General features: G+C 39.4%; 4 protein-coding genes and 1 long non-coding RNA gene across 5 annotated transcripts; 2 read left to right on the top strand and 3 right to left on the bottom strand.

Annotated features, from left to right (window-relative positions):
* Positions 1-1,611: 1,611 nt before the first annotated feature.
* LOC149629117 (uncharacterized) lies at positions 1,612-17,256 on the bottom strand. Its single transcript, XM_089851706.1, has 4 exons — positions 17,118-17,256; positions 14,883-17,051; positions 1,915-2,063; positions 1,612-1,755 (listed from the first exon to the last, which is right to left on the bottom strand). The coding sequence occupies exons 2-4, from the start codon at positions 17,038-17,040 to the stop codon at positions 1,612-1,614; spliced, it is 2,451 nt and encodes an 816-aa protein (XP_089707832.1). The 5' UTR covers positions 17,041-17,051; positions 17,118-17,256.
* A 4,065-nt stretch (positions 17,257-21,321) lies between these two features.
* Positions 21,322-22,323, bottom strand: LOC149629118 (histone-lysine N-methyltransferase SETMAR-like). Its single transcript, XM_089851707.1, has one exon. It carries the CDS (start codon positions 22,321-22,323, stop codon positions 21,322-21,324), a length of 1,002 nt encoding a protein of 333 aa, XP_089707833.1.
* A 5,489-nt stretch (positions 22,324-27,812) lies between these two features.
* Positions 27,813-30,610, top strand: LOC149629119 (glutamate receptor ionotropic, kainate glr-3-like). The gene is made up of 6 exons (XM_089851708.1): positions 27,813-27,857; positions 28,029-28,120; positions 28,195-28,282; positions 28,358-28,510; positions 30,151-30,274; positions 30,333-30,610. Exons 1-6 carry the CDS (start codon positions 27,813-27,815, stop codon positions 30,608-30,610), a joined length of 780 nt encoding a protein of 259 aa, XP_089707834.1.
* A 7,248-nt stretch (positions 30,611-37,858) lies between these two features.
* Positions 37,859-38,542, bottom strand: LOC149629120 (uncharacterized). Its single transcript, XR_016374477.1, has 2 exons — positions 38,451-38,542; positions 37,859-38,061 (listed from the first exon to the last, which is right to left on the bottom strand). It is a non-coding gene; the product is annotated as an uncharacterized LOC149629120 (long non-coding RNA).
* Positions 38,543-69,945: 31,403 nt separating this feature from the next.
* Positions 69,946-71,101, top strand: LOC149629121 (beta-1,4-glucuronyltransferase 1-like). The gene is made up of 3 exons (XM_089851754.1): positions 69,946-70,237; positions 70,310-70,907; positions 70,982-71,101. Exons 2-3 carry the CDS (start codon positions 70,693-70,695, stop codon positions 71,001-71,003), a joined length of 237 nt encoding a protein of 78 aa, XP_089707880.1. The 5' UTR covers positions 69,946-70,237; positions 70,310-70,692; the 3' UTR covers positions 71,004-71,101.
* The last annotated feature ends 988 nt before the right edge of the window (positions 71,102-72,089 follow it).

The following is a 72,089-nucleotide window of genomic DNA, read 5'->3' on the forward strand; positions in this document are numbered from 1 at the left end:
CGTTAGTCTGTGTTAACTTACGTTTTTCGTGAGCAACGTTTGCCATACAATGAAAACCACCCTTAGCAACTTTATTTTTTATAAAATTAACTAATAAATGGATCTCTTTGAAATTCTAACCACATATTGTGGGCTAAAATTGTAGTTCTGTGGAAATTTTCCAAAACAGTTTATGCAATACAAAAAAAGTTACATCCAATAGAAAAACCACCCTTATACATTAAGGGCAGTATGAAGTCTTATCTAAGAGAGCTACCGCTCTCTCAGAATAAATTTTCGCTCACGCCAATTCCAATTAAGGTTTTTTTAAGATCGTTCAAATAATTTAGTAGAATTTGGTTAGACTTTTTGATAATGGCCTTTGCTTCCAGTTTTCACCGCATATTATTGTGAATGAGCAAGGAGAGAAAGCTGGCTTTATGACTCAATTCCTTCGTGTTCTAAAACATTTCGATAATATCAAGTAATAAAATTTGGAGTCAGTTTTCACGTTCTTTTTTCAATCCACCAACCACATTAATCAAAATATTTTGGCAGAGTCACTATCATTCCAAGTACGGAACAAGCTTTTGGTGCGAAAGTTGGTAATTCGTGGAATGGAGTTCTTGGTATGCTTAAGAGAAATGTCAGTGTAATTCGAAATACGCGACCTGCTTCTTCTGCCTGTAATAATACAATGAACGCTTTATTATCACAGGAAGGATATTTTATTTTAAACCCATCCGTTCTGTCCTACGATCGTTTCAATGCCTTCCCCACTTAGTACCCTTTCCTGTCTGTGAGGACGCAAATATTGTTCGGAACAAACCAATCAAGCGGAAATGATATTTATTCCGTTATTGACAAATGGGTAAATTAAAATTGGTAATTTCTAAATGAAATTCTAAAATTAGTTGTTAAAGCTGATAACGGCACGAAATATCGTACTTTGATTCAATACTTAACTCTAAATTTGTGATCATAATAAAATGCATCGCAAATCATGATTGATCCTTGATTATTGTAGATAGTTGTGAGTAGTAGGGACTACCTAGTTGCGCAGAGATCCAAGATGGCCGCCACCCCAAGATGGCCGCCCTCTCCTCATCCACCAAACTTGCAAACAAAGATTAAGCTAAACTCCTACCTGACCAACCCTACCTTCCAGCATGCTATGACTCTTTAGAGGGGTTTTACCCATTTTTCCCCCAAAACAAGCTGTAGTTCTTTTAATAAACCAGTCTAGTTATTTTGTAAGATTCTTGTTTGAATTTCCCGCCATAAAACCTTTAAAGTATGTCTGAGAAACAAAGATAAACATATAAATAAAGATTTTTTAATAACAAATACCAAATAATATATACAATAAAATAGAGAATAACAAGAATATAAATAGAGAATAACAAGAATATAAATATAAACAAAAATTAAATTAAAACCAGAAATATTTACCGCTACTTTTACCGCTAATGTCTTTAAATCGAAATTTTGAAGGTAGTTGTTTTTATCTTTGGCGTAAAAAGCATCTTGCTCAAAGTGACATTTTGATTTTCAAAACTTGATATTTTAGTCGAAATCTTAACTGAAAGCCGCTCTTTAAATCGTAATTAGCGCCGCGTTTTATTAACAATTTCACGACATCAACGTGGCATTCACTCTAGCGGGGCGTCGGCCACTAGCTTTGTTCAGGCACTCTGGTGGTACATGCCTCCATTGATTCAGGAAGATCTTGGGCATTTCGGCTCCGAATCTTATCCACGTTGATCGAGCGAACAGCTGTTAAGTTTGAGAAGGACATCGAAGTCAAGGCCTCACTGAAGAGAACGTGTTCCATTTGGTGCAGGGTACGCAGAACCTTATGCGCTGGCACGGCTTGTCGGGTTGTACGGGCCGATAAAATTCTGCGTTGACCCTTTACCTCCCGAAGGAAGTTACATCCGAGCCACTGCGAGGCTTGGTCTTCTTGTTCTGGTCTGGTTGTTTGAGCCAGAACTTCTCCTTCATTGCAGCGTCAGCCCGACCTTGCGAATGAAATCGAACCACAACCAAAAGGCTTTGCTCGTGCATTCTTATGGCTGAGCCGACTTCACACAAATTTTACGCAACTTTCAAGAGACCAATGGAAAACACGTCAAATTAAGTCTTGCCGCGGAAGAAGTAGCAGGACTTAACTTAAACTCGATTTTCCTTCATTGCAATAGTCCGTTGTATGGACGCATATCACACTGCAATGAAGGTCGATTCATGAACCTCCTCGACATTAGCCATCAGGATGCACGAAAATAGCTTACTGATGGCTTGGTCACTCTGTCAGGAGAAGTCGCGATAGAAATTGCGACTTCTGACAAATTTACGCAACTTTTTGTGCAGCCACATGTAGCAAAGCCGAGATTGTACGGAAAAGCTACGTAAATCTATCCCATGAATCGAAATTGGTCCCTTTTCAGGCAATGCCCGAGAAGAGACAGTTGGCATAATCGAAATTGGTCCCTTTTCCGTTGGAAAATTGAGTTTGGTCTTTACTCACCCAACAAAAGCGGCACGAGTTAAAGCAAGACATCTTTAGTTGGACTTTTAAGAGCATAACTGAGCAACTGATAACTTTCTCCGCGAAACACAGAGCTTATATACTAAATGACCGAGAGCAGATTTAATATTAAACAAGTTCTCTAGATAAAAAAATTTATTTTTTAAGGACCACACCCTGTCGACCACACCCTGAAACGTACTATTAAAGCCCAACGTCTTATATAATAACTGCATCAAACAAGTTGAAAACCGGCTCGAACTAGTCAGGGCGTTGTCTTTTTTATCGGAATCGGGTAAGGTCAATTACCTAGCTACGTAGATTTTTCAAGGGTAACGACTTTAAAAGTTTAAGAATTTTTTAAAGTTTTTTTTGATGAAGATAAACGGCGTGTATTTTAAGATCGTCCATAGCTCAGTGGTTAAAGGCAGGGTCTACTAATGTAATACCTAAAAAGGTGGCGAGTTCAAATCCCGGCCAGTCTACCGAGCTATGGCCGATCTTTTTATGTATAAAATAAGGTTTGTTTAAGAAGTTGGGGTTAGTTGATAAACAGGCGTTAGTCATGAATGACGACTTTTTTTTAACTTTAGCGTCTAATACGTGTTTAGATATATACCCAAACAATACCCAATCAAGTTTTAAAAATTATTTGCATCAACCTCTTAACTTGAGTAGCGATTATGAAGTTGGGCTGGCAGAAATCATATTTCCAAATCATTGGGTGAATATAAGCGAAGAGTTTAACAAGTTTGAAATTCAGGTTGTAAGTGACCCAAACCATGGCAACTATGCAGCTGTTCGAGAGCCTGTTGAATATCAAAAAATAGAGATACCTGTCAATCGTTATACCAAGACCAAAGAGTACGAACTGCCCCAAAATTTTGTCGAGCTGTTAAATGATGATGTAAACAGTCATCCGTATTTAAAAGGCAAATTATCTTTTAAATTAGTGAATAAATATAAAGACGGGGCCCTGGGAAAACAGTTAGATACAAACTTTCCCGTTTACCTGCAAGTTTTAGGAGAGGAAAACATACGGTTCAAAATACCAGCTGATTCCCCCTTGACCACGCTATTTGAATTTAAAGAGAATAATTACGAGGATGTTCCATATATATCAAAATATCCTGTATCAAAGCATGCTAAAAATATAAGTTTAAATTACACTAATAATTACGTGGAAATCGAAATTGATAATGTTGGAGATAGTTTTAAAAAAAAATTTGATTACAAGTACATTCCCAAAGCCGCCATTAAACGTAAAACAAGCCACGAAGTTCCGTCGATAAGAAAAAAACCTCAACCGGAATATAAGCCTGTAGCCCCATCTATGCCTATTTTACCGCGAACTACTCCCTTTCTTCCAATTCCTATTACTGCAGCTAAGCCCGTAGTACCTGTACAACCACAGCCACCCAAAATAACCCCTCTTCCAAAACGAAAACCTTCACCACCACCCAAAATAACCCCTCCTCCAAAACGAAAACCTTCACCACCACCCAAAATAACCCCTCCTCCAAAACGAAAACCTTCACCACCACCCAAAATAACCCCTCCTCCACCACCCCCGAGACGCTCCTCTCCTCCACCACCCCCGAAACCTCCCTCTCCTCCACCGGCACCAGCACCACCAGCCCCGAAACAAACCCTACCACCGCCCCCGAAAACCTCTTCTCCGCCACCACCCCCAAAACCTCCCTCTCCTCCACCGGCACCAGCACCACCAGCCCCGAAACAAACCCTACCACCGCCCCCGAAAACCTCTTCGCCGCCACCACCCCCAAAACCTCCCTCTCCTCCACCGGCACCAGCACCACCAGCCCCGAAACAAACCCTACCACCGCCCCCGAAAACCTCTTCTCCGCCACCACCCCCAAAACCTCCCTCTCCTCCACCGGCACCAGCACCACCAGCCCCGAAACAAACCCTACCACCGCCCCCGAAAACCTCTTCGCCGCCACCACCCCCAAAACCTCCCTCTCCTCCACCGGCACCAGCACCACCAGCCCCGAAACAAACCCTACCACCGCCCCCGAAAACCTCTTCTCCGCCACCACCCCCAAAACCTCCCTCTCCTCCACCGGCACCAGCACCACCAGCCCCGAAACAAACCCTACCACCGCCCCCGAAAGCCTCTTCTCCGCCACCACCCCCAAAACCCTCCACTCCACCACCGCCCCCACGCTCAAGACCCCTCGCCCCCTTTGAACCATTAACACCCACACCTTCGCCCACACCCCCCTCATCTCCAGAGCTACCCGTATTACCGACTCCCTCCCCACCACCGGTTGATGAAAAACCCTTGTTTCCGCAGCCGGTTGATCCGCCGAAAAAAAAGCCTGAACCAATTATTCCCGAAGAGCCTAAGCCTATTAACCCTGAAGATTATGACAATTACACAGTATTGTTCTTACCTCAAACTTTTAAAGCCAGTAAAACGCCAGAGAAAAACGCCGAAGGGCTTTATCGAGCCGTAGCCAACACTTTAGAAAAATTAGTATTTAAAAAAATTCAAGTAACATACCACACAGTAGATAATTGGGGGTATGCTATCGTGTATAATTTCAAAACACCAGAATGGGTGGAAATTAAATTTTCTCACCAAGTAGCTAAATTGCTTGGCGCTGACCCCGATAGATATTACTCCGGAAAACACCAACTAGGACCCTTGAGCATGACGTTAGAAGAATATACTATAGACAAAGACAATGCATACATAGAATATCGAGTCAATAGAACCATAAAGCGCTATACCCCCTGGGAAGAACCCTGGCTTTATTTCTTTTTTAAAGTGTCAGGCGAGTTTAGATCGACAGATGATTATAAGATTTATGAAGAAATTGCCGAAAACCTCCAAATAACTGCGCGCAATTTTGACCCTTTAAGATTACATCAGGCCGAATTTAGCGTTATTAAGCAAGGAGCGGAGCATTATTTTAGAATCCATTGTCCGGCAAAAATTGAAATGCTCTTCCCAAAGGAATTGCGTGATATATTAAATTTAGAAGCTGAATACGTTGGTGGGACGTTTCTATCCACTAAACCTTTAGAGCGTAATTTTACGCATTTCAAAACAACTAATGACACATTTGTAAATTATCGCGTTCATGACTCACTAATGCATCTATTTACTAAGACTAGTGTCGCAAAAATCAAAATACCCGCGGGCGATTATATTTGCGATTTTACGGCAAGCGGGGCCGTAATTCCCTTCTCTTTACATTTAAAAATCATAAACCAGTTATTGGGGGTTCAAGAATATATGCCTCGCCAGTATTTTAAAATGTACATTCTCAAAAATGCTCTGGAAGATAGATTTTATGTTCGTATCGAAATAGAGCCAGGTGTTCGCGTCTCGGTAGCTGGACCAATGGCCAAGTTATTTAACATTCCCGAAGAGGGAGAATTTTTTCAACACAGTCATTCGGGAGTGGCTCTGGTAAATCCTCGATTAAGAATAATGACCCTGACAGCGGATAATAATTTTTGGACTAGCGAATACGATGTGGATAGATTTCCAGAAGACCCAAATATGGCTGACCAGCCGTCCCTACCCGGATATCAACAGGATAACCCTCAAGGCAAACGAGTTGACAATTTTGCATGTGAAATTCCTCCCGGGGTTTATTATCATATTAGCGATGTTTTAAGTGCCATGGGCGAAGCCATGTCCCCGACGCATAGGAAAAGTCTAAAATTTACGCAGAATGTAGACGGAACCGTGACGGTTTCAAAACTGAACGATACGGTTTCCATTTTGTTTCCCAAAACAACACCCGGCCGAGGACTGGGACGATTGCTAGGTTTTAGTAGTAATCAGTTGGATCGGTATATCAATAACGAGACTTCGGAGTATCCCGCTGATATCATGAGAGGCGTCGATGCCATGTTTGTTTATACCAATATTATCCGTCAACAAGTAGTGGGTGGTGGTCAAGCTCCTCTGCTACGTTTCATAAAAATGCCGGCTTTTTCGCTGCTAGACGAGGAGAACCAGGAAATATTTAATAATATCGACTTTTATCCAATTTCAACCAGCGATATACAAGAAATTGAAATTGAATTGAAATCCGATTACGGGGAAAATATTCCGTTTAATTTGGGCAAAGTATATATTAAACTGTTTTTTAGGCGTCGACGTCAATAGCCCAGAAGCAATGGTACCTAATAGATACACTCTGTATTTCCAAAGAGGATCCTCCCTTCCGGCTTTACACGCAAACGTTTTCCAATCCGGAGGTCGTTTTAGTGTTGGCGGTATCTTTAATTCTTTATTGCGCAAAATTACACCCTTTATTAGGCCGGCCATTAGTACTTTAGCGTCCGAAGCTGTTGGGTTAACGAGTAGAGTAATTAGCGATGCCCAAAACCCCGGAATATCACCTCGAGAATCGATTAAAAGAAATGTCAAACAATCTATAAATTCCCTACTACATAAAGGCGTGGACCGGTTCGTCAACACTCAAAGCGGGACGGGCCGAAAACGAAAGAGGACTGCTAAAACAAGCCGGAGCAAACGTGTTAAGCGACGCACTAAACGCGATTTTCTAGACTAAACATGTCGACCTACGAAAGTGTTCTTTCCGACTTTGAAGTATTTGAAAAGCCAGTGGTGAATAATAATATTGTTGGGACTAAAACGACTGCTCATTATCCCATTGCCCCACTAACTAATGCTAAATATGTAGAATTTATCATTCCCCCCTCTAACAATTATCATGATTTGACTAAAACTCTTTTGAGAGTAAAATTTCGCGTTTTGCACGAGGACGGCACGGCCGTTCCAGATGCGGAAAAGAAAGTCTCGGTGACAAATTTAATAATTGCCTCGCTATTTTGTCAAGTAGAATTATTTCTCAATGGCGTCGCTGTCCAGCAACCTAATAATATGTACCCATATATGGCCTATTTTAAAATACTTTTAAATTATGGACAAACGGCGGCCAATTCCTGGTTAACTTCTATGTTATATTATTTGGATACCATTATCGAACCGGCGACGGCTTTAGATAACGCCAATATTAACAAAGAAGATAATGGTATTGGTCGTCGCGCTAAACGCGTGGCCCAATCAAAGACGTGCGATGTAATTGGCGAATTATTTTTGGATATGTTCAAAACGCCCAAATTCTTACTAGATAATATCGAGGTGCGAATTAGACTTCATCGAAGCTCCACGGATTTCGCTATTATTCACAATGAGCAGGGCAAAAAGTATAAGATTGATTTAACGGAATGCACTTTGTTTACGCGCGAAATTGAGGTTAATCCCGAACTGCAACTAGCTCACGCCCAGATGTTAAACTCGGGAATAAACGCTCGCTACGAAGTAAACTCTATTGTTATGAAAAATTTCTTAATAACCACCGGAACGCAAGATTTTATTAGGGACAGCTTGTTTACGGGGCAATTACCCTCGCGAACTGTCGTGGCTTTCGTTACTAATAAAAAATTTGTAGGGGAAGCAACTTCCAACCCCCTGGATCTCCAACACTTCAAACTCGATTTCATGCAATTCTCTTTAAATTCGCAAAATTATCCCGATATCCCCTTTACGCCCAATTTTGACGACGACCAGTGCGTTAGATGTTACAATTCTTTATTCGAGGGTCTCGAGATATTAGGTCTTGACCGAGGAAATATTATTTCTTACGATTTATATAAGAAGGGCTTTTTTGTCGTTGTTTTTGATTTGAGTAGAGAGCATCTCGCTTCGTTAGGTCTAAATTCCATGCCCCAGACTGGTAACTTGCGATTATCGTTAAGATTTAGCTCTCCGCTAACCGAAAACGTCACGTGCATTGTCATGGCCGAATTTCCAAACAACCAATTAATAATATCTAAAAACAGAGAAATTATTTATAATCACCCCAACGTATAAAAGACTAAAACTTTATAAATACAATATCAGTCGCGAGCCAAGATGCACCAAGTACACACCGTCACGCCAAAGCTCGATATTTGCGTCATTGAATCTATTGAACCTAAAATATTAATTCAAAGATCGGATACGCGTACAAAAACTATATTAAAACCTAACGCCTGGTACGCTTTGTTTCGGTTTCAAAATGAACTCACGTCCTTTTTTGACGGAAAAATACCTCGCTATCATATTTGGTTGCCCGTCAAAGAGCGCATCAAGCTGGAATGCTTCGTCAACTCGAAAGATGAACGTCTAATCGATCTTCGATACTATGAACGAGGTAGCGGCAGTCGTTATTTCCTCAACTTTAGCACCAGCGAAGGATTTAGCCTGAACAAAACAGGATGGCAGACGTTGATCGACTTAAAGCCGTTGATTGACGAGGATCTCAAGGCTAAAGGGATAGCTGTCTGTCGCATGCGCGAATTAATTTTAAACGAGCTCACTACCACCTTGTTTGACGTCACTTCCACTTGCGCCAACGTCGAGTGTCGAAAACAAATATGCCACTCTCAAAGCTGCTCGGAATTTGACACAAATTTCAGCGATCGAGTCGAGCGTAATTTGCACGAAGCGCTGCCTCAACTGGATCGTGAGAAAATTTTGCATCAATTTGAGACCGAACACGGATGGATCGAGGACCAAGAGGATATTTACGCTTATTTTGTCAACAGTTTTGCCGATTTAAAGAATGCCTTGATTTATGGCTATTAAGATAAATGTATTGATATATCGTATTTGTTTAACTGATATTGTTTTTATAAAATACCTTTGCGTGTATTAAATAAAGTTGTTTATTGGGAAACCATTTAGTCGTTATTTATACTTGTCAAGACATGGATGCTAAAATTAGAAAAATTTATTACGACATGGCTAATCCGGCCGCCTATGGGTCGCTAGCCAGATTACAAAAGGCCTTACCGGACGTGCCAAAAGCAAAATTAATCGCCTTTCTCGAGAAACAACCTGCCTACACGAAACATCGATTTCGACGTTTCCGATTCAAAACTAACCAAGTGTACGCCTCAACTATCGATGACGTTTTTCAAGCTGATTTGTTGGATCTACCGAAATTAAAACGTTTTAATAAAAATGTTCGCTATGTTTTGTGCGTCATTGACGTCTTAAGCCGCTACGGATGGACAGTACCTCTTAGAAACAAAACATCTGGCGAGGTTATCGAGGCTTTTAAAAAAATATTTCGAGAGAGGATCCCTTTAAAAATATACACGGACTACGGTGGGGAATTTAGTTCGCGCAACTTTGCCTCCTTCTTGAAACGAAACAATGTGCAAATACATTTTGCCAGGAGTCAGCATAAGGCTAGTTTAGCGGAACGCTTTATTAGAACAATTAAGGAACAAATTGCCCGGGTTATTACGGCCACGGGGAATAAAAATTACGTTAAATATTTACCTTTAATTACTAAAGCTTATAATGAACGGGTTCATTCAACTACTGGAATTGCACCGGTTCATGTTAATATAGATAACGAATCAATCATTTGGAATAAACTGTACGGGAAATCAAACGGCATTACTCGATACGCACCGAGGCTTAAAGTTGGCGACTACGTGCGTCTCTCTATAGCTAGTAGAGTATTTAGAAAAACCAGCTCGGGAGGCACGTTTACTGACGAAATATTTCGCGTTGTTGACGTCATACCCAGGTCACCACCCGTCTATCGCGTAGCGGATTTAAAGGGGGAGCAAATTTTGGGTGTTTTTTACGGCGCCGAACTACAAAAAGTCTCGTTACCCGAGACTAAATTATGAACACTTCGCAAATAAACGCTCTCTTAACTTGCGACAAAAGAACGCGACCCTACTATTTAGGATGCTTCCCAGTAAACAGACTCCCAGAACGGCCAAAAAGGTCCAAATTTTGCTTTATATTCAATAATGAAGCAGCTGGAGAGGCTGGAGAACATTGGATAGCGTGCTTTTCTAACAATGACACGGTGGAAATGTTTTGCACTTACGGAAAGTCGCCGCGATACTATAAAGTTAATTTAAAACGATACGGGAAACGAGTTGTTTACAATAAACAACAAATTCAACATCCATTCTTTCAACTGTGTGGCGTCCATTGTTGTCTGTACCTAGCACTCCGCTGTAAGGGCGTAGCTAGAAAGACGATATTAGACGCCATCTATGACCAGAATCTTAAACTTAACGACTATGTCGCTTTATTATATTTATCTTTACATTTAAAAAAACATGTACACAGATATTGTTCGCAATAAAACAATTTTTTATTTGTCTAAATATTACATTTTTTTTTATTAATCAATATCGCGCCATTTATTATGCCTCTTTCTCCTCTCGTTAGATGGAACCAGCGGTCCTAAGTTTTGGAGTTCGTCTTTCTTCTTCCGAGGTTTTTTCTTTTTTTTCTTGTTTTTCTGTTTAGCGGAGGCCGTCTCAAACAAGTTTTCCAAGTCCGTTAAATTGTCCCCGTTTTCCTCCGCTAAATTCTCTTGTTCATCGACAATTTCCTCTTGTAAATCGTCGTCACGATTTGCATAACCGACAGCTCCTTCTTCTAGCTCTCTTTTTGGCGTGAAAAATGTGTTTTGCAAATGATTTGCAAGAACTTCGGCTTGCCGTTTCACCATATCTCCAACATAGGTCGGCCCAAATTGTTGGTAAAAATCTTCTGGTGTTGGTGTCCCCGCAGCCGTTTCGCTTTTGAAAACCTTTTGCCGAGGCTCGGCTCGTTTAGGCGTAGTAAAAGAACTGCCCGAAGCGCTTGTTGTCGGTGATGACGTGGCATAGCTCGGCCATGACAATTGTTTTTTTCGCGGGGGCATTTTAGGGGTGACCGGTAATGGCGGCGTGGGGACATTAGACATTGCCTGTGTTACGACCTCAAATTTAGGTAAAGGAATTTGTTTCTCGATACTTAAATATTTCTTAAAAGCGTCTAAATATTTATATAATTTATCGTAGGCATTCAATGGCGATTTTAAAATATCCTCAATCTCTCGGTCCAAAGCAGAGTGCTCTTGGGCAGCTGTTGAAGTTACTGCGCTAGCGGGCACAAGAACCATTTGTTTCATAGTTTAGCAGCTATGGCTTGGACAATCGAAGGCAAGATTGCGGCAAGCAACGTCGTAAGAAAACCACCTGATTGCTGCAACAACAGCTTTTTTTTGCTTTTCTGCGACAAGGTACTTGATCCGAGTTGTCTAATAATTTTCTTGTACTTTGCTAGCTTTTTCTTGCGATCTTTACTCAAATAAATGCCCCCGCCCTTTAAATTCTTACAAATTGTCTGAATGCTCTTTAATTGAGGCGCGCTACTATTGTTTAAGAGGGTTCGCCGTTGTTTACAGCTAGTTTGACGCAAACTCTGTAAATAAGGGACAAATTTGGCAAACTTGGTCGAGGGACGCGCTACGACGAGCCGGGAGCGTTTTGCTGATCGACGTTTAACGCGTGGGGCCATTATTCAAATGACAATTAAATTTAATCGACATAGACATACATAGGTGATTCGTGAGGTAGAACTCGCGACCTTAATCGTAAATTTTCCGGAGTTTCTTGTTTTAAATCAATTAACAAATAGCTATAGGGTTCTCTAGTGGCTAGTCTGTACGCCTCCGTAATACGCTTCGGGTTATCTGGACTTATTTGTTGCGCCAAATATCTAATAGAGGCGACATCTCGAGGATTTTTCATTATTATAAAATAGGAAGAGTTTTGAGAAATTATCCGCGATTGGCTACCCTTGGGAAACAGTTGTTGAGTAATAATAATAACCGTATACCCTAAATGATGCGACGTCACGCACACTAAATCGGCAATATGAGCTTGTTTAAATAATTGGCTAGCTAAGTCGTCTAGTATCAAGTAGGAGTCGCGATTCATTTCCCAAAAGTCCGGATCCGCCGTTGGCAAGCCTTGAATAAATTGAATTCCCGGAATCAATTGTTTCAATTTTTCATAGTTTGGCTGCCAGGCGGCGTAGCAATAAATAACCTTTTTATGCGGTGGGTCAAACATAAGCTGATGATTTTGCAATAAGTTACTTAAAAGAAAACTCTTCCCCGCTTGCGTTGGCCCCACGATTAGAAACTGGGCGGGTGTTTGGAACTTTAAAGAATGCGAGACTGACTCGGTTGGATTCATCTTGATTAATAAACATTTTTATTTTAATTGACAGTTTATATATATATAATCAAAAATACAATTAACCCAAAACCCAAAGACCCTTAATAAACACAAATTAAAAAATATTTAAACAATATAAACGAAACCCTTTTACCCAAAAAAAAAAAAATCCCCTATGAAGTAATTGTTTTTTTAAAAAGTTTCTCTTCTAATTCCAGACAACGCTGGCGGAAGCGTTGCACGTTGAGGAGGTTAAAGTTGACGCGAGACTCGGAGGGTAGTTGGTACACACGCACTACAGAAGAAAACACGACGGATTTATGCGCACGCGCACTTTTTCGGTTCCCGACCGCTCGTTGTTGATGGCTGGGCATGTTTGGATTAGAGGCTCGCAAACATCCTCGCCCTCGCTGGTCGGGAAGTCGGGAAACCCCTGACGCAGTGGTTTGTTGTTGCACGGTTTTTTGGAAACCATCGGACACGATGGGCTGTGTTTCCGATGTTCCCTCGATGGATGGTCCGTGCAACGCCACTGGTACAAGGCGATGCCGCAAAAGGCGCAGCGCGTCGTCTGTGTTTCTACATCTGCAAGATAGAAACCGTCTTTGGCCAGGGCTTCGATGGGAACGCAAGATTCCCACAAGCCCTCAAAAGTATGTCTTCGCCTAGCCTCGTAATTCATGCGAGAGAGATGTTGAAGCGGGTGTTGCCTCTTTGAAACCGTAGGGTCGACTGGTTGTCAAATCGGCGTTCAACAATCTCTTATTCGAGGTTTGGCGAAATCTTTTGGTGATTTTAACGGCCTCTAGCTGCAGCTTGTATTTATCCCGTTTAAAATTAAAAGGGACATTGACTGTAACTTCCTTTTCCGGATTCATCGCTACACTTTCAAAGGTTTCAAAGTCAAGTTTTTCAAGATTTTCTCGATTTAACGTCAACCCTTTAATTTTCTTGACTTCTTTTCCTTTGCTAGTGCGAAACGAGTAACTTTTGGCACCGGTACTACAAAAGGAAGTTATATAATCACCGCCGAGTTCGTCCGCCCAGCAACCAATATGATTGCCAGTTGGAATGTCAAACTTTCCCGGTAGATGGCGGTAGATTATTGAGTCGGTGTCACAATACAAGGCTGCGCGGTCTAATTGAAGCAACATCTTGTTCAATTCGAGTCGCCCGTAGCACGAGACGAAGCTCCCCACAATGGCCGACCCCAGTTTGTAGTCCGAAACGTAATCGCTTTTGGCTTTGTACGATAAGAGAGCGATCGACTCCGTAACTGGCCGTAAGTCGACTAATTCCAGAGTGTAATCGCTCGCGTATCGTATCAATTCGTAATAATTGTTGATAAAGATGCTGCGAATCTTTCCCGTATTCAGAGCCATGCGACCCCAAAGAGAATTTAAATTAATTTTAGCGATATTACGCAGTGAAGGATTTGATTGAATATCCGCCACGGTCAGAGAAAGCTTTTCATTCTTGTTTATATCAGCGATATACGCCTCTTTTTGCAGAGGCGTTTGAGCGTGAGCGGGAAATCCGGAATTCTTCACTTTTAGGGCGATAAAATCAGTCATGTACTGGGCAAAGAAATATTCCGTTTTTGGATAATGGTACACTTCGAATATATCGAGGAGTTTATAACCATGTTCCATAGCGGCATAGACTTCAACCGTTGGCCAGACTGATTCGAAAGCCCTTTCGTTGACAGTGTGATCGCAGATTTCCGCTCGCAATTCTAGACACGTGCGACAGAGGGCGTAGGCTAATTTACCACCGCTGCGGAAGGGAATTAAGGGGATGTGGAGATCTTGAGGGGGAAGCAGACGACAACTCATAACGCCAAAATACCACCCTGGCGATTTGTCAAAATCTCTGCTATAGATTATGGGGTGGCCGCTAGGGTACGGACAATCGCGACAAACTTTCGGGTACAAAGAAATAATATCCTTGTAGAAAATTTTCTCCTCACCTTGCACGTGGCAGTTAAGAACAAAATTTTCCGTCCGTCCCCCATAGAGAGCGCTACGGGCTGATATTTGAGGTCGAAAAGTTAAACTTTTGCAGAAAGCCTTTGCTTCGGCGTTTTCTTTTAAAAGCTTAGCAAATTGACACTCAAAGATCGAGGTATATTCATACCCGACCATCTTCTCTTTAATAAACAGCTCTCTATCTAGGGTCCGCTCGTACAGAAATCTGTTGCTGGCTTTGAGTTGGGTATTGTAGGCATTAAGTTTTTGGCATGGACAACCGTGAAAGTAGCAACCGTGGAAATCGTAGATTTTGGGAGGAGTTTCGCTATAGCCGTCGACTAAATAGCGCCCCACCCGATACTCGCCCCCGTAGCTTAAAGCAGTGCGCAATTTTATATTTTCAGTTTTCTCCACCCAAGCGAGATATTTTAAGCTAATTTGACTGTGATTAAATTTTGCGTTATAGCCGTTAGAAGGAACAATACCCATGCTGTAAGGTTTATAGTAATTGTTAAGATAAATAGTGGTTAGAGCACCCGCCAAAGTAATATTTTTTAAGCAGAAAGGGTCTAATTTGGTTAGATCTACGTAAATTTTTCTAAAAGCTTCGACGCCTTGTCTCAGGACTTTGACGTCTTGAATGCAATATTTAATAAGCTCCTCTTTGATGTTGTAAATAGATCCTTCCATTGACGCGTACCAAGTTTGAAAATCTCGATAATCATTGGCTTTCATTTGAGCTACGTTAAAGTACGAAGCTTCAGGGATGACGCCAATGTAATTAAGATTTTCTTCGGTATGAAAATCAAATGGAAAGAATCCTTTCGCCACATCGCCGAGGCTAAACATGCTGGTGAAATTACGCAGAGGTTGACTAATGTAATTAAAGCTATCGAGGAATCTAATTTGCGGTCCCTCGAGATGAATCATGAGAATTTTACTGCCGTCAAAAATAACGGCAGGGGTGACGTGTCTATGGACTAAAGCGTTAAGAATTAAGAAGTTATCAAAAGCTTTCGCGTAATGAGCTACGACTTGAGTGTTAGTAAAGCGCGGTTGGTACGTTTTACGTTTCTGTCCAGTCAAAACTACCTGCTCGACGCTAAATAAATAATTTAAAAATTGCTCGACGCAATTAGCGCCGTAAAAAATTTTAGTTTCAAAGCCAGCTTCAGTCTCTACGTCGCAAACTAGTAAAATGGGGACGTGGATATTATTTCTAAGAATAGTCTCAATGTCGTAATAAATAAACCGCGAGGCTTTCATTTTGGTTTCCAAAGGCATAACAAAATGTTCACCTGGCGGATGGACTATTTTACACTGAGAGCATTCGGGATTGCAGTCGTGATCGTCACCCATCAGTCGCCCACATTCTAAACATCGTTTTTGGCTCGCGCAGGTGCCATTAAGTAAATGAGTTTCGTAGCAGGGGCCCGGGAAAAAGTAGCGGTGGCATTCGTCGCAACGTTTTAAAGCATCCTCGTTAGTTAAATGAAAAGCTTCTCCTTGACACCGAAAACATATATAGGGTTTTGTATCCTCGGGGCATTTATGCTCTTTTAACAATTCACGTTTGTAAAAAGATTTCAAGCATAAATCGCAAGAGGTAACACCGCCCATCATGCCGTGCCAAGTTTTCGCGGGGTGGATATGGTCGCCAATTTTTAATAAATAGATAAATTTAGGAGCTTGGGGGCCTTTGAAAAATATGGTAAAATTATTCGCAGCATCAACGATTACGATTCGATAATGGGGAACTAAATAATTTTGAAATTTTTGAATATCTTCTAGAGTAACAAAACCTTCGGGGACTCCGGCTTTCCTGTGCAAGATTTTTGCAATATTACCCACGAGGGTGCTATTGCGTTTCAGTTTGTCAAAATTGTTCTTGTTAAAGGGCAGACCTTGCTTATTTTGTTGGTAAAAATTGCGATCGGCCATCTCTTTACCCAGAACTAAACTTCGAGCAAAACAGAGATTATCATTATTCTCCATAAAAATAAATTGGTTATTTTGCTTAACGAAATAATCCAAATTAACCAAAGTTCTATTTTTTATGGATTTATAATAAGTCCCTATATTAGCATCGAGGTTTAGAAAAATAATGTCAAACTGAAAATCTTCCCCATTAAAGACAAAGTCCCGACTAGATTGCGTTACTCTATAGATGGTGCGCATAATTCGCTTACTGGTGAATTTGTCAATTTTTATAAATTTAATATTAACAGGGGTCGTCAATCCGGGGGAGCTTAAAACAAATCGAACCCGATTATACCCGGGATTCTCGGTTACTAATTTACGTATAACTTCGTCGAGAATTTTTCGAAAAATTCGAAAAAAATCTCGCGTTGGAATGTCTTCCAGATTTTTGAAAGCTATACGCAAATCGATTTGTTTACAATGCCACTTGCGACTCGTTTTGTCAATCTGCCGTTCAATTGTGTAGTACCGGTTTACCTGTGCGTGTTCCTCTCCTCCACTACCCTCCGAGTCGCTACCGCTGCCGCTGCTCTCACTGCTCATTTTTTGAATTTCTATCAGAAATAAAAAAATTGGAACAAAATTTTGGTTTGTAAATTTATTGTTAAATAGATACGTACTTTGCTAGGCGGCTGCTGAGCGGCTTCTGCGTCGTTCTTCACGTCGTCCACCAAGCGATGGAAAGCGTTAAGGAGTTTGATGGCGTCTTTGTTTTTAGCGTCAACGACTCTTTTTAGCCGCTTATGTCTACACTCCCACAGTTTGTCCGCCTGGGCGTCTTTGATGTCTTTAAATTTGTAGACACTTATGTCTACAAAATAGTCCCCTTTTCGCGGGGGGATTTTAGTTTCGAAATATTGCCCGTCGCTTCTCAAGCGATAGGACCCCTCAACCCCGTTGACGCCGACAACGTGTTTCTGCAACACGTCCTGGACAAACTCCTCGTCGTCAGAATCGAGGAGGATCTCAACGGGGTCGGGTTTTACAAATTGACTCAGCGTTCGTTGACCGCTGCTGGATCCTTGTCGATTATTAGGAGAAGACGGTGGAGATTCAAACATAGATTGAGACTCTTGGTACTTGTTCATGGCTGGATCGATTGTGAAAATCCAATGCCCATGCTCGAGCTTTTATACCCAAAATCTCAGGGCCATTTTTTTTTAGAATACAGGCCCAGACATGGTTTTTTTATAACACAACCTTATTCTATTCGTATTAAGAGTTTAAAAAAATATATAATTATGTCTGATACGCTATTTTTTAATTTAACCTTAAATGCATTTTTTATTTACGAGTTGATACTAGAGATTATGAAGTATGTTACCATAAATACCCATATAAAAAAGACCTCTCTAGTTTAATATTAATATACATTTATTTAGATTTAAATCATGTTAAAAAACAATTTCCGTCCCTCCCAAAGTAATTAGTTTTAACCTTCACTAATAAATTGTTTTTCTTATATAAAGCGATCTCGTGAGAATTATTCAAATTATTCGAAACACGCCTAAACAGGCTTTTGCATACGAATAACATTTGTCCCCTTAGGCATTTATCAAAGTAACTTCTTTTTAACCTTCGCTAAAGGGTTTTTTATATAACACGATCTCGTTTGAATTATTTAAAACACACCTAGACAACTTTTTTGCATACGAAAAAAAATTAGACCTCGAAGAGATTTTGTAATTTTATGCCTATATATCTAATTAACTTTTTGCTATTTATTGATTTTTAAGAATCTTGAAAGTATTGCCTAGACACTATTAGATTTGACCTCGCTAATTTTGTATATAAGCCCCAAGTTTCAAAATGAAAGTTATCAGTTGTTTAACTTCTGTTTCTGAAACACTATCCCAAAAACTTTAAGATGTCTTTCTCTACCGCTCCTCGTTTGCCCTGCCTGCCCGTGATCAAAATCCATCCGGCAGCGCTTACTCCCCGTCGTGCCACCCCCCAGTCGGCTGGACTGGACTTATATTGTCCAGTGGATACCGTAATCGACCCTCACGGTATCAAAATCGTGTCGACTGGGTTAGGCGTGATGCTGCCCGAGAACAGCTACGGCCGCCTTGTTGGCCGTAGCAGCTTAACAGCCCAAGGGCTGTTTGTCGCCGAGGGGACGATAGGTATGTTTATTAGTTATTTTATAGTGCGTAAAAGTATAATAATTCTTAACACTAATAGACGCCGACTATCGGGGACCCATAAAAGTCGTCGTCGCAAATGTCGGGGAAACCCCCTACGTTGTCAAGCGGGGTGATCGTTTCGCCCAATTGATCGTGACGCCGGTTATATTGCTAAGACCGGTGGAAACGGCGGTAAATATTTTCAATTTTTTAATTTAAGTTTTAACATGTGACACATTTTTTAATTTAGAATTCAACTTGTAACATGTTTTTATGTTGTTTCTAGACTTTGACCCCGACGTCACGCGGCAGTGGGGGGTTTGGGTCGACCGGTGTTTAATCTTTTTAAATGGTGGTGGGTTTTTAATATAAATATTTGTTATTGTATATATTATATTGTTTGTTATTAAAAAATTTTTATTTCTATATTTGTTATTCTTGTCAGACTTATAATTATAGGCTTATTTTCTAACTCCACCTTAATTAGCCTATCCAATGATATTATCTCTTTACTTACGCTCCGCCTAATGTGACAAATAGGATCCAATTAAAACTGCCTCTTAACTCTCTAGTATGTTACATATAGCATGTACTAGCAATTTAAATATCATTTGTTATCATAGCCCTCGCAATATGTTGTGCCTCATTTTCTTTTTTGTTTACGGGTTAATAGTCAACGTTTTGTTAACTCTTTACGAAATTGAACGGCGAAGCAGAAAACAATTAGAAAATAAACCCAAACGTCCCTCCGCCGATTGCACTTCCGAGTCAAATAACGATACAGGGTCAACGTGAAAAAATGAACTCTTTAAAACATGTTTGTTTATCCTTGCTGGTTGTTGATTATTTTGTAATATATATTCTGTATTTATTTATCACCCATATCTGTACATCTTATAAAAAGTAAATATTTGATGTCTTAAAATCTGTGTTTTTTATTAACTTTAGGCTTACAGAAAGCTGGAATGGTTAAAGGGCAACACCCAATGCTAGCAAGCCAGGGATGACGTCAAGGTTGACTATAGTTTTTAGTTTTAGTTTAAGTTAAGAAGATGATGTCATGGGGGATGAAACTAACAGCTCGGGCTAGTCCAGACTTGTCTGAAAAGTTTGGTTTGAGTCTGGTGGATGAGGAGAGGGCGGCCATCTTGGGGTGGCGGCCATCTTGGATCTCTGCGCAACTAGGTAGTCCCTACTACTGTTGTGGTTCTCAGTGGTCTGGCTCTGCTGATTTACATGGTGGGCAAACTGAGCTCCAAATACGGAAAAGTGAAATCGGAACTTCCACTCGTGTTTTTGTTGCAATGCCTTCTGGGAACGAGTAAAACCTTTAAAACTATTCCTTCGTCTGTTTTTACTCGTGTGCGGTTATTTGGTTATTTAGCGATTTAGTTAGTGTGACGCACGGGATTAGGCAGTGCATGCGATTTAATGGATAATTCAATCGTAACGGGGACTAGTAAAAGTGACACGTTTGATAGTTCAAAAGTTGAGTATAAAGCTCGGGTTCTAAATGGAATTGTGAATCGTATCTTTATAATAGTTTGTAGAAGTTTAGAACCATTATTAAGCTCATAAGGGAAATGACAAACTTCCCATTGTGTGTTTGCTAGTCCCTGACCTACCAGTTTTACGATAGAGCGCCATCCTTCACTGGAAGGCGATTAGTCGTGGTGAGGTTATTTTAAAAATTTCATAGACATATGGAACACCTTCAATAGACCAGTAAGTTGATGGATTTAGTTTTTTGGCAAACGAAATACAGAAATATGTAACTGCAACGGTTTATTTCTGATTGTGTTGATTTGCTAAGATTTACGGAGAGAGTAAAAATGTACGCTAAACTAGAAATGACACTTAATAGTATCATGGTCGCTGGATTCCGCGAGTATTGAATTGGGCTTTCTCAAGTTTATGTGGCACTATACTTAGGTTTTCAATGTATGCGAGCCATTGTATAGCCTTAGATCGTTGTTGGGTGCTATACAACCTTAGCACATTCGAAACCACACGGAGTATTGCAAAAGTATTTGTGCCTTTGTAAAATTTTAACCGTGTCTACTCTTAAGGTCCCCAAGGTTTGAAGTCCGAGGGAGTTAGTCGGTTTCTTTCTGTCGTGTGGAGCCTAGCTTCATTTGTTGTATTGGTTTTCGTATCTTCGGAAATGACATAGCAGTTATCGAACAAATTGGAAGCCCTTTCCTTCGATGACATAGACGATATATTTCACTTTCCGGAAGCAGATCCGTTTTTGATAAAAGGATCCGCAACCTTCAGTTTTGTTCAGGTAATTTTAGAAAGTAATGGGTTTATGAAAACTACACGGTTTGTGGATGGAACCTTTTACTGGAGTGACCAAGTTATAGCATGTCATAAATTAAAGGGTGTGTTCTTTGGGTCAAACTGAGTGAAAAGTGTCAAAGAACATGGGGTCTACAACGCTTAGTTTCGGAGGTACGGACCCCCGAAACGTGAAAAATGTCAAAAATGTGGAGTAAGATATATCAGCTCGCTCATCTTGTTTAGACAATTCCAATACCCTCCCATCTTAGAATTCTAATGAGCCATTTTCTAGCAGAAGCGTATTATTAAAGGTAGAAGTGTGCAAGGACTGGTCAATAAAAGTTGGTTCAAATTGACAAACAAAGAAGAGTTTCCAGTATCATTTATTCGTACATGTACAAAGTTAGCGGCAGTTTTAGAGGTATTGTTCAAAATGTCCACCATTAGCATTAACGCAAACATGTGCCCGTCTAACGAACGATTCTTGGACATGCTGAAAGATGCCTGGTGTGTTTCGGATTGTTTCACACCCTTCAAGTATTCGTTGTCGCAAGTCGTCCACATCACGGACTTCACTCTTGTACACCAAGTCCTTGAGATGACCCCAAAGATAGAAATCACACGGATTCAAATCGGGAGATCTCGCCGGCCACGCAACTGGTCCTCCTCGTCCAATCCACCTCAAAGGAAATGTAGCGTCGAGATGTTCTCGAACCATACGGCTGAAGTGTGGTGGTGCCCCGTCGCGCATAAACCACATGTCACGTAGCAGTGCTAACGGATTGTCCTCAAGTAGTTGCGGTAAAGTCTCTCTTAAAAACTCGAGATATGCCTCGCCATTTAGTCTGGGTGGTAGAAAATGAGGCCCAAATAAATGTGAGCCGACAATTTCGCACCACACATTCAAAGTAAATTGAACTTGGTGACTCCTAACAGTTGTTGCATGTGGGTTTATCTGCCACCATTTATGGTCGATGTGATAGTTCAAAATACCATCACGGGAGAAAGATGCCTCATCGGTAACTATAATAGCGCGTGGGAATAGATAATATTCAACTCTAGCCACAAACCACTGGCAAAAGTCTAGGCGTCTAGGATAATTTGCAAGGTTAAGATCTTGCACCTTCTGAATGTGATACGGGTGAAACTGATGCCCTTTTAGAATTCTCCATACTAAGACGTGATTGACGCCTAACTGTCGTCCAATTTGTCTGGTACTAGTTGATGGGTCATCCTCGAACATGGTAAGAATGTCTTGTTCGATGTCCTCGATGCGCCCTTGAAGACCTCGTTCCCGATCATTTCGTGGTTGTAGTTGACCCGTGTCCCTCAAGCGCCGGTCAACAGCCTCGAATGTTCGTCTATCCGGTACGCGACGTTGCAGAAATTGTTCCTGATATTGTCTCCGTGCCTCCATAGAATTACACCGCGCAATTCCATACATAATGCATATCCGCATATTCTACAGTAGTGTACGCCATTATGTCACTACCGGAGGTATAAGCGACTCTGTGACTTTGTGAACAACAGCATCGTACTTCAATCCAACCGACCGCAATTTTTATGATCTGAGTAAAATATTTTTGTTTCTGATTGTTTAACGTTCACGTAAAAATCTTATCTGGCCTATGCTACATTTTCTTGGAGGTGGTTTGCACAAGGAGGAGTATTCAGAAAGTGCAAGCTCTTAACCATGCAGATTATCTTAGACGCCTTTTGTTTGGGGCTAGAATTGAAGACCATCACAATGACCATGAATGGCGTCAGATAAACCCACATGTAACAACTGTCAGGAGTCACCAAGTTCAATTTAGTTTAAATATGTGGTGCGGAATTGTCGGCTCACATTAAACAGTATTTGCGTGAGGGTTTATCTGACGCCATTCATGGTCATTGTGATAGGAATGGATGGTCTTCAATTCTAGCCCCAAACAAAAGGCGTCTAAGATAATCTGCATGGTTAAGAGCTTGCATTTTCTGAATACTCCTCCTTGTGTAAACCACAACCAAGAAAATGTAGCATAGGCCAGATAAGATTTATACGTGAACGTAAAACGATCAGAAACAAAAATATTTTACTCAGATCATAAAAATTGCGGTCGGTTGGATTGAAGTACGATGCTGTTGTTCACAAAGTCACAGAGTCGCTTATACCTCCGGTAGTGACATAATGGCGTACACTACTGTAGAATATGCGGACATGCATTATGTATGGACTTGCGCGGTGTAATTCTATGGAGGCACGGAGACAATATCAGGAACAATTTCCGCAACGTCGCGTACCGGATAGACGAACATTCGAGGCTGTTGACCGGCGCTTGAGGGACACGGGTCAACTACAACCACGAAATGATCGGGAACGAGGTCTTCAAGGACGCATCGAGGACATCGAACAAGACATTCTTACCATGTTCGAGGATGACCCATCAACTAGTACCAGACAAATTGGACGACAGTTAGGCGTCAATCACGTCTTAGTATGGAGAATTCTAAAAGGGCATCAGTTTCACCCGTATCACATTCAGAAGGTGCAAGATCTTAACCCTGCAGATTATCCTAGACGCCTAGACTTTTGCCAGTGGTTTGTGGCTAGAGTTGAATATTATCTATTCCCACGCGCTATTTTAGTTACCGATGAGGCATCTTTCTCCCGTGATGGTATTTTGAACTATCACATCGACCATAAATGGTGGCAGATAAACCCACATGCATTAACTGTTAGGAGTCACCAAGTTCAATTTAGTTTAAATGTGTGGTGCGAAATTGTCGGCTCACATTTATTTGGGCCTCATTTTCTACCACCCAGACTAAATGGCGAGGCATATCTCGAGTTTTTAAGAGAGACTTTACCAATTACTTGAGGACAATCCGTTAGCACTGCTACGTGACATGTGGTTTATGCGCGACGGGGCACCACCACACTTCAGCCGTATGGTTCGAGAACATCTCGACGCTACATTTCCTTTGAAGTGGATTGGACGAGGAGGACCAGTTGCGTGGCCGGCGAGATCTCCCGATTTGAATCCGTGTGATTTCTATCTTTGGGGTCATCTCAAGGACTTGGTGTACAAGAGTGAAGTCCGTGATGTGGACGACTTGCGACAACGAATACTTGAAGGGTGTGAAACAATCCGAAACACACCAGGCATCTTTCAGCATGTCCAAGAATCGTTCGTTAGACGGGCACATGTTTGCGTTAATGCTAATGGTGGACATTTTGAACAATACCTCTAAAACTGCCGCTAACTTTGTACATGTACGAATAAATGATGCTGGAAACTCTTCTTTGTTTGTCAATTTGAACCAACTTTTATTGACCAGTCCTTGCACACTTCTACCTTTAATAATACGCTTCTGCTAGAAAATGGCTCATTAGAATTCTAAGATGGGAGGGTATTGGAATTGTCTAAACAAGATGAGCGAGCTGTTATATCTTACTCCACATTTTTGACATTTTTCACGTTTTGGGGGTCCGTACCTCCGAAACTAAGCGTTGTAGACCCCATGTTCTTTGACACTTTTCACTCAGTTTGTTCCAAAGAACACACCCTTTAATTTATGACATGCTTATCAGAAACACCCTATATGGACGCTCCATTAAATAAACGAAAGAACGAAAAATATCACATTTGCACAATCCTATCCCTTTAGATAATTAGCCTCTAAGCGTGTACAATTTATGATTAGGCTTAAAAATTTAAATGGTTAGCGCTTAATTGTTCTTCAATGCGCTACACATCAAACCAAACTCTATATTTTTGAATGGTTTGGTACGTAAAACACCATAGTCACCTCTCTCTTTATTTTAGAAAAATGCACTGGCTAGTCCCGCATTTGCGGAAGTAATAATGCGAGCTCGAGCAAACCCTGATATGTGTTACCAGAAAAAAAGCAACTTAATAAAAAATGCCAGGGAGGCTATTCTCTAAAAATCGAAAATCATTCGGATCACTCCGAATCCTTATGATTCGGATCGGGCTCATTCGGAGTGGACCGAGAAAACCGTATTCTCTAACCCCAATCCTTATCGTCATTCGGATACTTCGAAAATTTTCTCTCAATCCAAATGGACGTCACTTCCTCTTGAGCCACGTGGTACTTTTTGACGCCCACCTTTTCTTTATTGGACAATTTTATTTGGCGCGCTTTCAAATTGAAGGGATGGAAACTTTGGTTTTTCCCAAGGAGTGGAAATTTTGGGAAATGGTCTTTGTATTGGGAACACATTCAATACAAAGCAAATTTTCTCTTTTTCGATTTCTTTTCTTAAGATAGAAACAAGTGTTTTTTTTTCCTTTTTTATTTATTTATTTATTTTTGATAAAAAATAATTTATTTTTAAATTGCTTCATAATATTCTTTTAAAATGGTATTAAAGAACACGCTAAACAACAGTTAATATACGTCGAATTTTGAATGAAACTTAGCGTAAGTTTTAGTAGGGTTAAATATGAGGCAATGAGAACCTAGAATAACAACGTTAATTAATCGCAAATTATAATCCAATTGTGTGGATCTCGTGAGATTATGATAAATTCATTAATGTAGATCATTAGCCCTCTATCAATGGTCACACACCTACCAAAATTTTATAATTTAAATAGATGCTAAACGAAATAACGAAATTTAATCTAGCCATTATTAATAATTGATGCAATTGGTCAAAAATAGGTGGCTCTAACTTACAAGCCCCGGTAGATAAAATATTAAAATTAACAATTAAATCTGTGTTAAGTAATTGGATCTCGCGAAATTATCCCTTAAATGTAGGATAAATTCAACGACGTTTTTTTACCTTCAAATCTACCAAAAAGCCGTCGATCTACCTTGTAGATTTCGCCAAGGCCCGCCAAGGCCTAAAGCCATTTCCCGCTTTAACCTAAAATTTTGCCCACGCTTGATTTTAAGTCTCGAAAAACCCTTTGAACTCGTAAATCGCGACGGGCAATGCGATTACCATGTTCAAATCGCAAACGATGAAGCTTGAGTTGAAAAAACAAAGCAGTCATACTAAATAAAAATATGAACCGCAGCCAAAACTCCGGCGAAAGTTCGGCGAATCTAAGATTGATGGAGGGAAGAGAGGCGGTAAAAACTCCGAATGCCCGATTCGGCCGTCTCTTACGGCCGCCGAATGATTCGGAGAGGTTATCACCGTATGATTAGGATAAGGTGCTTACAGAATACGTTTTATTTTCATTCGGAGAAATTGACTCCGAATGAAAAGATTCGGATCGAAATTCCTCCAAAAGGACCTTAGAGAATAGCCTCCCAGTATTCCTGCTCAAATTGAAAATCGAGAGAAATTCTTCATCTTCTCTGACTCTAATCTGTGGAATGTAATCAAAGCCAGATACGCCAAGACGGGGATTTGTAAAATGAAATTAAGCAAATCTTTAATGACAACCTACAGGACGCTCTATTTCAGCCCAAACGTTTCGCAAACATTGATTGAGAGAGTCAACAAAAGGTTAGTTTGAACTTTAAAGCTCCACGTTAATTGCGGTAGGGTCAAATTTCTCATTTTTCAGATTGCGTCAGCTGACTGAGGGTGATTGCTACGAGGACCTGAACCCATCTCTCAAAATGGAATCTCATCCTTGTCAAACAGTCGAAACATCGGATGCTTTCGTCGTAATCAACTTGAAAGCTTTTAAGGCCATTTTTCGCGTCTGTATCTTGGGCTTCTCCGCCTCCTTCATCGTTCTCTTTCTCGAAATATACGTGAACACTTTGAAAATTAACATGTGCTCATCCTAATATACTACTACGTCTTTGAAAGAAAAGCTAACAATGACCACATCTCTTAAGTTTGTTTATTTCAAAATTCACCTGGAAAGCACTTGCTACATTTTTAATATTAAAAATTAAATTTCACCCTGTAAAAATTGCGCAAAAGTATAAATATGCCGGGGCCATCTTGTTCTAAAAGTACAAAATTTAATACATAGATAGAATTAGAAGCAGTTATTGTAACCGACAATAGAAACCACATCACACGGTTCCGTGTTGACTCGCACATAATAGCGAAAGTTAAAAGCATTAGTGTGCATGTTGTTAAACTAAATATTAAATAGTGTTAATCAATTTCTAAAGTACACGCAAGTGTAGGGCTATAGCTTTGAATGAATATTGAATTGCAGATATAGTAATTATTTTGCAGTGTGTTTAATTGAAGACCTATTGATTGTAAATTAATAGCGACGTCAAAGACAATTGAACATTTTTTAACCAATAATGATGACATTTCGGCAAGGTCCATGATGTATGTATACAAATACAAATAAAATTCATTTTGAAAGACTCATTTGCCTTGGAAATATTCCAGGAAGAGATTTCAACATTTGTCATTTCAAAGGTACAACTAAAATTTGAAATATTTCCAATTCTTGAATGGACTCGCGATAAATGTATATTGGCTTATTTTATAACATGGTTTTTTGTTGTGCTTTGCAAAGGAAAAGTGTTTATAACGTAAAAATAACAATTAAACCAGGCCTATAATAACTAATAATGTATAACTTCTTTAGAACTTTGGGAAAACTGTTTTCGACACGCCACAATGTTGACTCATGATAGAAATTAAACGAAAGTAACGCTCTAATGCTAAAGCTCGGCTATTAAGTCCGGCTAAGCGTGAAGTTTTACTCCTAATTGTTCATTTTACGGTCCGGTGCCAGGGTAGATCGAATCCCTTCAGAAGCAATTCAACCCATGTCAAATAAAAATGCATCGCTACCAAATCGTTAGTACGCCTCAACTTGAGAACTGACACAGCTACGTCCTTAAAACACTTGATTTCACTCCTTAATGTACCGTTAAGATTCACCCACCGACTACATTGATCAATCTAAACCAGGACCACACGAGTAAACTAAATCAATCTAAAGAAGACATAAAGACATAATGAACGTCGAAATAGCAAAATACTACACAGCAGTCTATCGTGAAGTAAGTTTCAAGCATTTAGTTTTAAAATTCATCCCACTCTCCTAACAATGTAAATTCCATGATCTTTGAAATTACTTAGAAAGTTTTGGGTAAACTCCCTTTTATAATCCACTTTGTCCCTGAATGCATTGATGATTGATCATGAATTTGATACATGGTTTTTGTTACCAGAGTCCACCGCATGTCATTTTTAATAACCAAGGAGGGATAACTGGCTATATGATTCAATTCCTTCGTGATCTAAAACGTTTTGACAATATTAAGTAATAAAATTTGGAGTCAGTTTTCGCGTACTTTTTTAAATGCAACAACCACATTTCTCAATACAATTTTACAGCATTACTACCATCCCCAGTATAAAACATTTTAGCGGCGCGAAACTTGGAAATTCGTGGAATGGGGCTCTCGGAATGCTACAAAAAAATGTCAGTCGTGTATTTCAAAATACACCACCAGTTTCTTCTGCCTGTAATAATACAATGATCGCTTTATTAACACAGGAAGGAGATTTTATTTTAAACCCATGCGTTCTGTCCTACGATCGTTTCAATGCCTTCCCTACTTCACACCCGATTTTGAATGAGAGGGTGCAAATATTATTCGGAACAAATCAATCAAACGGAAATGATATTTATTCTGTTATTGACAAATGGGTAAATTAACATTAACACAAGGAGAATAATCAACATCAAGGTCCTATTTCCGGCTTTTTGCCGTAGGCTCTAGATCTGTAAGTTGTGACGATGAGCTCTTTTACATTCCCAACCGAGCTCGCGTGAATTAAGACATGGCCAACTCAGATTACCGGTGGTAGAAGGCCTGCCAACTTCACCCGAGCCCCATGTTAAAAAACGACTAGCAAAATCGCCTCTAGTTCCGACTTTCGCCGTTAGGTGTGCTACCAACTCAGTTTTCCTCCTAATGCTTTTTCTATGGGAAAAAAAAAAATCGGAAGTGGACTCGGTTTAAGAGCATTTTTAATATATTTACGGATCTTTTTCGTGGCTGAATTTTAAATGAGAAGTCAAGTAAGTTTTAATTTATATTTTGAGACCAATTTCATAATTTTCCGTCCGTTATTTGACGAGTAATCAACATTCAAAGTTGGGGTTATTTTTAAGGCGGAGAAATAAAATTTCTCGGAAAATCTAAGCCTTCGTCCACCGGCGCCATTAAATTTTAATGTAAACTTCCTTCAAGACCGAGGCTTAACTCTAAACGGCGCATTTCTCCGCCTTAAAAACAACCCCAACTTTGAATGTTGATTACTCGTCAAATAACGGACGGAAAATTATGAAATTGGTCTCAAAATATAAATTAAAACTTACTTGACTTCTCATTTAAAATTCAGCCACGAAAAATATCGGTAAATATATTAAAAATGCTCTTAAACCAAGTCCACTTCCGAATTTTTTTCCCATAGAAAAAGCATTAGGAGGAAAACTGGGTTGGTGGCGCACCTAACGGCGAAAGTCGGAACTAGGGGCGATTTTTCTAGTCGTTTTTTAACATGGGGCTCGGGTGAAGTTGGCAGGCCTTCTACCACCGGTAATCTAAGTTGGCCTTGATTAAGAGAAAAAAATTCTAAAATCTCGGCCACGAGAGAACGAGCTTTTGAAGCAGCGCTCCTAAGCGGTGGAGGCGGGGCTGATTTTAGTCCGAGAAAGTTCAAGCATGGAGGGTTCATCCACGTGGACTGTTTTACATTTTTTGCGGAGACGGCGTATCGTGTGGCATCCTAATGTTTTTTAAAGACTTTTTTTAATAATAAAAAAATAATGGATAAATTAGAAGCCTTAGCTAAAAAGATAAAAGATCTAAGCAAAATTCGAAATTCATATTGAAAAAATACGTTTCGTTATTTAAACTCGATCCGCCAAAACAAAGATTTCCGTCTCCCTATTGGCCGAATTACAGCTCATCACGCGCCGAACCAACCTCCAATCCCAAAATTCCAGTTTCGTGCCCTGTAGGGGGGGGGGAGAGGATTTTTTTAGGGGACCCAGCTTTCCGTGGCAGACTTGATGAGTTGGGGCCGAGAAAATATGTTAGGAGAGAAAAAGTTAGGGTGTTGAACTGCTGTTTACTCTACAGTAAATACGTTCGGCCTCGCCTTGGGCTGTTAACTTTTATGAACACTCGGGATGAGACGTTCGTCAGCGAGAACCTGATACACAAAACCCTCATTTGTAAGCTAGAGAGATATGACCTTAATGTTGATTATATCTCATTATTAATTTCTAAATAAAATGTAAGGAAGTTGTTAAATGATAATTATGTTTGATTAATGTAGATTGTTGTTGTTATCTGTGGTCTGGCGCTGCTGATTTACATGGCGGGGAAACTGAGCCCCAAATACGGAAAAGTGAAATCGGAACTTCCTTCCATGTTTTTGTTGCAATGCCTTCTGGGAACGAGTAAATACATTAAAAGCTCTTCGTCCGACTTATAATCTTAACCGTGTCTACTCTTAAGGTCCACAAGGTTTGAAGTGCGAAGGAGTCACTCGGTTTCTTTCTGTCGTGTGGAGCCTGGCTTGTTTCTTATTATTGGTCTTCGTATCTTCGGAAATGACATCCCAGTTCTCGAACAAATCAGAAGCCCTTCCCTTCGCCAACATTGACGATATATTTCGCTTTCCGGGTGCCGATCCTTTATTGCCGAAAGGCAGCGCAGTTTTCAGTTTTATTCAGGTAATTTTAGAAAGTCAATGTCTTAGAGGATGGAGCCTTTTACCTAAGTGGCCTGATTAAATGTCAACTTTCCTAAACCCTCTTCGTTTAGATAAATAATGGGTGTAAGATGTATGTAAATTATCGATTGCGATGGAAAATTTTGCCATTCGGTTAGCCTCTGAGCGTACGATATTTACGATTGGGCTAAAAAATTACTTATTTTCTTTTCAGTAGGCCTGTGCGAGTCTAGTTTTTTGGGGTTCGAGTCGAGTCTCGAGTCATTAAAAAAGCTCTTATAGAATCTCGAGTCGAGTCTTTTAATTGGTATCGAGTCCTCGAGTCCTTAAGTCAGCTTAAGAACTAGGTTTCAAGTCCAGTGTCGAGTCCCGATAAATTATTAATCAAAACGCGTCTTGGATTTAACCAAGACCTAAAAAGTATCGATAAGAACAAGGTTAATCACTTGACTGAATGCGCAGATATTGAAACTTTTTTTTAATAAAACTTACATGTTTAAGAAAGTAATGTTCCATCACCCTATTCCATTGAATAAACTTACTTTACTGGTAGTAAATTTTTTCCCTCTCAATAATTTGAAAAATTTACTTATCTCGGGTTTTCGAGCACAATTCCATTCCCCGAAAACATTTTATAACTACATTTATTATCACTTTTAAGAGAATACGTGTATGACATTGTGTCGTTAATAAGTTGCTAACATATCCTCCCGTTCATGCCCTGTACGCTCCATAGTGAAATCTTTTGTCAATTTTAGTGCAAATTTCAACAATGGCAGCACATTCAATAGGGACGTTATGATTTTTACTCTTGGTTAAACTGAATTGTGTAATAGATCACTTCGACATATCTTAGAGGGAAAGACACGGGGGTAAAACTTTGCCTTCCATCTCGCTCGATGGAAAGATCATAAATGGAGCAGAGACGGCGAGGGGTCAACCCCCTGTATGTCCCGATACTGAGGATTGACATCTCTTTTTTTTACGTAGAAAGGGTCTATAGCAGTTGTACGACAGACAATGGTAATAATAATAATAATTAAGGCTTTATTTACTGGAACAATCACTAAGAAACATTCTATTTACACGGTTCTATGCCATGGCGTTTCTATGGTGCGCAAGCAGTAGGGGCGTGCATGATATTCGTAATTTTTTGATTTTCTTTGTTGTAATTATTAACTTAAGCGCGGTCGTAGCCTGAAAATTCTGACTTGGTTATTTTGCAAAATAGCCTGCGTTCACCGAGTCGCATGATCTACGACGCTGTGGCTCGACTCTGCTACTTAGTCTGTATATCTTCAGGAACAAGGATAATGTATTAACGGTTTTTAAAGGAATATGGGATTTTAAACTTGTCGCTGCGAATCTTCCTATAGTAAATGTAGTATTTCTAGTATCCCCAGAGACTTCTGGTAGCATTTGGTAGAAAAGTTTTCAAGGCGAGGAATGCTCACAAAAACAATTACTATTTGCTGACGAATACCTTAAAAAGTAATTCACACAGAATTCTCGAGCAGCTTAACGCGTAATTGAGTGGGCTATTGCCTTGGTGACGAGGCCAGCGAGAGACAAGGCATGAGAATAGCACAAGGCGACAAGGCGTACTTCTATCAAGGGGGGTTTACAACTATACATCCTCCTTCTTCGTATCTGGCGCAGCAGAGGCTAAAGCAGACTACCCTAAATGGTTTTGTCATTGTTACGTGTACTCGTGTAGGTATTTTCCACACGAAAACTCTTAAAAGTGATAATAAATGTAGTTATAAAATGTTTTCGGGGAATGGAATTGTGCTCGAAAACCCGAGATAAGTAAATTTTTCAAATTATTGAGAGGGAAAAAATTTACTACCAGTAAAGTAAGTTTATTCAATGGAATAGGGTGATGGAACATTACTTTCTTAAACATGTAAGTTTTATTAAAAAAAAGTTTCAATATCTGCGCATTCAGTCAAGTGATTAACCTTGTTCTTATCGATACTTTTTAGGTCTTGGTTAAATCCAAGACGCGTTTTGATTAATATCTGTTACTTCAGTCTTAATATTAATTAAAATTGTTTAGAAACCTTAGGAGAGAAAACGTTTTAGCGCGTTGTACTTTCATTAGTTAAAGCTTTTGAACTGACCAAGCATCTATTACATAACTTCAATCCTCACTGCTTGAGCTGTAATCGCTAATCTAGCTTAATTAGCTGTAATCGCTAATCTAGCTCAATTACCTGTAATCGTTAATCTAGCTCAATTACCTGTAATCGTTAATCTAGCTCAATTACCTGTAATCGTTAATCTAGCTCAATTACCTGTAATCGTTAATCTAGCTCAATTACCTGTAATCGTTAATCTAGCTCAATTACCTGTAATCGTTAATCTAGCTCAATTACCTGTAATCGTCAATCTAGCTTAATTACCTGTAATCGTCAATCTAGCTTAATTACCTGTAATCGTCAATCTAGCTTAATTACCTGTAATAGTCAATCTAGCTTAATTACCTGTAATAGTCAATCTAGCTTAATTACCTGTAATAGTCAATCTAGCTTAATTACCTGTAATCGTCAATCTAGCTTAATTACCTGTAATCGTCAATCTAGCTTAATTACCTGTAATCGTTAATCTAGTTTAGTTACGAAAAATCATTCAGTTTTTGCATTTGCAACGAAAGAGAATAAAATCAGATAAAAGTCCTTGGTAAAAGAGCGTAAGTGTAAGAGTGGCTTTCTTCTCGGCTTTATCCCCGGTAAAACGACGTAAGTCCAACAGTACATATAGGCTGCAACAACGTAAGTCAAAGCATGATTAAAAAGCATGAAATTTAGCACTTAAACTTAATTTTTCTCAAAAAGCTTAAAAATAGTCCTAGAAAAATGTTTATATTTTGATATAAAACCGTTCCCAAATGTAACAAACAAATATTTCATTTCAAAAGGGTGGCCACAAAATTTGAGAAAAACTCCATGTTATTTCTATGAGAAAATTTTACTTTTTCACCAAAAACACAGACTAATTTTATGCAAATGAAAACCACCCTTAGCATTTTTATTTTTTATAAAATAAACTAATGGGTGGATCTTTTTGAAATTTTAACCACATATTGAGGGCCCGAATTGTAGTTCTGTGGAAGTTTTTCGAAACAATTAATACAATACAAAAAGACTACATCCAAACAAAAACCCTCCTTATACATTAAGAGCAGTATGAAGTCTTATCTAAGAGAGCTACCGCTCTCCTAGAATATAACCAGAGTTACGAGCTTCCAAAACTTAGTGTAATGTTAATCCTATGGAGGAGGCAAAGTACCCACAAGTACCTACAAGCACCCACAAGTACCCACAAGCACCCACAAGTACCCACAAGTACCTACAAGCACCCACAAGTACCTACAAGCACCCACAAGTACCTACAAGCACCCACAAGTACCTACAAGCACCCACAAGTACCTACAAGTACCCACAAGAACCCACAGTACCTACAAGTAACCACAAGTACCCACAAGAACCCACAAGTACCCACAAGAACCCACAAGTACCTACAAGCACCCACAAGAACCCACAAGTACCTACAAGTAACCGCAAGTACCTTAAAGTACCCGCAAGTACCTACAAGTAACCGCAAGTACCTACAAGTAACCGCAAGTACCTTAAAGTACCCACAAGCACCCACAAGTAACCGCAAGTCCCTACAAGTACCCACAAGTACCCACAAGTACCTACAAGTACCCACAAGTACCCACAAGTACCTACAAGTACCCACAAGTACCTACAAGTACCCACAAGTACCTACAAGTACCCACAAGTACCCACAAGTACTTACAAGTACCCACAAGTACCCACAAGTACCTTCAAGTACCCACAAGTACCTTCAAGTACCCACAAGTACCTTCAAGTACCCACAAGTACCTACAAGTACCCACAAGTACCTACAAGTACCCACAAGTACCTACAAGTACCTACAAGCCCCCACAAGTACCTACAAGCCCCCACAAGTACCTACAAGCCCCCACAAGTACCTACAAGCCCCCACAAGTACCTACAAGCCCCCACAAGTACCTACAAGCACCCACAAGTACCTACAAGCACCCACAAGTACCTACAAGCACCCACAAGTACCTACAAGCACCCACAAGTACCTACAAGCACCCACAAGTACCTAAAAGCACCCACAAGTACCTACAAGCACCCACAAGTACCTACAAGCACCCACAAGTACCTACAAGCACCCACAAGTACCTACAAGCACCCACAAGCACCCACAAGTACCTACAAGCACCCACAAGTAACTACAAGCACCCACAAGTACCTACAAGCACCCAAAAGTACCTACAAGCACCCACTAGTACCCACAAGTACCTACAAGCACCCACTAGTACCCACAAGTACCTACAAGCACCCACTAGTACCCACAAGTACCTACAAGCACCCACAAGCACCTACAAGTACCCAAAAGTATCCACAAGCACCTACAAGTATCCACAAGCACCCACAAGCACCTAACAGCACCCGGGCAAAGCACCTACAAGAGCTCAAACGCCATGTTTTTCTTGCTTAATTACCAGTCGTAGGTAATCTTGTTAACTTAATATATATGTGTGGGGTTTTTTTCCAACTTAACTTGTTAGCTAACACAAGCTTAGGTTCTCTTGTTTTTTACCACTACGAAAATTGGACCAAATAGCCTTAACCGTGCTAACATCATAAACTGACTATTATCCATGCTAAAATATCGAAGATTGGAATGGTTTTGAAAATATGAAATTAAACATACTTAAACTTAAATCTAATTAATGAAAATTGGAAAGCGGAAAATCTAAATACCAGGCTTTCGTTTAAAACCGTTTTCAAGTCAAACAAACGAATTGCATTACGGCTACCACAAAATGGTCGTCTGTAAAATATTTTCCCATGTTATTTCTATGGGAAAATTTCGAGGTTTTCGTCAAAATGTCTGATTATTTTTATGGAAATGAAAACCACCCTTAGCAACTTTATTTTTTATAAAATAAACTATTAAATGTATCTCTTTGAAATTTCACCCACATATTCAGGGTCCGAATTGTAGTTCTGTGGAATTTTTTCAAAACAGTTAATACGATACAAAAATAGTTATAACGAATCAAAAAACCATCCTTATACATTAAAGTCAGTATGAAGTCTTATCTAAGAGAGCTATCGCTCTCCTAGAATAACAAGTCCCACTCGAGTCCTATTAAATTAATTCTATTAATACTAACATTTATTTAACTTACTTAGTTTAATTTTACATAATTAATAATACATTAATTTCTAATAAGGATACATTTTACTCACAAAGTATAAATCTCACGACGAAAATGACGCGCAGTAACAATAATTTTAACTTTTGGTTCTGGTTTGCTAAACTCCTCTAGCTGAAGTCAAATTTTTGTCCAATCACCTGTCTATTCTAAACTTTAAATCGATTAAACCTCACTAGATGCAGCGCTCTACATAAATTCCGGGTCACAAAGTAATTATTTTTGGACTTGATAAGGCGTCAAGTCTCGGTTCGAGTCCTCCTCGAGTTCAATAGTGAAGATTTTTAAGGACTCGAAATAATTTTCAAGTCCTAAAATTTTGATCGAGTACACGCCTTCACTTGAGTACTCGCACAGGCCTAGGCTACTCCCTATCTCCGAAGGCAGCTTATTCGATAAATACTTTGTTGCAGCTTCGGTTGTCAGCACGGGAAAGCTAGGCCTCTATGTATTGTATATTTGTGCGTGCTGACAAGAGACGAAAGAAGAATAAATTCTTTATCCAAAGTAAATATTTTTGGACTTGATATGGTGTTAACCCTCGGTTCGAGTCCGCCTCGAGTCCAGTAGTGAGGATTTTTGAGGACTCGAAATTATTCTCAAGTCCTAAAATTTTGATTTTCAAGTCTCGATCGAGTACTCGCACAGGCCTGCTTTTCAGTGCTGTACCACCGTGGCTGTACACATCAAACCGAACTTTATATTTCGTATTTTATTTTCACGTAAAACACTATGTAGCAACCTTTCAACCAAGCCCTTGTACCCTGCTAAATACGGCCATGAATCAGGGATAATAGAGGTTATAAGAGGGATTCGAAGGTAAATTGTGGAAGCCTTATCGGCATATTTACCTGATTTCTAGTTCTCAGTACCAATCAAGGATAATGAAGGAGTATGTGAAATCTGAGAGATATAGGCTGCTAACTGGGGAACGGCTTACCTCCGGTGGGATGCAAAAAATGGAGGAATAATACACGGAATACGACTTAAGTTTGTCCTTGAAAGGGGAAAAAACAACACGGCGCGCGTGCGCGTAGGAAAGAACGCGAAAAGACATCTAAAACATCTAATATCCCTGCCTGAACTATTAATTTGGAAAAATTGTATTCCTTAAAACCCTTCACTGTAAAAAATAACCGTACTGTCTAGTACCTTTAAAGGTATTTTTGAATGCATCCCCAGACGTACCTATAAAGGTACTACAAAATACCGTTGTGTAAAGGTACTCTGAAATACCTCTTGAAGAAGGTACTTTTGAGGACTGCAAGGTATTTTGTGATCCCGTAATGGGTATCATTTAAACCTCAACAAAGGTCGGAATAAAACTTTAAAATTGTGAAAGGTCTTCCTTATTACCGAAAGGGGTACCTGTTAACACCCAAAAAGGTTCGAAAATATACTTTTAAAGGTATTTTGTGCTACCGAATTAGGTGTCAAATAAAACCACAGAAAGGTCTAAATTTTACTTTCGCGCCATCAAAAATATCTGCGGCACATTTGAAACTGGTAAACTTTTCCTAAATTACCCCGGGCTTGAATCATTTTCAGACAAGGTAAGCAATAAAAGAGACGGAAAGACGAGAGTGTAAAATTTTCCTTCCATCTCAACTTTTAGTGTCTGTGTTGTGGGGCTTACGGGATGAGGGTCAGGGGCGATCCCTTGGGGGGGGGGACAGGTGGGGAGGGCCCCCCCTAAAATTTGTCGAGTTGGCAAATTGACGCTCACTTGGCAAAATGAAGCTCAGGGAAATTGAAAATGGACCTAAAAGGCCAGAGAAATGTCAGGGAAAAATATTTTGGAGTGAAATTGAAATTCTGGAAAACAGTATCAGAGTGACCGGAATCAGAGATTTGAGCAGAGCCAAAAAATCGCGGAGCTCGCTTCGCTCGCTCCAAATATAACTTTAATGGGATTCTATTCAAACAAAATAGTATTCTTATACCTATAACAATTTAACGACTCTTGTCAAAATGATTCAAGTCAATTTACAATATTCATTGTACGAGGGAGCGTTTGATCTCATTATATCAACTTATAGACGGTGGTTCATTACAAGACACACTTTTATAAAGTCTTTAATTACAAACAGAAGGAAATCAGTGAAGTGATTTGCTTTGAAAGAGTGTTGGCAACATAGTAAGATTTTACCCGAGCCAGCTCTTTTAAGTATCTTCATTTAGTAACTTTTAGTTACTTTGGAAACTTGATGAATTTGATCAGGGAAACTTGATGAATCTCGTCGGGGAAACTTGATGAATCTCGTCGGGGAAACTTGATGAATCTCGTCGGGGAAACTTGATGAATCTCGTCGGGGAAACTTGATGAATCTCGTCGGGGAAACTTGATGAATCTCGTCGGGGAAACTTGATGAATCTCGTCGGGGAAACTTGATGAATTTCGTCGGGGAAGTTTGATGAATTTCGTCGGGGAAGTTTGATGAATTTCGTCGGGGAAGTTTGATGAATTTCGTCGGGGAAGTTTGATGAATTTCGTCGGGGAAGTTTGATGAATTTCGTCGGGGAAGTTTGATGAATTTTGTCGGGGAAGTTTGATGAATTTTGTCGGGGAAGTTTGATAAATTTAGTCAGGGATTTTCATTCCAAAACTATTTTACGAAACAGAGTAACATGATACTACCTTACTACGTGTCGCTTGGCAAATTTTTGGTTTCAAGTTGGCAAAATTTGGTGGGCTCCCCCCCAAAACCTTGTCCCTTCGGAACGCCCCTGATGAGGGTACCAGTTTGCATTCCATCTCGCCTTTAAGTGTCTGCGCCGTAGGCTTGCGGGATCGTGAGAGTTCGCATAGTAAGCAAGGGATCAACCACTCTAGATTTCCCGATAATAAACTTTGCTTCCCCTTGTTAAGTAAGGTGTGATACTGTTATAGTGTAAAGGAAATTCAGGGTCACATATACGTGGATATTTTCTGAATGGCGACTGAAGGCGTAAGCTCGGATTCAAACCTTTATATTAATTATGTATGCCTTATATCATAATTGTATGGCCTTTAAATTATGTAACGTATGCTAGTGTACATATCTGTCAAAGAAAATAATTAATATTAATTATATGTAATTAAATATTTAAGAAAAACCACTTGAGATTGAAATTGAAATCTCGGGTAGAAAACCACTACCCTATTCTATCCTACCGAACCTATTCTTTATGTTTATTAATAATATTCCAATAGAGATTTCTTCTACGCTGCCATTACTAGTGCTACTGGCAAAGTTAACAGTTAGTGTTAGAGAATTTGGGCTAGCAGTATTATGTCATGTATTTTACTTTAGTCGTGTTAGTTATAATCAGCACGCCGGAGCTAAAAAATCCCTCTAAAGGAGTCTGTTAACTCCATTTCTACTTCCAGGGTACGATAACATACCACCAGAAGCGCTGAAACCCTAAAAGGTTTCATTATACAGGGTGATTCTAAAATGGTGGTATAACCGAACTACTGCGGGTTCTATGAGCGATTTTAAGTCGAAAATGTTCTATGGCATTTTGTCATCCAGGCCACCGTTTAAAAGTTATGATAAGAATCATTTACGGATGACCCCTTAAAATTAATTAAATTAATCAAAAGCCCAGCGGGTTCAATACATTTTTTAAGGGGACTCACGTGTTTAGTAATCGCGCGCGCGATTTACTTCCCCGTGAACTCCATAAAGAAGTCCTCCACCAATGTAAGCTTGAAAATGGGTTCAAATGGGAAGATTCATGCCGAATTGAGAAAAACCAAACCCAATGGGGAAATGCATTGAAAATTTAATAAAAAAGGACCAAATGGGAAGATTCTTGCCGGATTGAGAAAAACCTAACAAACAATCAACAAAGGTTTAATGTTCTGAGAATCGCAAAAAGAAGTGAAGCTTTTCAAGCAAAATTGTTTAAAGCGGATCAAAACTTAATTTTAACAATTTGATCGTCAATGGAGTAAGAAGTTACGGAACACATGGGCTCTACTGCAATGTAACGTAAAAATTGTAAAGTCAGAAGCCAAATTAAGAAATCAACTAAATGTCAGTTTTTGGCGGTGTAGCGTGTTTTTCCTCATGGAATGAGAGTCTGACTAGATGTTCTCACATTCGATTCTCAAAACTTGATGAATCGCTGGCTTTTGTTTGCTTTCTTGGCCGGATTGCATTTAACTGTAAAGTCAGTTGGAATTTGGAAGGGTATTAAAGCTGCAAAACGGGCAAGAGTTCAAATTGTAGTGGTTTTCTTTCATCTTTGGCGGTAATTTGGAAATGTTTATGAATTTGGAAAGTTTATGAAGAGTGGACGTAATAACCCGCCAATGTTTTTCTGTGGTGAATCCAAGAGTAAAAGTAGCATCGCAACGACCTTGACGACAAGTGGCCATTATCAGTTTAGTTTTTGATTAAGCGCTGTAATTAGTGGAGGGCCATACCAGCGCCCTCGAATCGCTTTTTACTCTCTGTCCATCGGGCGCAATACAGCAGTCTCATATGGTTCCAGTAATGTAACCGCGGCAATCAGAAGTAATGCAGGAAGCATTTCCTAGGCGAGGGCGAAGTGGTCGAGCATACCTCTCGCGGATTCTTATCCATCAGTCGTTCTAGGCTCAAAAAGCGTTTAACTAAAAATTGGTTTTTAAGAAAGCGGGTTGGTTTCGTTCACTGTCTGCGCTGTTCAAAATCTAATTTGAAATTAGGCTTAAGAATTTTTGGGAAGATCGTAGTCACGAGACTTTAGCACAGTAAAAGGCTGCACGTGCCATTACAAAATTTTTAAATGTTGGCGCGCTTTTGTTTTCGAATTTAATTAATTTTAAGGGGTCATCCGTAAATGATTCTTATCATAACTTTTAAACGGTGGCCTGGATGACAAAATGCCATAGAACATTTTCGACTTAAAATCGCTCATAGAACCCGCAGTAGTTCGGTTATACCACCATTTTAGAATCACCCTGTATACCTTATATTTACGTACCTCTTTCGAAATCATTTATTACCCGCACTGTGAGACAGCTAATAGAATACGTTCATAGGTACAAAAAAGGTCGCATAGGTATTTTATAGTACCTTCAAAATACCTTTATTTTTAACAGTGTTCAAGGGTTTCAAGAAAGATAAAACTATGTTGACTAATTTTAAAAATTTTCGATTTAGAAAAACGCATTGACTAGCCCAGCATTTGCGGAGGTAACAAAGCGAACTGACGCGAACCCAGATACGTGTTACCAGAGATGGAGCAACATAATAAAAAATGACAATATTCATGCGGGAATTGAAAATCGAGAGAAATTTACCATCTTTCCTGGGAACGATCTTTGGAATGTAATCAAAGCCAGATACGCTAAGGCAGGAAAGTGTAAAATGAGGTTAAGCAAAACTTTAATGTCAACCTACAGGACGATCTATTTCAGCACAAACATTTCGCAAACCCTGATTGAGACAGTCAACAAACGGTTAGTTTCCCCTCTTAATTTCTGCGTTAATTGTGGTATAGCTCAATTTCTCATTTATCAGATTGCGCCAGATGACTGAGGGTGGTTGCTACGAGGACCTGAACCCAGCTCTCAAAGTGGAATCGCATCCTTGTCAGATAGTCGAAACACCAGATGCTTTCGTCGTAATCAACTTGAAAGCTTTTAAGGCAATTTTTCGCGTCTGTATCCTGGGCTTCTCCGTGTCCTTCGTCGCTCTCTTTCTCGAAATCTACGTGAACACATTGAAAGTTAACATGTGCACATCTTAATATATCTACTGCGTCTTTGAATGAAAAGCTAACGCATCTCAATAATTAATTTATTCCAAAATTTTCCAGAGAGCTTTTGCTACTTTTTTAAATAGAATAGGTTTACCCAGTGGAAATTGAGAAAATGTATAAATATGCCGGGCTCATCTTGTTCAAAAGTACAATCTATATCTATATAAATCGAAGTTCTGACTGACTGACCGATAATCAACGCCCAGCCCAAACCGCTTGCCCTAGAAGGCTGAAAATTTGCAGGAACGTTACTCGTGAGTAGTAGACGCGTACTAAGAAAGATTTTTCCAATCCGCCGCGATCTTAATAAATGGTGCCCAGTGTTGTAACGGCTCATGGAGAGAGAACGCAAAAGATAAACAATAAAGCAACTTTATTTGATTACGCCAATAGATCGAATGCCCTTTCTATTATTAACATGTGATAAGGTTAAAACATAGGCAACATATTAGTAGATTATTATTTTTTTCCATTATTGGAGGAGTTCCAACACCTCTCCTTTTAATTACGATCGTATGACTTCTGACGTGGATCCATAATGATTCGCTCGGGTATCTTCTTTGCTCTTCCTGACCGTCGTACTTCTCCATCCTCGGGGTCTGCGTCTGGTATGTTGAACTGTACATGGCGTTCGGGAGCGGGCACTGCAGTCCCAGTAGGAACTCGGTCTGGGATGGTCAGATCGAATGTATCCATGAATACAGAGTAGGGATCGCCCTTTGGATCGTTGTACAGACGGTGGTAAAGTTGATTGGCATGGAACTTCTTATTGGTGGCATCATCCATAAGAACATCGTACACCACGCCTCTGACCGTTTGAATTCTCCCTGGATACCACGTCTTTGACTGGTGTTGTCGAGCATAGACTAGGTCTCCGACTTTGAAGGTGCGTCGTTAGGCTCCATGATAACGGTTGAATTGTCGTTCCATGGTTGGATTGCGTTCTGATGACGGAGAGACCGGCGAATGTAGGAGGTCTAGCTCTGTACGGAGTGTTCGGCCCAAGAACAGTTCTGCAGGGCTTTTCTGGTCTATACTGTAGTTAGGGGTTGAGCGATAGGACAGCAGGAAGACGTCTAGCATATAAGGGACATCTCCTTTGCCCTTGAGTTTCTCTAGCGCCCTTTTGAAGGTGTCCACGAAACGTTCCACCTGCCCATTGGATTGCGGATGGTAGGGCGGGGAGAAGATATGCTGGATTCCTTTGCGGGAACAGAACGAGGCGAAGCCGTGTGAAGTAAACTGGGTTCCGTTATCGCTCACCAGTACTTCCGGATAACCATAGCGTGCGAAAAGGTTATTCAGGACAGATATGGTGGCGGATGAAGTGGTGGTTTTCATGTCGAAAATCTCGGGATACTTGCTATAGGCATCGACGACTATAAGATACTGGTGGCCGTTATGGGGACCGGCGTAGTCGATGTGTACCCGCTGCCAGGCCTTCACGGCTTTCGGCCAGGAATGCAACAGAGTCTTGACAGGTAACTTTGCTGCAGAGCAACATTTGGAACATTTCTTCACGAAGTCTTCAATTTGAGCGTCCAGTAGGCGTGAGCGCGAGCCAAAGATTTCATCCTACTGGTTCCCGTTTGTCTTCGGTGAAGTAGTTTCAGAACTGTTGCTCGTAATGGGTAAGGTATTACCACTCTATTCTGTAGAAGCACGCAACCCTGCTCGATAGTAATCAGATCCTTCCTTCTGTGGAATTGTTCGAGGGCAGTTGCCTCTGGTGTCGCTCGGAGATTCTTTAATGTCGGCCAACCATTCTGAATATACCCGACGACTTTCTGTAAGGCTGGATCCGCACGAGCAGAGGATTGAATGTCATGGAAGGTGACTGGAAGCTGTCGGACTATGGCCTCCACATCGTCTGTGACTTGAAGACTTGGGAGTACGATGTCGTCGTCCGGAGAGGAATGTGACGAGATAAGCCTGGACAAGGCGTCTGCCTGCCCGAAAGAGGTAGTCTTGCGATATTCTATCTTGAAGTCATAGGCGATAAGGATGAGTGCCCAGCGTTGAAGACGGTTAGCAGTATGTACTGGTTCGCCTTTCTTGCTTCCAAAGATTGCTAACAGCGGTTTATGATCCGTGAGCAGAGTAAAGCGGCGCCCATAGAGCATTTTGTGAAACTTCTTGACCGCGAAGGTAAGCGCGAGACCTTCCTTCTCGATTTGACTATAGTTCTTTTCCGCAGGGGTCAATGCCCGTGATACATGAGCTACAGCTTGAAATGACCCATCTGGCATGCGATGTTGGAAGACCGCCCCAAGTCCATAATCGGAGGCATCAGCAGCGACAATGATGTCCAGTGTAGGATCATAATGCGTTAAAAGGAGATCTGATTGAAGCGTCATCTTCAGTTCCTCGAAGGCGTGCTGACATTTAGGTGTCCAAGACCAAGTCCGTTTGGACTCCAATAATTCGTCCAGTGGTTGTCTAATGAAACACATATTATTAACGAAGACCTGGTAATAGTTTACCATTCCCAAAAAAGAACGTAACGTTGGCAGGTCAACTGGTGCTGGCATGTGGACAATAGCCTTGATTTTCTCGGGGTCGGGTCGTCGGCCAGCGCTATCAATGATAAATCCCTGATATTTTATTTGGGTTATGAATAGCTTACATTTCACGAGGCGAAGGCGGAATCCATAGTCTTTAATACGGGAGAGTACTTCTTTGAGGTGTCGCTGGTGATCTTCGAAGTTGCGGCTTACAATGATTATATCATCGAGGTAAGCGGTTGCGAATTCAAGTCCAGCAAGCATTTGGTCCATTATTGTTTGGAAAATCCGCGGAGCGGATTTCACCCCAAACGGAAGCCTCTGATATTGGAAGTTTCCCAGATGAGTGGAAATGGTACAAAGCGGTTTAGAATCGTCGTCCAGTTCTACTTGTAAGTATGTTTCAGATAGATCCAATTGGGAGAAAAGTTTTCCCCCGTTGAGCGTCGCAAATATGTCTTCCGGCAACGGTAATGGGTGTTGATTGAGTTCTATGGTCTCATTCAGGCCGGTGGAAAAATCTGCGTAAAGACGGGTAGTGCCGTTAGGTTTTCTTACGCTTACGATCGGTGCTGCCCAATCAGTGTGCTCGACGGCTTTCATGACCTTTGACTGTTCAAGGCGTTTGATCTCCATTTCGATAGTTTTACGAGCAGCGAACGGAACTGGCCTAGCTCTACGGTATACTGGAGTGCTTCCTGGTTTGAGAGTAAGGCGAGGTTTCGCTTTAGTACACAGCCCCAAACCGTCCTCGAACACATCCGGATACTCATCCTTCAGCGTCGCGAGGCAGTCTGCTTCTCTTAATCTTCGAGGCGTTCCCGATGAGGCGGTACAGAGATTAATGGCTTGAGTACAGGGTCGAGAACATTGTCGTAAGCTCTCCAGAAGGCCGAAAAAGTCCAGGGTTTCCACTCCCAGCAGGTTTAGGGATCCGTCTTTCGCCAAGTAGAAACTGTGTTGAATTTCAGCTGGTCCCAGTTTAAATTTTGCCGTTGGTTTCCCAAGGAAAGTAGTGCTTGATCCATCGAATAGCACTCCTTGCTCACTGCAGGGAGTTAACTTCGGCTTACCAATTCGTTCGTAAGTCGCCTCATTGATAATGTTGCCTTCCGCTCCACTGTCCAAGTAGAAGACTACGGGAACGTCGTTAACCAAGAATTCCCCCGTTATGAGTTTCGAAGGTCGCATGGAATTCAGGCTGACTGTATTTATCTGGCTTCTGTCTGGTTTCCGGTGTCCGGATACTCGTTTCTGATTTTCACATTGACTAGCGAGGTGACCTGTTCGAGAGCATTTATGGCATTCAGTCTTAGCGTGCGTGCATTCCCTGACCCAGTGCATCTCTCCGCATCGAAAACAGGCGTATGGCGGCGGTTTTGAAGATTTTTGAGATGACTTGGCTCTCCGCTTCTCGGGAGATCTGGAAGGATGCGGTACAGAAGTCTTCCGACGACGGAAGCTGTTGATCGGCGTGGCCTTTGCTTGGAAAACCGTCTGTTCAGTCTTCGTAGCGACGATGGTCAGGACTTCGTCAATTACATTCTTGAGCTCAATGTTGGCCTCGGTATTTAATCGTTGCAGGATTCTGGTTCGTATGGTTTCGTCTTCTGGTCGTGAGAGTCCACATAGGGAAACGAGAATTCCGAATTGATCTTCGGTCAAATCGGAGAAATTGAAACGCTTTAGAAGTTGTTTAACGCGATTAAAATACGGGCCATAATCTTCATCCAAGTGACGCTGGATCCGCATTAGGTTGAATCTTTCTATGAAGAGTGTCTGTTTCTTCCCGAAAAGTTTCTTGAGGTTCTCTACTGTCGTTGCATACGGTTGGCTCTTTGGGCATACAGGACCGATAATACTCGCTAAAGGCTTCGTTAGACAGTTTCGATACCAGATACTTGACTTTGGCAACGTCGGGCAGATTTGGGACACTAATATCCACGAGATAGTCAAATCTCTTCAGCCATTGTTCCAAGTTGTCGCCATCGTGTTCATCAGGCTCGAAGATTATAATGTCAAGGCAAGCTATTGTGGATGTGGGTGCTGATGTCAAAGTTGACGGACCGGAGGTTCCTGTTGTCTGGAGTAGAAGGTCGATGATCCTTTGGTTCTGCTTCTGGGCCGCTAATTGCTGCTGCATAAACGCGTTCAACACGTCTCCCAGAGAGGACGAGGAGGAGGCCTCGGAGGTTCCGCTTTCCTGCTTCGGCATGTTCTCGGAATCAGTATCGCGACTTTAACCGAAGACCGTAACGCGACTATACTCGAAGACCGTAAAGCGACATCCTACTTCTGACACCACTGTTGTAACGGCTCATGGAGAGAGAACGCAAGAGATAAACAATAAAACAACTTTATTTGATTACGCCATTAGATCGAATGCCCTTTCTATTGTTAAGATTTAGTTTATATCTACAACTTAAAAAACATTCTATAAGGTTAAAACATAGGCAACATATTAGTAGATTATTATTTTTTTCCATTATTGGAGGAGTTCCAACACCCAGAAATGTAAAAAATCTTCATTATGCAAACAAAGTCCGCGGGTTTCAACCGATTTCGCGAATATTTAGTACACTGGTTTCCTTTAAGCTATAGACGGGCTGAATGGTCTTTCGGGTTCGATTTGTTGCAATTTTTACCTCTCCGAGTGACGTATGTCACGGAGAGGTATTACACTCAACGTGTGTGTCTGGGGGTGTGTGTGTGTGTGTGTGTGTGTCTGTCACCGCGTTCGCATTTGGGAAATCGGAGCAAACGTATTGTTAGTTTCCGGACTGCGTTCGCAGTTCACAGAAATTCGGAAAACTGTCCCTACTTGATGGCCTCTAACACCACCATGCACTAATCTTCCGTCTATACCACATAGACACCAATCTGCAACATTGGCTTCTAACATCACCATCAACTGGTCTTTCATCAATACCACATAGACAGCAATCTGCAACACTGGCTTCTACTCTATTATCGCTGTTATGGTTAAGATTTACGCGGCGATCAGCTAGGGTTACGAGAAACGTCTAGCCTCCCTAAGGTGGGATCACCACCAAAGGTTTTCGCAAATGCGCATTTTCTTATTATTTATCTCCATCATCATCGTTGGGGTTAAGATACACGCGGCGATCAGCTAGGGTTACGAGAAACGTCTAGCCTCCCTAAGGTGGGATCACCACCGAAGGTTTTCGCAATTGCGTACTTTCTTATTATTTACTGGGAGACGATTGCTATATATACCCTAGATTTCAAAAACTTTGGCAAAGGCAGTACGCTAGCGGGGAAACCAAAATAATAGTTTAAGTTCAAACGATAATACGAATAAAGTTTCTTAAAACGATGTAAGTATAACTAAAGCAAATATCTGAAGAAGATAATAATTAATATCAAATAAATTTAAGAAATTGTTTAAGAAAAACCTCTATCAATCAAAAATTTCTAGTCAAATTTAATATAGGACGAGTAATGAAGATTGCGTATGAAGTCGAAACACTATACACATTTCATAGTCAATATAGAGCGAGTAAAAAAGACGTTACTCCATTGTATTACAAACCACGGAAACTCTTTTGCAAAGCTAATATCGGACAAGTAATGATAACGTTAGTTAATAAAAAACTGAGTAATAAGGATACAGCTTCCACTCCATGTTTCATATTTTATAATCCTTCCTTGTCTTAGTATTCGAGATAATCCTGTTTCTCAACTCAGAATTAATACGGAAAGAGTAAAGTAGAAGTCTATGTATTTGTCTGTGTGTGTCCGTCTATTGTTACACTAGTGCGTCGCGTTAGCAGTTAGCCTTGTGTTGATGTGTTAAGAAATCATACAGAACCTTAATAGTCCCTTTTTCCATAATATAAAGTGAATATGTGGAAGTATTTTTCGTAATTATGATGCGTTTAGTACTTTTGTAGCTTTAAAGCTCTGTTTCATTTTGATATTCCAAAGATTTTTTTTAATATTGTTATTTGAAATGGCTGTTTATATATTACTTAAGCTATACTACATCTGTATATAGAATAATCCTTGATTTAGTGATTTCATGAAGAAAACTAAGACCTAAACTCCAGCGGGTATATCAAGTATTATCCGCAATAGGCTTAGTGAAACAAAGAGTAAATAATTGAGGCCTGAGGTGAAGTAAACTTTGGGCTTTGATTTTCGTGTCTATAATGAAGAGACATTAACGGTTCGGAGTGAACCGAAAGTTAAATACACTGTTAAATAATCAGGTTGAGATTTTAAAATAGAAGGAAAGATCATGGTGGCAATTAGAATAGTAAAAGGGCTAATGATAAACGGGTAATAGCTACAGACTTTTTATTCTCTTTATGGTGCGCAATGACTATTAGTGCGTCTAGCTACAATTTAGCTTTGGTGTTATTTAACGTTAACATTCATGTTGGCAAACTAAGAATATTGTTGAGGTGAGACGAGACGATAGTGTTTACACTGCAAACCAGTTGTGAATGTAGTTATCAGAATAAACGGTAAACAGCTGAAGCGTAGACTTCATTTCCTGTTCTTTTCCCCATTGACTGATTTCCATGTGTCCGAGATTTATTCTTATTGGATGTAAAATGTCGTCTGCTTTACTGTATATTCGCTATGCTTGGAATACTGCTTCAATATTTCATAAATTTTACTTCAAAAAAAGAGAAATAATTCCATATCTAGGTAAATAAGTTTGTAGTAGTAGACCTCTTGACTCGGAGAGGTAATATTTTGGTTTTCCCAACTTGTTTTAAATGGCGGCCAAAAACTTAAAAACCCTTCTCTATGGAATAATGTCCGCGTGAAAAGTAATAAAAAATTCCCACGGGCAACGCCGAGTGCCTTCGCTTCTAGGGTGCTGATAGAATGTAGTCATCAGTAAAATCTACCCATTCTTTATATCCTTTTGATGGAAGTTCTTATTACACGCGAGCGACGCCGCGGGTAACAGCTATTATAGAATACGTAAAATAACATTAAAAATAGTTGTTTTAACCGAAATTTTAGACCACTTTTCACAGTCCCATGTTGACTCGCACATAATAGCAAAAGTTCAGACGCATTTTATCGTAGAAAATGTTAAACATAATATTAAATAGTGTAAATCAACTTCTGAAGTAGACGCAAATGCTGGGCTATAGCCTCGAAGCAATATTGAATTACTAAAATAGTATATAAGAGTGTGCTTAATTGTAAAGAGTATTGATTGTATTTTAATAGTCACAACAAAGACAAATTAACGATTTGTAACAAATAACAGACAAAAATCGGAATGAAATTGTAGAGCAAGAAAATTTTAAGTATAAACTCGAATAACAAATACACAGAAAATCCATTTTGAAAGGCACATTCACACAAGCTTAGTGTGGAAATCCCTTCGTAGACAAAGCTTAGATTAAAAACAATTAAGAGATTTCAACGTTTGTAATTTCAAATCACAACTAAAATTTTAAATACGGCACGTACTTGGATGAATATAAATTGTTATATTTTATAACGTGCTTGGTTTGGTTTGCTGTACTTCGTAGTTCCGCAAAAAAATAAGACATTAATTATTCAGAACTTTGAAAAAACACCTTGTGACACGCCACAATGTTCATTCATGCCACAAATGATAAAAAAGTAACGCTCTAATGCGAAAGCTGGTCAATTAATTAAAAAAACACACCTATGGTTTTCCTCCTTATAGTTTTGTTTGCGTTCGTACGCGGAGATTGATCCATTCAAAAGAAATTCAACCCGTGTTAAAAGACCTTTGCGCCGTTACCAGATCGTAAGTACTCCTCAACTTGAGAACGGACCCAATTAGCTGCATCTATAAATCACTTGAATTCATTTCTAATATACTGTTCATATTGTGCTGATTTATTTAAAGCTGGTTGACACTAGTATTATTTAATGGACATGAAAAAATACTACACAGCAGTATTTCGTGAAGTGAGTTTCCAGCATTTAATTTTAATATTCTTGTCACTGCTAAACAACATAAATTTTCGCTCACGCCAATTCCATTTAAGGTTTTTTTAAGATCTTTCAAATAATTTAGTAGAATTTGGTTAGACTTTTTGATAATGGCCTTTGCAACCAGTTTTCACCGCATATTATTGTGAATGACCGAGGAGACTATATATGACTCAATTCCTTCGTGTTCTAAAACATTTCGATAATATCAAGTAATAAAATTTGGACTCGGTTTTCACGTTCTTTTTTCAATTCAATAACCACATTAATCAAAATATTTTGGCAGCGACACTATCATTCCAAGTACGGAACAAGCTTTTGGTGCTAAAGTTGGTAATTCGTGGAATGGAGTTCTTGGTATGCTTAAGTGAATTGTCAGTGTAATTCGAAATACGCGACCTGCTTCTTCTGCCTGTAATAATAGAATGAAAGCTTTACTATCACAGGAAGGATATTTTATTTTAAACCCATCCGTTCTGTCCTACGATCGTTTCAATGCCTTCCCTACTTCGTACCCTTTCCTGTCTGTGAGGACGCAAATATTGTTCGGAACAAGCCAATCAAGCGGAAATTATATATATTCTGTTACTGACAAATGGGTAAATTAACATTAGTAATTTCTAAATAATATAGTACAAGAAGTTGTTAAAGCTGATAACGACAGTTTTATATAGTGACTTGAAATTTGCGGCTATGCAAAAAGCATTGAAAATCATAATTGATCTTTGATTAATGTATAGATAGTTGTGGTTCTCTGTGGTCTGGCTCTGCGGATTTACATGGCGGGGAAACTGAGCTCCAAATACGGAAAAGGGAAATCGGAACTTCTGGGAACGAGTAAAACCATTCAAATAATCTCTTCGTCTGTTTTTACTCCGTGTGCCGTTATGTAATATCCAACGGAGTTATGGGCTGATAACTAGTTATTTATTGATTTAGTTAGTGTGATTCACGGGAATGGCAGTGCTCGCACAGCACTACTTTATAATAGTTTCTAGAAGGGTAGAATCATTATTAAGCTCAAATGGGAAATTAAAAATTGCCCATTGTGTGTTTGCTAGTCCCGTATAAGCATATATTGTCCCTGACCTACCAGTTTTTCGACTTCAGAATCAGAACCAGTTATCGTATGCAAATACATGTATAGAAAGCCATCCCTCACTGGAAGGCGATTAGTCGTACTGGTGAGGTTATTTTAGAAATTTCATAGACATATGGAACACCTTCGTTAGAACAGTATCATGGTCGCTTGATTCCGCGAGTATTGAATTGGACATTTCTCAAGTTTATGTGACACTATGAACGTTTTAATGTATGGGAGCCCTTGTATAGCCTAAGATCGTTGTTGGGTGCTATACAACCTTAGCACATTCGAGACCACACGGAGTAATGCGAAATTATTTGAGCCCTTGTAAAATTTTAACCGTGTCTACTCTTAAGGTCCCCAAGGTTTGAAGTGCGAGGGAGTTTCTCGGTTTCTATCGGTCGTTTGGAGCGTAGCTTCATTTGTAGTATTGGTGTTTGTATCTTCGGAAATGACATCGCAGTTTTCGAACAAATTGGAAACCCTTCCCTTCGATGACATAGACGATGTATTTCACTTTCCGGAAGCAGATCCGTTTTTGATAAAAGGATCCGCAACCAACAGTTTTATTCAGGTAATTTTAAAAAGTAATGGGTTTATGAAAATTACCCAGTATCACATATCAAAAATTACACATATCAAACCAAACTCTATATCTTTGAATGGTTTGGTACGTAAAACACTATAGCCACCTCTCATCTTAACCCTTGTAGTAGGGTACACAGCAAGGCTGCCAGATATTGCAATGCAGGAACTAGTAATTTGGTAGTGCTGTAATCGGAAAAATAGGTTTTGTGCCCTTCATTAAATTTGAGAAAGATAAAACCATATTGACTTGTTATTTATATTCTCGTTTTAGAAAAATGCATTGACTAGCCCCGCATATGCGGAAGTAACAAAGCGAGCGGAAGCGAAACCACAAACGTGTTACCAGAAAATTAGCAACTTAATAAAAAATGGCAATATTCATGCTGGAATTGAAAATCGGGAAAAATACATCATCACATCTGACTCTAATCTGTGGAATGTAATCAAAGCCAGATACACCAAGACAGGAATTTGTAAAATGAAATTAAGCAAACCTTTAATGACAACCTACAGGGCGATGCATTTCAGCCCAAACATTTCGCAAACATTGATTGAGAGAGTCAACAAAAGGTTAGTTTCAACTTTAAAGCTCCACGTTAATTGCGGTATAGTTAATTTTCTCATTTGTCAGACTGCGCCAACTGACTGAGGGTGATTGCTACGAGGACCTGAACCCATCTCTCAAAATGGAATCTCATCCTTGTCAAACAGTAGAAACATCGGATGCTTTCATCGTAATCAACTTGAATGCTTTTAAGGCCATTTTACGCGTCTGTATCCTGGGCTTCTCCGCCTCCTTCATCGCTCTCTTTCTCGAATTATACGTGAACACTTTGAAAGTTAACATGTGCTCATCTTAAAATATCTACTGCGTCTTTGAAAGAAAACATAACGATATCCGCGTTTTGTAAGGTAGTTTATTTCAAAATTTTCCAGTAAAGCACTTACTGCTTTTTTCACAGTACTAATTTCACCCGTTAGAAGTTGAGCTAATGTAGCTTATTTCAATATTCTCAAGGAGAGTACTTGCTACTTTTTAAGTAGTACAAATTAAATTTCTCCCGGTAGAAACTGCGCAAAAATATATATATGCCGGGCTCAAGATCCGTACATAAATATCTATCCCGAGTGTATTTCCGCGATATACCACGTAATACGCTTCCCATCGTACACCCTCAGAAAGACTTTATTACAGAGTGGTTTACCCCTCGTCAAATTTTCCTTATAGATTAATATTTTTGCTAACACCATCTAGATGTCGTGTGCAAAAATAAAAACGAACGATAATTATAACTTACACAAAAAACATGATATTTTATTTTTTATTTATTTTAATTTGGCTTCAGTTGCAAATCGCAATCCTATGCATCAACGCAGAACTAATTTATCCTGCCTATTTAATGTAGTTGCATAGTTTAAATTATTAAAAGCAAAATGCCACTGTAAACTGGGTATAAATGATAGGCCTTGATTGTGTTGATTTGATTTAATATTGAAATTAATAAAAACATTTTAGGAAAACATTTCGTAAATTCTGATTAAAATCGTTCGCTCAAGGCTATTTTCAATATTTAAAGCCAAGTTTTATTGGTACAGTATCGATGGGCCTCCATGTAGCGGCTACCTGTTTGGTGGTTATTTATACATAAGAAAGGTACACACAATTGCGTACATATGAAAGCTTTTAAGGGAATGCGTGAAAACACGAAAATAAATAAATGTTATACGAATTAGTATATTGGTCGCACGAAAGAAATTACAGAAAAATCGAACGAGAGGTGGAAATCAAACCTAAATAAAGTACCTTTCGGAATTTTGCTATTTACTTCTATTAGATTGAAACAATCGCACCTAGAAATTAAAACCAGGTCAACTGGAGTATACTAAATTAATCTAAAAAAAGCATAAGGACATAATGATCGGAGAAATTGCAAAATGCTACACAGCAGTCTTTAGTGAAGTGAGTAACACTACTTTAATTTTAAAATTGTTCCTACTCTTCAAAACAATGTTAACTTTTGCGTATGCCAATCCCGTGATCATTAAAATTATTTGCAAAATTTGGGAAAACTAGTTCTTTTTTATAATCTACTTTAACTGCTCCATGATAGAAATTTTTCACAGTACATTGTCTTTGTTATCAGTTATCACCATATGTTGTTGTTAGTGGCCAAGGAGAGATAACTGGCTATATGGTAGAATTCCTCCGTGTTCTAAAACGTTTTGACAACATAAAGTAATAAAATTTTGAGTCAATTTTCACGTTCTTTTTTCAACACAATTCCTCAATATAATTTCACAGCGTTACTGCCATTCCGAGTACAGAACAAGCTTTAGGTGCAAAAGTTGGTAATTCGTGGAATGGGATTCTCGGTATGCTCCAGAGAAATGTCAGTCGTTAAGTAATTGGACATACACCACGACCAGCTAGCTTCTTACTTTAGTAATATTTTTTTAACTCTTTCCTAACGCAGGAAGGAGATTTTACTTTAAACCCATTCATTCTGTCCTACGATCGTTACAATTCCTTCCCCTCTTCGCACCCGTTTTTGATTGTGAGGACGCTAATATTATTCGGAACAAATGAATCAAACGGAAATGATATTTTTTCTGTTATTGACAAATGGGTAAATTAACATTAGTAATTTCTAAAAGTTGATAACGACAGTTTTATAATTTTTCTTGAAATTGGTGGCCATACTAAAAGGCATCGAAAATCATAACTGATCTTTGATTAATGTAGATAGTGGTTGTTCTCTGTGGTCTGGCTCTGCTGATTTGCATGGCAGGGATACTGATCTCCAAATACGGAAAAGTGAAATCGGAACTTCCTCCCATGTTTTTGTTGCAATGCCTTCTGGGAACGAGTAAAACCTTCAAAAGAAGCTCTTCTTACGATTTATAATTATAACCGTGTCTACTCTTAAGGTCCCCAGAGTTTGAAGTGCGAGGGAGTCACTAGGTTTCTATCTGTCTTGTGGAGCCTGGCTTCATTTGTAGTGTTGGTGTTTGTATCTTCGGAAATGACATCACAGTTTTCGAACAAATCAGAAGCCCTTCCCTTCGACAACATTGATGATATATTTCACTTTCCGGATGTAGATCCTATTTTGGCGAAAGGCAACGCGGTTTTCAGTTTTATACAGGTAATAATTGAAAGCAGTGGGGTTTGAATGCATTCATTTACACTTAACTTATCTTGGAGGATGGATATTATTAAATGAGTTTGGTTTGGTACGTAAACACCATAGCCAGATAGATTGTTATTGCCAGAAGCTGGCCTACATTGATAGAGCTACATTTTTAAAATAGGTTTTGTGAAGACATGTCTCTTTCAATACCCTTGAAGGATTTTATGAAAAACAGAACAGCATTGAATAATTTTTAAAATATTCGTTTTAGAAAAATGCATTGACAAGCCCCGCATATGCGGAAGTAACAAAGCGAGCTGACAAGAACCCACATATGTGTTACCAGAAATTAAGCAACTTTATAATAAATGGCAATATTCATGCCGGAATCGAAAATCGAGAGAAATTCACCCTCCAGTCTGGGACCTTTCTATGGAATGTAATCAAAGCCAGATACGCCAAGACAAGAACTTGTAAAATGAAATTAAGCAAACCTTTAATGACAGCCTACCGGGCGATGTATTTCAGCAGAAACATTTCAAAACCCCTGATTGAGACAGTCAACAAAAGGTTAGTTTCTCCCTCTCCCAATTTCTGCCTTAATTGTGGTACAGTTATATATCTTATTTGTCAGATTGCGCCATCTTACTGAGGGTGGTTGCTACGAGGACCTGAACCCATCTCTCAAAGTGAAATCTCATCCTTGTCAAACAGTAGAAACACCGGATGCTTTCGTCGTAATCAACTTGAAAGCTTTTAAGGCTATTTTTCGCGTCTGTATCCTGGGCTTCTCCGCCTCCTTTGTCACTCTCTTTCTCGAAATCTTCGTGAACACATTGAAAGTTAACATGTGTACATCTTAAAATATCTACTGCGTCTTTGAAAGAAAAGCTAACGATGTCCGCATTTCATAAATTAATTTATTGCGAAATTTTCAAGAGAGCACTTGCTAATTTTTTAAATAGAATAGTTTTATCCGGTAGAAATTGCGAAAATGAATAAATATGCCGTGCTCATCTTTTTAAAAATTGCAATTTAGAATACAAAGAATAGAATTAAAAATAATTGTTGTAACCGAAAATTGATACCACTTTCACAGCTCCATGTGGACTCGCGAATAATAGCGAAAGTTCAGACGCATTATAGCGTAGAAAATGTTAAACATAATATGAAATTATGTAAATCAACTTCTAAAGTAGACGCAAATGTTTGGCTATAGCTTCGAACCAATATTGAATTATTAAAATAGTATATAAGAGTGTGTTTAAGTAAAAGAGTATTGATTGTATTTTAATAGCCACAACAAAGACAAATTATCATTTTGTAAAAAATAACAGACAAAAATTGGAATGAAATTGTAGAGCAAGAAAATTTGAAGTATAACCGAGAATAACAAATACAAAGAAAATCCATTTTGAAAGGCACATTCAAGAAGAGATTTCAACATTTGTAATTTCAAATCACAACTAAAATTTTCAATGCTGCACGTAATTCGATGGATATAAATTGTTATATTTTACAACGTGCTTGGTTTGGTTTCTTGTACTTCGTAAGAAAAAGAAGTCTCCATTCCGCAAAAAAAAAGAAAAGATTAATTATTCAGAACTTTGGAAAAACTGCTTGTGACACGCCACAATATTCATTCAGGCCACAATTGGTAAAAAAGTAACGCTCTAATGCGAGATGTGGTCAATTATTATTAATAATAAAAATACGTTTAGTTTTGTTCCTAATGCTTTTATGTGCGTTCGTACGCGGAGATCGATCCTTTCAAAAGAAATTCAACCCCTGTCAAATGATCATTGCGCCGTTGCCAGGTCGTAAGTACGCCTCAACTTGAGAACGGAGCCCAATTAGCTGCATCTATAAATCACTTGAATTCATTTTTTAATATACTGTTAAGATTGTGTTCATTTATTGAAAGCAGGTCGACACGAGTATTATTTAATGGACATGAAAAAATACTACACAGCAGTATTTCGTGAAGTGAGTTTCAAGCATTTAATTTTAAAATTCTTGCCACTCCCAAGCAATATCATTTTCGCTCATGACAATTCCAATTAAGGTTTTTTTATAAGATCTTTCAGATAGTTTAGTACATTTTTGGTTAGACTTTTTGATAATGGCCTTTGCTTCTAGTTTTCACCGCATATTTTTGTGAATAACCAAGGAGAGAAAGCTGGCTATATGATTCAATTCCTCCGTGTTCTAATAAGTCTTGACAATATCAAGTAATACACTTTTTAGACAGTTTTCACGTTCAAAAAGCACATTAATCAAAATATTTTGGCAGCGTTACTATCATTCCGAGTACGGAACCAGTTTGGGGTGCGAAAGTTGGTAATTCGTGGAATGGAGTTCTTGGTATGCTCCAGAGAAATGTCAGTGTATTTCGAAATACGGGACCTGCTTCTTCTGAATGTAATAATAGAATGAAAGCTTTATTACCATAGGAAGGAGATTTTTCTTTAAACCCATTCATCCTGTCCCAAGATCGTTTCAATGCCTTCCCTAGTTCGTACCCGTTCCTGTCTGCGAGGACGCAAATATTGTTCGGAACGAACCTATCAAGCGGAAATGATATCTATTCCGTTATTGACAAATGGGTAAATTAACATTAGTAATTTCTAAATGAAATTGTAAAATTAGTTTTTAAAGCTGATAACGGCACGAAATATCGTAGTTTAATTCAATACTTAAACTCTAAATTTTTGGTCATACTAAAATGCATTGCAAATCATTATTGATTATCCTTGATTATTGTAGATAGTTGTGGTTCTCAGTGGTCTGGCTCTGCTGATTTACATGGTGGGCAAACTGAGCTCCAAATACGGAAAAGTGGAATCGGAACTTCCTCTCACGTTTTTGTTGCAATGCCTTCTGGGAACGAGTAAAACCTTTAAAACTATTCCTTCGTCTGTTTTTACTCGTGTGCGGTTATTTGGTTATTTAGCGATTTAGTTAGTGTGACGCACGGGATTAGGCAGTGCATGCGATTTAATGGATAATTCAATCGTAACGGGGACTAGTAAAAGTGACAGGTTTGATAGTTCAAAAGTTGAGTATAAAGCTCGGGTTCTAAATGGAATTGTGAATCGTATCTTTATAATAGTTTGTAGAAGTGTAGAACCATTATTAAGCTCATAAGGGAAATGAAGAATTTCCCATTGTGTGTTTCCTAGTCCCGTATAACCATATAATGTCATTGACCTACCAGTTTTACGATAGCGCGCCATCCTTCACTGGAAGGCGATTAGTCGTGGTGAGGTTATTTTAGAAATTTCATAGACATAAGGAACACCTTAATAGACCAGTAAGTTGATGGATTTAGTTTTTTTGGCAAACGAAATACAGAAATATGTAACTGCAAAGATTTATTTCTGATTGTGTTGATTTGCTAAGATTTACGGAGAGAGTAAAAATGTACGCTAAACTAGAAATGACACCTAATAGTATCATGGTCGCTGGATTCCGCGAGTATTGAATTGGGCATTCTCAAGTTTATGTGTTAGGTTTTTAATGTATGCGAGCCATTGTATAGCCTTAGATCGTTCGTTGTTGGGTGCTATACAACCTTAGCACATTCAAAACCACATGGAGTAATGCGAAATTATTTGTGCCCTTGTAAAATTTTAACCGTGTCTACTCTTAAGGTCCAGAAGGTTTGAAGTGCGAGGGAGTTAGTCGGTTTCTTTCTGTCGTGTGGAGCCTAGCTTCATTTGTTGTATTGGTTTTCGTATCTTCGGAAATGACATCGCAGTTTTCGAACAAATTGGAAGCCCTTTCCTTCGATGACATAGACGATATATTTCACTTTCCGAAAGCAGATCCGTTTTTGATAAAAGGATCCGCAACCTACAGTTTTGTTCAGGTAATTTTAAAAAGTAATGGGTTTATGAAAACTACACGGTTTGTGTCTTAGAAGATGGAACCTTTTACTGAAGTGACCTAGTTATATAGGGTGTTTCTGATAAGCATGTCATAAATTAAAGGGTGTGTTCTTTGGGTCAAACTGAGTGAAAAGTGTCAAAGAACATTAGGTCTACAACGCTTAGTTTCGGAGGTACGGACCCCCAAAACGTGAAAAATGTCAAAAATGTGCCCTTTTAGAATTCTCTATACTAGAACGAGATCTTCAAGAAGGCATCGAGGACATCGAACAAGACGTTCTTACCATGTTCGAGGATGACCCATCAACTAGTACCAGACGAGCTGGACGACAGTTAGGCGTCAATCACGTCTTAGTATGGAGAATTCTAAAAGGGCATCAGTTTCACCCGTATCACATTCAGAAGGTGCAAGATCTTAACCCTGCAGATTATCCTAGACGCCTAGACTTTTGCCAGTGGTTTGTGGCTAGAGTTGAATATTATCTATTCCCACGCGCTATTTTAGTTACCGATGAGTCATCTTTCTCCCGTGATGGTATTTTGAACTATCACATCGACCATAAATGGTGGCAGATAAACCCACATGCAACAACTGTTAGGAGTCACCAAGTTCAATTTAGTTTAAATGTGTGGTGCGAAATTGTCGGCTCACATTCTAGGAGAGCGGTCGCTCTCTTAGATAAGACTTGATACTGCCTCTAATGCTAAAGGAGGGTTCTCTGATTGGCCGTAACTTTTTTCGTATTGTGTTTGCTGCTTTGAAATTTTGGCAGTGAACTAAAATTTGGGCCCTAATTATGTGGTTAAAATTTCAAAGAGATCCAACTAATAGTTAGTTCTATAAAGAAAAAAGTTGTTAAGGGTGGTTTTAGAATCCATAAAATTAATCAGACATTTGGTGAAAAATACTATATTGTTCCATAGAGATAACATGGGATTTTTTTGAAAAATGACCTTAATTGGGATCGTGTATAAAGAAAACTAATCATTCGTTACGTTTGGGAGCCATCTTAAATGAAAGATAACAGTCCATAGATGTGCCTTTTCTTAGTTTCATTAAGATCAATTAAGTTTAAGTATCGATTTATATCATTATTAACACATACTTTGACTTACGTTGATTTTGGTATTGGAATTACGGCGTTTTACCACTGTTAGAGACACGCATTTTAGCCCTAATTTTTTATATTGGACTTAAGGCGTTTTTGTCGTGATTCACGCCGTTAGAGGGATATTAAACAAGAAAAACATGGCGTTTGAGCTCTTGTAGGTGCTTTGCCCGGGTTCTTGTGGGTACTTGTGGGTTCTTGTGGGTACTTGTAGGTACTTGTGGGTGCTTGTAGGTACTCGTGGGTACTTGTGGGTGCTGTGGGTACTTGTGGGTGCTTGTAGGTACTTGTGGGTACTTGTGGGTGCTTGTGGGTACTTGTGGGTGCTTGTAGGTACTTGTGGGTGCTTGTAGGTACTTGTGGGTTCTTGTGGGTACTTGTGGGTTCTTGTGGGTACTTGTAGGTACTTGTGGGTACTTGTAGGTACTTGTGGGTACTTGTAGGTACTTGTGGGTACTTGTGGGTACTTGTGGGTTCTTGTAGATACTTGTGGGTACTTGCCCCGGGTGCTTGTCCCGCGTACTTGTGGGTACTTGCCCCGGGTGCTTGTCTCGCGTACTTGTGGGTGCTTGTGGGTACTTGTCGGTGCTTGTAGGTACTTGTGGGTGCTTGAAGGTACTTGTGGGTTCTTATGGGTACTTTTGGGTGCTTGTGGGTGCTTGTGGGTTCTTGTGGGTGCTTGAAGGTACTTGTGGGTACTTGTCCCGGGTACTTGTGGGTGTTTGTAGGTACTTGTGGGTGTTTGTAGGTACTTGTGGGTGTTTGTAGGTACTTGTGGGTTCTTGTAGGTACTTGTGGGTGCTTGTAGGTACTTGAGGGTGCTTGAAGGTACTTGTGGGTGCTTGTGGTTACTTGTGGGTGCTTGAAGGTACTTGTGGGTACTTCCCCCGGGTACTTGTGGGTACTTGCCCCGGGTACTTGTGGGTGTTTGTAGGTACTTGTGGGTGCTTGTAGGTGCTTGTGGATACTTGTAGGTGCTTGTGGATACTTGTAGGTGCTTCTGGGTACTTGTAGGTACTTGTGGGTGCTTGTAGGTACTTGTAGGTACTTGTGGGTGCTTGTGGTTACTTGTGGGTGCTTGAAGGTACTTGTAGGTACTTGTGGGTACTTGTAGGTACTTGTGGGTGCTTGTGGTTGCTTCTGGGTACTTGTAGGTACTAGTGGGTACTTGTAGGTACTTGTGGGTACTTGTAGGTACTTGTGGGTACTTGTGGGTTCTTGTGGGTACTTGTGGGTGCTTGTAGGTGCTTGTGGGTGCTTGTAGGTGCTTGTGGGTGCTTGTAGGTGCTTGTGGGTACTTGTGGGTACTTGTAGGTGCTTGTGGGTACTTGTAGGTACTTGTGGGTGCTTGTAGGTGCTTGTGGGTACTTGTTGGTACTTGTGGGTACTTGTGGGTACTTGTAGGTACTTGTGGGTACTTGTAGGTACTTGTGGGTACTTGTGGGTACTTGTAGGTACTTGTGGGTAATTGTAGGTACTTGTAGGTACTTGTGGGTACTTGTGGGTACTTGTGGGTACTTGTGGGTACTTGTAGGTACTTGTGGGTACTTGTGGGTACTTGTAGGTACTTGTGGGTACTTGTAGGTACTTGTGGGTACTTGTAGGTACTTTTAAGTACTTGTGGGTACTTTTGGGTACTTTTGGGTACTTGTGGGTACTTGTGGGTGCTTGTAGGTACTTGTGGGTGCTTGTAGGTACTTGTGGGTACTTGTGGGTGCTTGTAGGTACTTGTGGGTACTTGTGGGTTCTTGTAGATACTTGTGGGTACTTGCCCCGGGTGCTTGTCCCGCGTACTTGTGGGTACTTGCCCCGGGTGCTTGTCCCGCGTACTTGTGGGTGCTTGTGGGTACTTGTCGGTGCTTGTAGGTACTTGTGGGTGCTTGAAGGTACTTGTGGGTTGTTATGGGTACTTGTGGGTTCTTATGGGTACTTGTGGGTACTTGTGGGTGCTTGTGGGTTCTTGTGGGTTCTTGTGGGTACTTGTGGGTTCTTGTGGGTGCTTGAAGGTACTTGTGGGTACTTGCCCCGGGTACATGTGGGTGTTTGTAGGTACTTGTGGGTGTTTGTAGGTACTTGTGGGTGTTTGTAGGTACTTTTGGGTGTTTGTAGGTACTTGTGGGTGTTTGTAGGTACTTGTGGGTGCTTGTAGGTACTTGTGGGTGCTTGTAGGTACTTGAGGGTGCTTGAAGGTACTTGTGGGTGCTTGTGGTTACTTGTGGGTGCTTGAAGGTACTTGTGGGTGCTTGAAGGTACTTGTGGGTACTTGCCCCGGGTACTTGTGGGTGTTTGTAGGTACTTGTGGGTGCTTGTAGGTGCTTGTGGATACTTGTAGGTACTTGTGGGTGCTTGTAGGTACTTGTAGGTACTTGTGCGTGCTTGTGGTTACTTGTGGGTGCTTGAAGGTACTTGTAGGTACTTGTGGGTACTTGTAGGTACTTGTGGGTGCTTGTGGTTGCTTCTGGGTACTTGTAGGTACTTGTGGGTGCTTGTGGTTACTTGTGGGTGCTTGAAGGTACTTGTAGGTACTTCTGGGTGCTTGTGGTTACTTGGGGTGCTTGAAGGTCGTAACTCTGGTTTTATTAGAGATACGGGGATCTCCTTTGATTATGTAATAGTCCTATTTGCCCCTTCCCTCCTTTGTTAACATTTGCTCCATGGGATACTCCATATACGGGAAAAACATGGAAAATTCAGGGAAGTATATGGGGAAAAGCCTGGAAACTCAGGGAAATTTGTTTTCCAAAAGTTGTATGAAGCTTGTTATGGAACATATGTTATAAACTCATGGTTTTAGTTATATAAAGTTTTACCAAGAAGCGATATCTAGTTTACTAGAGAGAAGGTATTAGATGCCTAAGTATTCGCGCGCCATAGTCCCAGTCCCACTTTCAAAATACAAGGGGGGACGTAAAAGGAGGAATGGAGTAGAAACCCCCATACCTATAGCGTTGCCTGTGTACCCCCACCTACGGCAACATAGTCTTCTCAGCATCCTCAGCGGTTAGGTAGGGTCGTACTGGACGAAATTGTAAATCACGCTCCCTCTATCTTCAAAATAGAAGCAAGTTCTCATACAAATAAAATGGCGCTCCGCGGCAGCACTTAGCAATCGCCTACCGAAGGGTAGGGGCGTGCGCGAGGTACATAGGGAGAGATACGGTGCCGCAGGTCGCCCATCATCATTTCCAATCCATCTCAAGTTCCTTATCACTGTCCCAACCCCCGCGACTTCCAACCACTAGCATAGCCCACTCGATCACGCTCGCTCTCTTTTCCCCGGCTACATATTTTGAAGATGGCACTTTTTAGGCGTATTAACAATCTTGGATCATCTTTTTGAACTTTTAGGGTAGCCCTGACTATATTTTGTTTAAGGTTTTAAGCTTCATATCAAACAGATGTTAGTTTATGCTCCAAAAAAAGTGTGAAATCGTCTTTATGAAGTTTTAAGGATATCGGAATTTCATATTGGGCTTATGACAATTTTGAGCTAAATGATAGAGATGGGCCGATACCGATACCATATCGGTATCGGTACCGATATTTGGCTTTAACCGATATATCGGTATCGGTTAAAAATGAACCGATATTTCTACCCGATATTTTTTGAAGAAAATAAATACTTATGTTGAGAGTAGATGGCGCCATAAGACCTAAACTCTGAGACAGCACAGTTTTTCATCTATTTTTGGATAACGTAACTAGTGTCTTAAAAGGGTTTTTCATATGAAAAGCCAGTTTTATAGTTTCAAGTACCGAAATTGGATCGGGAATCATCTTATAGAGATGGGCCGATACCGATACCATATCGGTATCGGTTTGATATCGGTTTAATCGAAGGATCGGGTAAAATATCGGTATCGGTACGTATCGGTTTCCCAAGTATCGGATCATATCGGTATCGGTATAAACTGGTATCGGCCCATCTCTACTAAATGATAAACGGACATAAGTCAGCATTTTTAAAAATTTTGTAAAATTGTCAATTTGGTCCTATTTCTGGAATTTTTAGGGGGCGCCTCGCGTTTCAATAAATGATTGTAAAAAAATTGTATTATGTTAATTACAATAAGAATACAAACTTTTATTGATTTACGTTTTTTTTTGAAGTATCATAATAAATAAATGTCTGATTGAGCGAAAGTTATGGTCCCCTATATATATTTGTTTCTGCTTAGTGCAGATTTTGAAAATGTAAAACAGTTTCTTAACATTCTTAATTAAAATGAAGACTGAAGGAACAGATATTAATCAAAAATGTTTTGATTAGAATCAAGACCTAAAAAGTATCGATAAGACTGAGGTTATCACTTGTCTGAAGGATCAGATATTAATTTTTCTTTTTAATTGAAACTTAAATGCATGCTTAAGAAAAAAACAACGTTCCATTACCGTTTTCCGTTGAAATAAATTATTTTACTGGTAATCAATTTCAAAAATTTACTTATCTCGGCTTTTCGACCACAATTCCATTCCCCGAAAACATTTTATCATTACATTAATTACTTTTGGGAGATAACGTGTCAAAATAACCTATAAAACAATAAAAAACTGTAATAGCGGTCTGCTAAGCCATGACAACCTTTTAAAAGTTACAAGTACTATATAACCCTTTCGAGACTAACAGGACCTGAGCAAACTATAGCTTAAACTGCTACTAGTACGAACAGGGAGAATTGATGTAAACTGGAGTTGAAATTTCATCATGTGCGACCTGCGGCCCTGAAACTCTCCCATAGTCCCAGTGTGTGCAGAACATAATTTTTTCGCTGTTATCTGCCAAAATCAATCTTTCTAGGTAGTGTCGCCTCCTCACTTGAATTTTTCATGATATATTAAGGTATGAACGAACAAAATTCTAGATTACTATTTTCACTACCATGTCCCTCTGCTAACTTGAAGCAAACTTTCCTCTCTTTTTGCTGCTCATTACCGGTGCCATTCCCTTGACTTTCTATTAGTTATAACTAATGAGTTTATTTATTTCAAACAAAAATATTAAAAAATGGATTCTTTTTCCTTTTGTGCTACTTTGAATTTACAAATGTATATAACGTTGTGCCGTGCCATGTCTAATAGTCTCTAACCATTGTTAGAAACTAGAGAGAGAAATTGGGCAGTAACACTGATCATGCCCTGAACTATGAGAAAGAACAATACGACGGTTGACTAAAGTACACTTAATATTACATCATTTTGCAAAACCGCGAGTAAAAATGTTACTGTCCCTATTGAATTTGGCGCCATTGGTTTTAGAATAATTAAAATGTTCCACTGCGAAGCGTGCTGGTCACGAATGGGGATGTAACGTCTTTAGGAACCTTTTAAAACGCAAAAACCATACACGTACTCTCCCAAAAGTAATTAATGTAATGATAAAATGTTTTCGGGGAATGGAATTGTGGTCGAAAAGCCGAGATAAGTAAATTTTTGAAATTGATTACCAGAAAAATAATTTATTTCAACGGAAAACGGTAATGGAACGTTGTTTTTTGTTAAGCATGCATTTAAGTTTCAATTAAAAAGAAAAATTAATATCTGATCATTCAGTCAAGTGATAACCTCAGTCTTATCGATACTTTTTAGGTCTTGATTCTAATCAAAACATTTTTGATTAATTTATTAGGACCTCATTTTCTACCACCCAGACTAAATGGCGAGGCATATCTCGAGTTTTTAAGAGAGACTTTACCGCAACTACTTGAGGGCAATCCTTTAGCACTGCTACGTGACATGTGGTTTATGCACGACGGGGCACCACCTCACTTCAGCCGTATGGTTCGAGAACATCTCGACGCTACATTTCCTTTGAGGTGGATTGGACGAGGAGGACCAGTTGCGCGGCCGGCGAGATCTCCCGATTTGAATCCGTGTGATTTCTATCTTTGGGGTCATCTCAAGGACTTGGTTTACAAGAGTGAAGTCCGTGATGTGGACGACTTGCGACAACGAATACTTGAAGGGTGTGAAACAATCCGAAACACACCAGGCATCTTTCAGCATGTCCAAGAATCGTTCGTTAGACGGGCACATGTTTGCATTAATGCTAATGGTGGGCATTTTGAACAATACCTCTAAAACTGCTGCTAACTTTGTACATGTACGAATAAATGATACTGGAAACTCTTCTTTGTTTGTCAATTTGAACCAACTTTTATTGACCAGTCCTTGCACACTTCTACCTTTAATAATACGCTTCTGCTAGAAAATGGCTCATTAGAATTCTAAGATGGGAGGGTATTGGAATTGTCTAAACAAGATGAGCGAGCTGATATATCTTACTCCACATTTGTGACATTTTTCACGTTTTGGGGGTCAATGTTTGGGGGTCCGTACCTCCGAAACTAAGCGTTCTTTGACACTTTTCACTCAGTTTGACCCAAAGAACACACCCTTTAATTTATGACATGCTAATCAGAAACACCCTGTATGGACGCTCCATTAAATAAACCAAAGAACGAAAAATATCACATTTGCTCATTCCTATCCCTTTAGATAATTAGCCTCTAAGCGTGTACAATTTATGATTAGGCTTAAAAATTTAAATTGTTAGCGCTTAATTGTTCTTCAATGCTCTACACATCAAACCGAACTCAATATTTTTGAATGGTTTGGTACGTAAAACACCATAGTCACCTCTCTCTTTATTTTAGAAAAATGCACTGGCTAGTCCCGCATTTGCGGAAGTAATAATGCGAGCTCGGGCAAACCCTGATACGTGTTACCAGAAAAAAAGCAACTTAATAAAAAATGCCAGTTTTCATGCTCAAATTGAAAATCGAGAGAAATTCTTCATCTTCTCTGACTCTAATCTGTGGAATGTAATCAAAGCCAGATACGCCATGACGGGGATTTGTAAAATGAAATTAAGCAAACCTTTAATGACAACCTACAGGACGCTCTATTTCAGCCCAAACGTTTCGCAAACATTGATTGAGAGAGTCAACAAAAGGTTAGTTTCAACTTTAAAGCTCCACGTTAATTGCGGTACGGTCAAATTTCTCATTTTTCAGATTGCGCCAGCTGACTGAGGGTGATTGCTACGAGGACCTGAACCCATCTTTCAAAATGGAGTCGCATCCTTGCCAGACAGTCGAGACACCGGATGCTTTCGTCGTAATCAACTTGAAAGCTTTTAAGGCCATTTTTCGCGTCTGTATCTTGGGCTTCTCCGCCTCCTTCATCGTTCTCTTTCTCGAAATATACGTGAACACTTTGAAAATTAACATGTGCTCATCCTAATATACTACTACGTCTTTGAAAGAAAAGCTAACAATGACCACATCTCTTAAGTTTGTTTATTTCAAAATTCACCTGGAAAGCACTTTCTACATTTTTAATATTAAAAATTAAATTTCACCCTGTAAAAATTGCGCAAAAGTATAAATATGCCGGGGCCATCTTGTTTTAAAAGTGCAAAATTGAATACATAGATAGCATTAGAAGCAGTTATTGTAACCGAAAATAGAAACCACTTTTCACTGTTCCGTGCTGACTCGCACATAATAGCGAAAGGTTAAACGCATTTGTGTGCATAATGTTAAACTTCGTATTAAATAGTGTTAATCAATCAGTACACGCAAGTGTAGGGCAATAGCCGTACATGAATATCCAATTGCTGATATAGTAAATAGGAATGTGTTTAATTGAAGGACTATTGATTGTAAATTAATATCCACGTCAAAGACAATTTAACATTTTTTAACCAATATGGATGACATTTCCGCAAGGTCTGTGATGTATGTATACAAATACAAATAAAATTCATTTTGAAAGACTCATTTGCGTTGGAAATATTCCGAGAACAGATTTTAACATTTGTCATTTCAAATGCACAACTAAAATTTGAAATATTTCAAATTCTTGGATGGACTCGCTGAGAAAGTACATTGGTATATTTTATAAAATGTTTTTTTTTTGTTGTTCTTTTAGAAGGAAAAGTGTTTATAACGTAAAAAAATAATTAAACTAGGCCTACATTAACTATTAATGTATAACTTCTTTAGAACTTTGGAAAAACTGTTTTCGACACGCCACAATGTTGACTCATGCCAGAAATAAAAGTAACGCTCTAATGCGAAAGCTCGGTGCTGCCAAGTTCGGAAACGCGTGAAGTTTAACTCCTAATAGTTCTTTTTACGTTCTTGTGCCAGGGTAGATCGGATCCGATCAGAAGAAACTGGACCCATGTCAAATAAAAATGCGCCGTTACCAAATCGTTAGTACGCCTCAACTTGAGAATGAACTCAGCTACGTCCATAAAACACTTGATTTCACTCCTTAATGTACAGTTAAGTTTCACCCACCGACTACATTGATCAATCTAAACCAGTACCACACGAGTATACTAAATTAATCTAAAGAAGACTTGAAGACATAATGAATGTCGAAATAGAAAAATACTACACAGCAGTCTATCGTGAAGTGAGTTTCAAGCATTTAGTTTTAAAATTCATCCCACTCTCCTAACAATGTTAATTCCATGATCTTTGAAATTACTTAGAAAGTTTTGGGTAAACTCCCTTTTATAATCCACTTTGTCCCTGAATGCATTGATGATTGATCATGAATTTGATACATAGTTTTTGTTACTAGAGTTCACCGCATGTCATTTTTAATAACCAAGGAGGGATAACTGGCTATATGATTCAATTCCTTCGTGTTCTGAAACTTTTTGACAATATCAAGTAATAAAATTTGGAGTCAGTTTTCACGTTTTTTTGGTTTCAATCCAACAAGCACATTTCTCAATATAATTTTACAGCATTACTACCATCCCCAGTATAAAACAAGTTAACGGTGTGAAAGTTGGTAATTCGTGGAATGGGGCTCTCGGAATGCTCCAAAGAAATGTCAGTCGTGTATTTTGAAATACACGACCAACTTCTTCTGCCTGTAATAATACAATGAACACTTTATTAACACAGGAAGGAGATTTTATTTTAAACCCATTCGTTCTGTCGTACGATCGATACAATGCCTTTCCCTCTTCCCACCCGTTTCTGAATGAGAGGATGCAAATATTATTCGGAACATATCAATCAAACGGAAATGATATTTATTCTGTTATTGACAAATGGGTAAATTAACATTATTAGTAATTTCTAAATGAAATTGTAAATTTAGTTGTTAAACCTAAAAACGAAATGTCGTAGATTTATTAATTACTTAAACTCTAAATTTGTGGTCATACTAAAAAGCATCGAAAATCATAACTGATCTTTGATTATTGTAGATAGTTGTGGTTCTCTGTGGTCTGGCTCTGATGATTTACATGGTGGGAAAACTGAGCTTTAAATACGGAAAATTGGAATCGGAACTTCCTCCCATGTTTTTGTTGCAATGCCTTCTGGGAACGAGTAAAAACTTTAAAAGAAGCTCTTCGTCCTATTTTAAATTTTAACCGTCTCTTCTCTTAAGGCCCCCAAAGTTTGAAGTGCGAGGGGAGTAGTATATCCCCCCACTTCGTACCTCCGTAGGTGTAGAATGTAGGTGTAGAATGTAGGTCAAGGTCACCAGTGTAGGTCAATGACCTATGACGTAATGAGTGACGTAATCAACGACCCTCGCCGCCGGGGAAGCCCCTCGCGGGGAAACCCGCGCGCCCCCTCGCGGGAAAATACCGCGCGCCGCCTCGCGGGAAAACCGCGAAATTTGAAAACCGCGCGCAAACTCGCGGTGAGTCTGCGCATGCGTATGACGGTCTCTTCAACTGTATCTGTGACGTCATTGGCGAGAAAACACCGTGCGCCGTCTATTGGGAAACTCCTCTCTTCTACAACTGTATCTGTGACGTCATTGATAAGAGAGAGATAGCTTTAAACGTATATTGACAAGGGTTAAATCTTCTACAACTGTATCTGTGACGTCATTAATAAGAGACGAGAATGGATAGCTTGAAACGTACATTGACAAGGGTTAAATCTTCTACAATTGTGACGTCATTGATAAGAGACGAAGATGAATGGATAGCTTTAAACGTACATTGACAAGGGTTAAATAGAAAATCTTTCTTTGAGAAAGTGTAATTATGGAAAATAAGTTAAGCCGAGTGTATTATAACAGTGAAAGTCCTCTCAGTTACGGTAGCGCAAAGAAATTGAAACAAGGAGTGAAAAATGTTTCGCAGAAAAAAATTAAGACTTGGCTTCAGTCTCAGCCAACATATACCATTCACAAAGCAAGGAGGATATACTTTCCAAGAAATCGTACTTACGTTACAACAGTCAGTGAAGTATTTCAGTGCGACTTGATCGATCTACGAAATCTTAAGAAAATAATAAAGGGTTTCAATATATTCTAACTATTATTGATATCCTCTCAAAATATGCTTGGAGTCTTCCTTTGAAAAATAAAACTAGTAAAGAGGTTTTGAAAGCTTTACGGAGAGTTATTAAAGAAAGCCGTTACGAATTAATGTTGATCAAGGTAGTGAATTTTTATCAAAATTGTTTAAAGATTATTTAAGAAAAGAGGGAATAAGTTTTTATACTAGTGTAGGTGCGACTAAATGCGGAGTAATTGAAAGGTTTAATAGAACTTTAAAGGATAAAATCTTCAAGTTGTTAACTAGAACGAAGAAACTAAATTACATTGATGCCTTACCAAAAATAATGAAATTCTACAATGCAACTGTACATTCAAGTACTGGTTTCGCTCTTATTGATGTCAATGAGAAGAAATTCCACCACAGAATTTGTATTAGTCTTAGACGTCGATATGATGCCCAACGATAACCTCCACGAAATGTTCCTGGAGTATGCCTGAGAAAATAGGCTCTTTCTCGAATCTCGAAAAGATGATAAAACTGTTTACGTTGTACCCGCATTCGAAATGAAAGAAATAGCCCAAATACCCAAGGATAAAACGGACAACGTTTGGAAATGATGGACGCCCACCTCTTTTACATTGAGCTTTGTTGGAAATGTCAGAAACATATTGACTACGAAGCCTGGTATAGAGAACCAATGACTAATAAGTTAGCTGTCATTTTTGAAGTCTTGTGGAGAGATCCTTGGGAACCTTTCTTCTTCAGCAGAAATTCAGCGCCTTATCATGATGAATGGTTTAGACAATATGGCTTTAATTTAAAAGTCAAGTAAGACCAAGATACCACCGTGTGTAGAAAGAAGAAACCATCGATAATTAACCCATTGATTAATATCTTTGCAGGTTTGCGAATTACACGTTGTAGGATACAAATTTTCAGTTTTAAATAACGCTTTTGTCATCCATAAGGGCCTGAAAATGGCCAACTCATTCCATAAAGAAAAGGATACCGATCAAGAAAAGAGCCGTATCTTATTTCGACAGTTTAAAACTGAACTATAGGAAAAATATCCAGACTCCTCCAGGAGGTGCTACTGATCTCGAAGCTTCCATTTACATGAAAAAAAGAAGTAATTTATCAGGTTAGTTTTAAAGAGTAAGTAAAAAGAAAATCAAATCTACCTTACATTGTGTATAAAAACAATGGTCCCGGAAGCTTTGGAACAGATTTTGGCTGTTATGAAAAAACTGTCTCCATTGAGGAACTCTATTTAGATAATATAGGAGTTAAATGGTGTATATTCGTACAAGTTATTCTTATAATGACGTTATTTAATGTAAAGATTTGTATTTTAAAATAGGGATTTTGCTCATAAACTTGCATTGGTTTTGATAAGTAATCCAAATGTACCTTTTCATACTTTGGACCTATCAAATAACCTAAAAGAAGATAAAGGTAATATATTTTCTAACGAAAAAAGAAATATCAAAGACAAATAACAATAATAGCTCTTCATTGTATTTCTTAATGAAATATCTCTTGTTTGTAAAGAAAAACAGAAAATAAATGTTACCAATAAACATTGTGGTGAACTTTTTATGAGGATATTATTTCTGCATTTTTCATAATAGCGCTGAACTGCCTATCTGTACGAGGTTGAATTCAGGGTTCGTACAAACCTGGGAAACTGGGAAAACTTTCAAAAATTCAGTGTTTGTTCTTCTTGGCGGTCTAGTGTAAACATGTTTTACTGTGCTTTGGTGTGTTTTATTGTTGTGGTACAGTGTAGTTTTAGAGTGTTTTATTGTACTTTTATTGTGTTTTATTGTAGTTTTATTGTGTTTTACTGTGTTTTATTGTAGTTTATTGTATTTTATTGTAGTTTTATTGTACTTTTAGTGTATTTTATTGTGTTTTATTGTACCTTAGTGTATTTTATTATGGTATAGTGTAGTTTTAGAGAGTTTTATTGTACTTTTATTGTACTTTTAGTTTGTTTCACTGTGTTTT

The sequence above is a fragment of the Phalangium opilio genome, unplaced genomic scaffold, assembly GCF_054372755.1.
Source record: "Phalangium opilio isolate 3A_F unplaced genomic scaffold, DU_Popi_V2 ptg000105l_1, whole genome shotgun sequence".
Classification (NCBI taxonomy): Eukaryota; Metazoa; Arthropoda; class Arachnida; order Opiliones; family Phalangiidae; genus Phalangium; species Phalangium opilio.

What these genes read in the sequence shown, in the direction of transcription:
- LOC149629117 (XM_089851706.1), bottom strand. Translation starts at nt 17,040, where the DNA reads ATGAGCAGTGAGAGCAGCGGCAGCGGTAGCGACTCGGAGGGTAGTGGA. An exon ending in CACTGCTTTAAGCTACGGGG is followed by an intron (nt 2,064 to 14,882) that starts GCGAGTATCGGG and finishes ATTTGTGTGAAG; the next exon opens with TCGGCTCAGCCATAAGAATG. An exon ending in AGCCTCGCAGTGGCTCGGAT is followed by an intron (nt 1,756 to 1,914) that starts GTAACTTCCTTC and finishes CAAACTTAACAG; the next exon opens with CTGTTCGCTCGATCAACGTG.
- LOC149629118 (XM_089851707.1), bottom strand. Translation starts at nt 22,323, where the DNA reads ATGGAGGCACGGAGACAATATCAGGAACAATTTCTGCAACGTCGCGTA.
- LOC149629119 (XM_089851708.1), top strand. Translation starts at nt 27,813, where the DNA reads ATGAACGTCGAAATAGCAAAATACTACACAGCAGTCTATCGTGAA. An exon ending in TCGGAATGCTACAAAAAAAT is followed by an intron (nt 28,283 to 28,357) that starts GTCAGTCGTGTA and finishes TTATTAACACAG; the next exon opens with GAAGGAGATTTTATTTTAAA. An exon ending in ATTCTGTTATTGACAAATGG is followed by an intron (nt 28,511 to 30,150) that starts GTAAATTAACAT and finishes TGATTAATGTAG; the next exon opens with ATTGTTGTTGTTATCTGTGG.
- LOC149629121 (XM_089851754.1), top strand. Translation starts at nt 70,693, where the DNA reads ATGATGGACGCCCACCTCTTTTACATTGAGCTTTGTTGGAAATGTCAG. An exon ending in GGCTTTAATTTAAAAGTCAA is followed by an intron (nt 70,908 to 70,981) that starts GTAAGACCAAGA and finishes ATATCTTTGCAG; the next exon opens with GTTTGCGAATTACACGTTGT.